Source organism: Bidens hawaiensis, unplaced genomic scaffold, assembly GCF_021521415.1.
Source record: "Bidens hawaiensis isolate Kalapana, Puna unplaced genomic scaffold, B.hawaiensis_p1.1 tig00000760_1, whole genome shotgun sequence".
NCBI lineage: Eukaryota > Viridiplantae > Streptophyta > Magnoliopsida > Asterales > Asteraceae > Bidens > Bidens hawaiensis.
Window position 1 is genome coordinate 418,716 of NW_027491043.1, and position 72,089 is coordinate 490,804.

At 35.9% G+C, this 72,089-nt stretch overlaps 2 protein-coding genes and 2 pseudogenes across 3 annotated transcripts; all 4 read left to right on the forward strand.

The window, feature by feature from the left end:
• Positions 1 to 5,634: 5,634 nt before the first annotated feature.
• Positions 5,635 to 16,057, forward strand: LOC143534035 (xylose isomerase-like; annotated as a pseudogene). The gene is made up of 26 exons (XR_013135461.1): positions 5,635 to 5,719; positions 5,845 to 5,897; positions 6,191 to 6,298; positions 6,414 to 6,479; positions 6,580 to 6,673; positions 6,720 to 6,796; positions 10,892 to 10,930; positions 11,048 to 11,164; positions 11,866 to 11,940; positions 12,046 to 12,175; positions 12,249 to 12,340; positions 12,415 to 12,464; positions 12,550 to 12,624; positions 12,945 to 13,000; positions 13,092 to 13,193; positions 13,507 to 13,558; positions 13,817 to 13,862; positions 13,988 to 14,043; positions 14,186 to 14,237; positions 14,316 to 14,395; positions 14,480 to 14,550; positions 15,243 to 15,283; positions 15,372 to 15,471; positions 15,576 to 15,647; positions 15,750 to 15,827; positions 15,921 to 16,057. The product of XR_013135461.1 is annotated as a xylose isomerase-like (transcript).
• Positions 16,058 to 19,572: 3,515 nt separating this feature from the next.
• Positions 19,573 to 22,537, forward strand: LOC143534118 (ADP-ribosylation factor 1-like). The gene is made up of 8 exons (XM_077028700.1): positions 19,573 to 19,697; positions 19,785 to 19,823; positions 19,938 to 20,000; positions 21,088 to 21,106; positions 21,233 to 21,344; positions 21,444 to 21,491; positions 21,586 to 21,716; positions 22,414 to 22,537. Exons 1-8 carry the CDS (start codon positions 19,595 to 19,597, stop codon positions 22,445 to 22,447), a joined length of 549 nt encoding a protein of 182 aa, XP_076884815.1. The 5' UTR covers positions 19,573 to 19,594; the 3' UTR covers positions 22,448 to 22,537.
• A 3,750-nt stretch (positions 22,538 to 26,287) lies between these two features.
• On the forward strand, positions 26,288 to 27,583 carry LOC143534425 (zinc finger protein CONSTANS-LIKE 2-like; annotated as a pseudogene).
• A 23,603-nt stretch (positions 27,584 to 51,186) lies between these two features.
• LOC143534454 (uncharacterized) lies at positions 51,187 to 51,948 on the forward strand. Its single transcript, XM_077028938.1, has one exon. The coding sequence runs from the start codon at positions 51,187 to 51,189 to the stop codon at positions 51,946 to 51,948; it is 762 nt and encodes a 253-aa protein (XP_076885053.1).
• Positions 51,949 to 72,089: the final 20,141 nt, after the last annotated feature.

Here is a 72,089-nt window from a genome sequence, read left to right on the forward strand (position 1 = left end):
TGAAATCAACGACATCAGTATCTCCGCGTAATCGAAAACCAAAAAGATTGGGAGAGCATAACACGAACCAAAGAAGAATAGAAGAGGAGAGTTCTAGTTGTGAATTATGATACCAAAATCACACACGTAGCAAAAGCAAGGGACAGCTGGAAACTAAGCAGATAACCAAAATGACATCATCAACGCCAGGTACAACTCTAACAGCCCCAAGTCTCCCGTAAATGTTATATTATAAATTTCAAGATAATTAACTTTTAACATCACACAATTATTCCACAGGAACAACCATTGATGTTGAACGCTCCCCGAGGATCTTTCCAAATCCAACCTAGCCACTCTTGTGTTGAAAGGTTCATTACCGGTATTTATTAATTGACCAAACTATATTTTTAAACACTAATCTTATGCGAGTGTTGGCTTTACATGTTTTATTTGTACGTTAAATGATTTTCTTAAACTTTGCTTTCGTATTTTTTATTGTTCGTCTTTACAATGACCGATATTTTTTTCATGATTTTAAAATATCCCTTCGTCGCATGGTTTTATATCTGCATTTCAACGTTTGATTCCTTCCCTTTAAATTTTTTTTTTCTTACTAATTTATGTTTATGAATTTGTGTTGGTACCAATGATACTAACCGAATTTGTGTTGGTTCGCAGCTGTAACACGCCGGTTTTTTTTGGTTCTACATATGATATAATGTATTGTATTTTGGCATTGACGGGTTTATTTCTTTTGTTTAGTTTCGATTTCGTAACTTGATACAGACTGACTTCGCGTCGACTTGCAACGAGTTTATAGTTTAACTTTTTCTACTTATGTGTTTTTGTTAGATTTAACGGTCCCTTTGCGAAGCGGGGTCCTAAATCCTAGTTTTCAATTAAATAATACCATCTTTTCCAATCAATTCTCCATCTTTATCTCTATAATTACATTAAAAACATCTTTTCTCTCTCATTTTTAATTAAATAATATTTTTTTATACTTTTTTTATTATTTTTTCTCTCTCCATCACTCACAACTTTTAAAAAATATTAAAAAATTATAGAGATGAATAGTGTGTTTCTTTAAATTTAACCATGAATAGTTGCATTTTCTCTCTAATGCTCTCACAACCACTTTTAAATACCCTAAAAAATGGAGAACTTCCTCACGTAATTTGAAAAATGGATTGAGAATGCTCTAAGTGATATTTTCCCGTACATAATTTAGGGGTTACATTACTTGACAAATTCAACTTTGTAGGTTAGTGAATTTTAATAGCAACTAATGAAGAGCTAAAACTTAGTGGTTAGTTAGCTAGTAGTACCATCTCAGATTTTTCACATTTGTATTCGTTTATGTTTAAACCGATTTGGGAATGTAATTCGGATCTTCGAACTATTTAAAACGTGTATTTATTGGTATTTAACTTGGTTTAACTTATTTTATAATTTCATAACTTTCAATCATGCAAAATAGTCCTTAACAACTTTCAAAATTGCTTAAAATGGCTAAAAATACATTTTCGGAACTTCATGGACCAAAATTGACAAAACCAAAGTGGTCAGGAATATCCCCACGCCGTGTAGCGCAACCAGGAACCCCATAGCTGGGCGCGGGACGACCAGTGCATCAGATCAACAAAATCTTTCCTTTGTTAGTTCCTAACTCATGTTTAATGTAAAATCGCTTATTTTTTTGACCAAATCGCATGTTTTAAGCTCCAAGAAAACCCTCCTTTGGTCATTAAACGAGATGTCGTTGCTTAAACGAGTCATTTGACTAAAATTAACTTTTGCTTACTAATCCTACATAAACAAGGCCATTATAACCTGAAATCCTCTTCCCTAAATCCTAATATCTACTGTGGCAGCTTAAAAAAATACGATTTTCCCTTCGTTCTTTGCTATTTTATTCAAGATTGTTCGTGTTCGAGTTGACTTTGTTATTTTCCCGGTGTTTGACTCCGTTTTCTCACCAATCTAATCATTTCCGGGTAAGTTGTCTTCTGTAAGTTATTCCTTATTGTTCAATGATCAATAACCCTCAATCAATTTATGTGATTGAGGGGAATTGACGGGTCAATTGGACTCCGACTCGTTTAAGGGCATATTGGTCAACCTTCATATTAGTCATTAAGGTTGACTAGTCGATTTCTGTCACTTCTGGTCGGACCTGACTTTCGGTCCAGAAGACTTTTATTTTTGTATCGAGATTTTGAGTGTACTAACCAAAACCCAATTTCCGACTCGCTTTTCGGATTCTGGTCAGTACCAGCTCTCTTATTTACTGAAAATCTGATAACCGGAGTTCTAGATATCCGTTTGGATTGATTCCAGCGGCTATGTTCTCGATTTTGATTTTAGTTTATTGTCTCTGAGTTTCAGGTTTATTCAGATTAACTCAGTCAGCGCGTTAAGAGTTCAGTTTCTTATTTTATTCTTATTATCTCTTAAACTCGCCTAAGTAATAAGGTGAGAAGTCATTCACCACTTTTTACAGCTTTAAAATGTTTTGGGGACACTGACGTACTTATCAGTATTTACATAATATATATTATTCGCACTAGCAAACTGTGAGTGTTGTGTGTTATCAATTGAATGACTAATTGCTATTTGTTTAGTTGTTTATTTCATTATTTTTCGGAGAAGCCCATCAGAAGTCTAGCATGTTAGTATGATCATACGCCGTCTTAGTTGCCAAAGCCTAATTCGCTAGGCAGTGGTCAACAGACACCCACATTTGTATTTGCTTGTCATAGTAGCCAAAGCCCGATTCGCTAGGCAACGGTCAACTGACACAACTATTTGCTTATGATTTGATTGATTTATACTCACAATATCAGTTTTGCTCATTTTACTTACACATTATTATTATATCAAAACTTGTGACTTTTCTCACTCAACCTCGTGTTGACAAATCTATATTATTTTGTACGCATTTGCATGTTATCATTTGGTTTGAAGCTAAGATGAAGAAACACGTAGAGAGACCTTAGTTAATGAAGATATTTGTGTTCTATTTTTATTTTGGTAATTTGTTTAAACTTTGTGTACTTGATTGAAATTTTGTAATAAATAAATAATTAGATTTTGTCATATTTAAATTATATGATAGTACCTTGTGAGCTGTGAATAAACGGATCACACCCCGACATTTCCGTCTTAGGTTGGGATGTGACATTAGTGCTTGCCAATGATATGTGCATCTAATACGGCCATTGAAAGGCATCATGTTATGTGACTCGGTTGTTCTTCTCGAGTATATTTAATTTAACGTTTCGTAAGATTTTAATTAAGTCAAAGTCTTCGTATGTTATATGTGAAATTGTAATTATGTACATATTTGTTTTACCATGTAAGGAGAACTAAGAAGTTTGATGCATTATTAAGTGTGGCTAACGAGTCACTTGTTAAGTGGAGTATAGTAATTAGCCAATGGAAGGTGACAAGTTCATACATGTGTATTGAGCATTGATGGTGGGCATAAGTCTGAACTTGTATGTAATTTTGTGGTTATATACACAATTGTTATGAAATTATGATTACCGGATCATGATGTACATTACATTCACACTTGTGGGGTTACGTAGCCAATAAGCCAATAACGCAAGTGGGGAAATGATATCGATTTTTGCCTAACAAATTTTGTGGAGTCACCCGAAGGAGTAAGCCTTAGATGAAAGTCTAGTGTGGTAATTCAGGCAAAGGATATCAATTGTTCCCTATCAAGAGCCACCCTGAGGAGTATAAGCTTTAGATTAAAGTCTAGTGTGGTAATTCAGAGCTTACATGCTCTCATGTGGCATGTTAATTCCCATTTTCGTAAAACATGTTTAATATTAATGCATTGAAAGTTATGTGTACTCATATGAATCATACACGAGTTGCATTACAAAGTGATGGGAATACATGGCTTATTGGTGGTAAAATAAATTTGTTCGTTATAAAATGTTGCATTTTATGGATCATTTCGCGAGAGATGATCATGTTGGGGTGTTACATAGTTATGCCCAATTTTTACGTGAATCCAGATTTCTTTTACATAACGTTACATAGTTATGTGTTTGAGATCACATAGTCGAGGATTTTATTTTTGGAAAATATGTATGTTATTAAAAATTTACACGACTATAGGTTTGGACTCCCTTAATTGCCATTTGTCATTAATGAATTAAGTTGCAAACAAACATAGTTACCACCAAGGGCTGTTTCCATACGAATTTTTATTTGCATGCATTTTCGGAAGCAACTTTCAAGGATCTACTTATTATATTAAAGCAACATACTTATTGGACACTTGGCTCTTTTCTATTAGCTAAACTCTCTATTTTCCAAAAATAATTTTGAATGTTAGAATTTCTTTGTATTAGAATAATTCAAACTTAAATTAATAAACCAACTTCCTATTATAATAATTAAAAAAAAAATTGTTGTTACACAGACTCAATTTTAGTGGTAACCCATAACCCGATCCGCTTTCCAACTATAACCCTATTCTCGCCTGTCTTTCAGCCAGCAAGCCTTAAAGAATTTGACTCTCTCTCTCTCTCTACAACGTCGATCAATAGGCCCTAAACAATCCAACTCACCCTTATTATGCGATCAAGTCAACGTAAGAAAATGATAGCAATCATCAATCAGGTATGATCAATTATGTGAATGGCTGAATTCAATCGATTATTGTATGAATTTTCATTTTGTGTGTTAAATTTTGTTTATTGAATGTCAGAGCCAGTTATCAGTGTGTGCTAATTTGTGTGTGACAAAGTGACGATTCGTTAATCGATTTGGGGTTCACCGTTACAACCTCCACCTCCAAACATTGTTTAGAATCAACCAACCTTAAATCGGTATGGTTCTTTCTTATGTTGTTTGATTAGTATTATGTTTCTTATGCAATTTTACCATACTTCATTTCTGATCTCTGGATAAACCTAAGGAAGATGATTTATGTCATGAATTGTAAGTCCAGCTTTCTTACTAACGTATGAACTTCCTTGTTCCAATAGTAAAACATCTTCTTACTGTTCACCAAAGTTAATTGATCAAAGTTGTATACATAATTACATATGATGATGCGGTGGAGAGTTACAACTTTGACTAATAGTTAATGCATAATTAGTAAAAACCACGAAATTATTATTATTATTATTATGTATTCAAATAAATTCAAAACTGATTAAACAACTGTAACTTACAGTTTGAATTTTTTCAGTTCAGTCAAACTTTTCAAGATCTTCCATTTACCTTACTTAAAAAATAAAATATAAAATAATTCTTAGCTTTCCATATTTGAATCCAATTATGTAACTGGATTAGATAATATGATTTCCAATCATGCACTCAAATCAATAAATTACGGGAAACCATATTTTATTTTGATTTGCATATACAAATTGGTATAATTATCTATTCAATTGCCATAACAATATAATTGTCTATTGGGTTATCTTCACTATGCTATTCAATTGCCATATTTTATTGCATACTTATATTGTTAGATAATTGAGAAGAGAGACAACACTTTTAGGATGTAGTTTAAGACAACCATGGTTACTGTATAAATGTATCTTAAACTTTTTGATTATTTTCTCTATTATTCTGCTAATAAAAGTGATATCACATTGGTTTTTATGATAATTCAATACAATGGCAGTGGAGATATATGGTCTAGAAGCATATTCAAATACAACTATTTTTTTGTGTTTAATTGCTGAAGTGAAAAAGCAACGAGGTAAATACTTTAACAATCAACTATATTGTTGTAAGGACAGTGGATATCTCTTGCTTTGTATCGCTTGCCCGAGGTCATTCCATCAAGGTCAGTTTTATATATTTGAATGTTTTTTTTTATATCAGCGAGATTATTAATTACTAATATTCACTTAATTATGTTAGTCAACACAGAATGTGTACGTGAACCGAGCATCCTGCGTGGCAAATGGCACTGCAAATATTTCAAAATTCTCTCTAATTATCAATTTGGAAAGTTGTAAAATGACTAAAAGCCCCTATTTTTAAAGCTTTCTCATACGAGTATTCATAGGTCCATGGACATTATGTCATTTTGCAACTTTTGGCAAGTCTCTTTCTTTTTCTTTTTTTTTTTCCTATTTTTAAATTTTGTTTATAATATAATTTGTTATAGCTAATAAATCCTTTGCATCCGTATAATAAGTAACTTTTATAATTATATTTCATTTAGATTCAAGATCCAATTCGCGTGCAAGACACCACGGGTGTTGGAACACTCACGTTTTTTGATCATGATGCCATACAGTTAGTAGACAAGTTAGTTGTTGGTGATGATGAGGTACTTATCGTTTTATTGTTAATTTGTTATCTTAATTAAGCATAAAAACTAATTTTAAAAATTATAATTGATCATGTATATTAATAAAGATATTTTCATTTACTCGTCTTTGCAGTTTGATCCTATGCAAAGTTCTCCTACAAAACTCAAAGTTATCTTAGAGAGGAAAATTGATAAAACAGTAATTTTTAGTGAAATAAACGAGAAAGTAAAGGGTAAAAGTCATATTTAATGAAAGTCCTTGTAGCTTCATATTAATTTTAGTTTGAATACTCTTTCAGGAAAGAATGATTCATACCAAACTGAAAACTTCGTGTGCGTCTGTTGGTTTGTTGAAACCGATTTACAAGATACGGATCGTGTTCTGGCTAGCCGGTACGTTTTCTCAAATAATAAAAATTTTGGGTGCATATTTTGATAGTTTACAGGGGTAATCCAAGTAGTTTTAAAACCGGTGATGATTACAATGTTGTGATCAGATTTCTTTTAGTTGATGCGGTGTTTATAATCAACTTTTTTGTGGATTCTAAGATTCTGCATATTCATTTCAATCAAGGTTGTAAGATTGGTAAACATGTCATTTTGTTTTTATTAGATGTAGACTCAAAATACAGTTATTGATTACTGTTGACTATAAGGACAATTTTGTTGGAAAGAGTGTTTTGAGGCTGTGAATTAAATACAATGAACCGCAAATTCACTTCATATTAGTTTGTAGATGAGTTTACAACCATGAAAAACTCAAAGACTCTTGGATAAGGGTCAGTCGGTCACGGTTTGACTTTTAAAGGAAAGTTCAAAATTTAGATCAAGTTTGTTTTCGAGATCAGTTTGGGTCAGACTTAGTTGCAAATTAAAGCCTGATTATGGGTCAAAAATTTTGGATGGGTTTTGTTTCAAGTTTTTCAAAATCATAAGCGGGTAAAGAGATTTTAGATATTTATGATTCAAGTTACATAAGTCATTCGATTCAAAGTTGAATGCGGGCCATTTGAGTTCATTTATTGGTTCACAAGTAATGTGATAAGTTTCAAGTTTTGAATTCGGGTTACAACAATTTTAGATACCAGATTTCAGAATAGATTTGGTCTCAGGTTTTTGATTTGGTAAAAGGGCATTTTGTTGTGGTTTGTTGGTTAGAGTGATGTTAAAAGAAATATGTGGCATTGAGAAGGTTGTTGACTTTTGTAAAAAGAAAAATTGGAAATAAAAATCCCACCTTTTGTGTATTGATCGATAATAATCACACCTTTAAAATCACTAGCAATGGTCCCACCTTTTAACTATTTTTGTCTCACTGGTCCTCCGTTAAAAAAATACTTAACGTCGTTATGATTTTTCCCTAGTTTCAAACCGATGTTTTAGGGCTTTTGATCAGAAGAACGATACGAGTCGACCAATGTAAAACTTATCTCGAAATGGTGATCCAAACGATGAAATGTATCAATTCGTGTGTTTGAATTTCCAATTAACAAAAATCAAGCCATTTGAATCACCGTTTCGAAATAAGTTTTACATCAGTCGACTCTTATCGTTCTTCCGATCAAAAGCCCTAAAAAAGCGGTTTGAAACTAGGGAAAAAACATAACGACGTTAAGTATTTTTTAACGGAGGACCAGTGAGACAAAAATAGTTAAAAGGTGGGACCATTGCTAGTGATTTTTAAAGGTGAGATTATTATCGGCCAATACATAAAAGGTGAAATTATTTATTTCCGGTTTTCCTTGTAAAAAAATGTTATTATTTGCTTTGACTATGGATGTAAACATGGTAATTATCTTATGGATTTGAGTTAACTAATCTTTGTGTATCACTTTGAATTTGTTGCAAGTATATAAATAGATGTTTATGTACTGCATTATTCATACCTATATTCATATGGCATGTAATATCTTTCATATAATATTTTTTATATGTGTATATACATTTCCAACAAAGACATGTATTACACTGAGAGCATGAAGTACAACATCAATGCACAAAAACTCAACGAGTTTGTTTCTTTCACGGCTGAACGGTTAGTTGCTATCATAATACCCGTTTCCAAATTTCTATACATTGACATGTATAGGTATATGCGGATCATCAAAAGAGAAAAACCAAATATTAATTATAATAATATAATACTAAAGTAAAAAAAAACCGCACATGTATGCATTTTTATATATATCTTTGTTTTACGATTCTTTTGTTTCATCCTGTGTAGTACCAATATTTACTTTTAGATTGATAACACGTCTAGACAAATTATTATTATTTATTAAAATATCAAAACATGTGTGTATTTAATTGGCGTTGTCTATATTTCTACCCGTTTCGTACACGGGTCAATAACCTAGTACTTCAATAAGGCAACTTCACAATTTTCTGCTATGCTCGTGAACATCGGCCTTGGTGCTGCCCTGACCCCCATTTGAAACCCCATTGTTACTAGGGGCTACGTCCCTGTTACTTGCACGGTTTTAAGCTTCCATTAATAGGAAAAAATTGCGAAATTGTAAGCCGCACCTCCTAATTTGTTACAACGTTTATTCTATCTTTTTGTTGGTCTCGACTTATTCCACTATGCTAAAATGATAATGATTTTTCTACGAAGTATTCGTAAAATATGAACCCTCATCATTTTAATACATAGTAGTTTTTACTACGGCTTTACAACTACCGGAATACCCTACACTAAAATCAACAATAGCATATCATTGTTCTTAAAAATAATTCATATAAATAAAATTATTTTAAAATAATTCATATTAATAAATTTCAATTTAAGAGCATTCTCATCATATCCCTCAAAATCTTGTGAGGAAAGTTTGTAAATTATATGGTATGTTTTTAAGTGTTGGTGAGTATAAATTATAGTATGAAGAGAGAAAATATAGTGATTTTTTTGTATATTTGGAGACATATAGTTTGCCCCTATTTATTTTTTAATATTTGTTGAATTAATTGTGAGTAAATGAGAGAGAAAACTATAACCATAAAAATATAAAAAATATTATTTAATTAAATAAAAGAGGAATATATAGAGATGGGGTGATGGATAATAAGAGCATTCTCAGCCCATTCTCTAAAAATATGTGAGGGAGATTTGTAAATTATATAGTATGGTTATGAGCGGTTGTGAGTAGAAGAAAGAGAAAATGTTATAGGGGAAAGTTAAATTTGGGGTTTCATTGTTCATACCGTATAATTTTTTAATATTTTCTAAAAGTGGTTGTGAGTGAATGAAAGAGAAAAGATAATGAAAAAGGTATAAAAAGTATTATTTAATTAAACAGGATAAAGAAAAACAGTGATTTTTAGTGTAATTATCTATAATATATATAAACGAAACCCCTAAAATCCTACGTGTTGCGATGTGGTCACTCCCTCCTTTTATGGAAGCCACCAGATTGTTTAATTTTTAAATGGATGCCTTTCATTGATTTAACCAAAATTCATGGGTATGGGTCTTACCAAAATCATATAGCTCTTAAACGGATTATAACATCTCATTAAATTTAAAATTAATCTTACCAATTATTTGACATGAAAATCCTATAAAATAGGGATATACTAAAATTTAATATCTATTATAATTAATAAACAATTTTATAGTAAAACATAAGCGGGTCATGGGTCACCAAATTCAGATAGCTTTTAAACGGGTTATAAGATATCATTTATTTATGAACCCCTTTCATCATCAAACCTTAAGTATATTATTAACTTTCTTACAATAAAGAAAATTAAAATCCAAAAACTAAATATTAAAAAACGAAAAATGTAAAACAATCATTCTCTCAAACCATCAGATTGCTTTATTTATAAATGAAGGCTTCTCAAGCATTTGACCTGAATTCACTGGTAAAGGTCTCACCAAACCTAGATAGCTCTTAAACGGGTTATAACATCTCATTATATTAAAAATTAATCTCATCAAATAGTTGATATGAAAATCCTATAAAATATGAATATATTAAAAATTAATATTCTATTTTATTTAAAAAAAAGATATTATTTATAATTAAGAAACAATTTATAATAAAGAAAATAAACGGATAATGGGTATCACCAAACCCAGATAGCTTTTAAACCGAATTATAACATATCATTTATTTGTGAAACCATTTTATCATCAAACCTCAAGTATATTAATTATTAACTTTTTTACAATAATAAAATTAAAATTTAAATATACATATATAAATATTAAAAATGAATAATGTAAAACAACCGAATAATATAGGAGATAAAATTTAGTATGATATATATGGATATCACGTAATAATGAAACCGTTTATAGCATGTAAATCATCAGCAATTCCGTAACGTATAAACAATCCCATATCACCTCTGACTTTGCCTTCTTATCTAAAATTAAAATTCAAAACAAAAAATCAATAATCTTCATCATCTGCTGATACTTATAATAATATCCCACTTATCCACCTTCACTTGTTTAAATTAAAATAAAACCCTTGACACCAATTTCTAAAACCTCCATCTTTCATCGGTAATGCTTTCATTTCAGGACTCAATATTATCTTCTTCATCAATTAATAATTGTTTTTCAGCATAATTCGAACATGAGTTTTGAATGTTTTAATCCAGGTTAGCGAATTTGAAGAACATGACGAGAGAGTTCTTACTGTTTGTTATCTGTTTCAATTACAGTGGTACACACTACCCAATTTGTTAGATATACATTGTATTAGCTTGTTTGGGTTTACAGATGTTGATTTTGTCAGTTTGTTGATTTGTTGATAGATTAGTGAACCTCCGCCTACTTGTCCTGCTACTGATCCAGACAGTGGTTGCGGTTTCGGTGATTCCGGTGAATGGGAAGGGGAATTCTTCCCTGGCATTCCCAAAATCAAGTACGAGGTAAATAAATTTCAATCATTTTTTTAATTCTGATGTTGGATTTAGGGGTGTAAATTAGCCGGTTAGAGGCTGAGCCCAACTTGTTTAAGTTATGAGAACTTGAGCTGCTAGTTTCGAGCTCTATTTCTCAGGATCAAGCTCGGCTCGTGTGTAGTTTTCAACCTATTATTTATTAATTAATTTATAAATTTACTTATAATGTTTATTTATACATAAATTGTTTTATTAATTAATTTATACATTTACTTATAATATTTATTTATACATAATATGTATTGTTTTGATATTTTTATCATTATATATATATATATATATATGGGCAAGGTTAACGTACAGATGAAATTAACGTGCTAATTGTGAGGATCAAGTAGAGTAATTATATATACAAGTAGAGTAATTATGTAATTACATCATAAACCCTATATATATATTATATATATATATATTATAAATTATATTTAATATATTAAATAAAAATTATACAAATAATAAATTTGTTTAGACCCGCGAGCCATCGAGCTCGATTAATGAAGCTTGGGCTTGGGCGTGTTTGTTGAACAAGCTTATATTTAGGGTCGAGGTCGTTCAAATTTGCGTTGATTCGAGATTTTAGTGAGCAGCTCATGAGTGGTTTGGCAGGTTTACACCACTACTTGGATTACAGAAAAATCTACATTATTTGATCTGATTGTTTCGCGCAGGGCCCGAGCAGCAAGAGCCCGCTTGCCTATAAATGGTACAATGCCAATGAGGAGATTCTTGGAAAGACTATGAAGGTTCTTTCTTGAAAAAAATTGCGTCTTTTGAGTTAGGGAACTTAGGCACATATTCTCATGCAAACATTTAGCAATTACAAATGGGTCATTGTTTGATCATGTTAGGATTGGATGCGGTTTAGTATTGCTTTTTGGCACACGTTTCGAGGGACAGGGGGTGATCCGTTTGGTGCAGCGACTAAGATGTGGCCATGGGAAGATGGTACCAATTCCTTAGCCATGGCTAAGCGAAGAAGTAAGATTTATAGGTTCTGAATACTTCAACGCGCTTGTTGATTTCTAAAGTGGGAATTTTGGTTTTGTTGTAGTGAGGGCTAACTTTGAGTTCCTAGAAAAGCTTGGAGTTGATAGGTGGTGTTTTCACGATAGAGACATTGCCCCCGATGGCAAAACATTGGAGGTAATTATCATTTATCAAGCGTTGTTAATCCCACATGCTGTTTGATCCTAATTGACCGTTTATTATCTTTGTAGGAATCTAATGCAAATTTGGATGAAATTGTAGCTCTTGCGAAAGAACTTCAGGTAATTTTCAAAGTATTAAATTTATTATATGACCAATTGTTTTTTTTAATAGTTTCATTCTCTTGTGAATTGACTTGTATTATTAGGGACCAAGATTTGTCCTTTATGGGGTACGGCTCAGTTCTTGCATCCTCGCTATATGCATGGTGGTGCAACAAGGTATTTTGATTAATTCGATTATGTTTTATGCCGAATGTAATTTAAAAATATAAAACCTTATCTAACAATAAAACAAGTCAAATGGGTTAAACAGGTCGAAAGTCAACAAAGTGATAATTAACTATTTTTGATGTATAAAGACCTCCTACATCATTTTGTACAAAGAAATTATATTAATCATCCGATTTGACACACTAGTTGTTTATATAAAGCTGTAAGAAATTTGGGCAGAAAGTTATTTGGGTCAACACAAAATTTTATTTTTATTCAATTAAAGCTTCATATGATATCATATTAACTTGGTTTGTGTATCATAATAGCCCTGAAATTGGAGTCTATGCATATTGCTGCGGCTCAGGTTAAGAAAGCAATAGAGGTTGGTACTTACAAGTTACATCATTGACCATAAAATATGGTTTATGTTATATCGATATGAGGTTAAACACCTTAATTGTTGCATAAAACAGGTTACGCATTATCTCGGGGGTGAAAATTATGTCTTTTGGGGTGATCGTGAGGGTTATCAGACTCTTCTGAACACTGATATGGAGAGAGAACTTGATCATATGGTAAGATTGTCACAATGAAAAACAACTTCTTTAATACGTACTATTTTATTAGGGATTTTTACATATTTTCCCTTCCTAAACCTTTGAAATTACATATTTCCCCAAAATACAAGTTTTTAATGCAAAATGTACAATGCTCTTTAAGCATGGTTTGGGGAAATATGTAATTTCAAAGTTTAGGAAGGGGAAATATGTAAATGCCCCATTTTATTATGTCCATAATCAGATGTAATACAATGAGATCAATCAATCATATACATTTTGCATATAGTAGTTTTATCTGACATACCATGAAATGCCGCTTCTTTTACAGGCACGATTTTTTGAAGCTGCTGTAGCTTATAAAAAGAAGATTGGGTTCAATGGTAATTTTTGTTTTCACTTTTTAGATGTTATATTGCGCAATATCACGCGGGCTTTGAGCTCTATGTTGACTTTGAAAGTCAAACCGTAAGAATTACAAATACAAAGAATCGGTGATAATCTATACGATAATAATTAATATGTGAAAGTTTTTTAGTTACAAGTTTGACATTCAAAGTCAAAAGAAAGATATATAATAAAAATGATAATATATATCTATTTATCTATATATACTGACTTTTCTTTCCCTTTCGTTCCAGGGACACTTCTTATTGAGCCTAAGCCTCAAGAACCCACGAAGCATCAGTAAGTATCATTATTTTCTAACCAACGGACGTTCTTGTAATTACCTTAGTTAAAGGACTAAAAGTGTAATTTACTGTATGATCTTTTATTAATCTTACTCATGGCTTCACATATAATGTTGTCAGATATGATTGGGATGCGGCCACCGCAGCTAATTTCTTGCGCAAGTATGGACTTATAGGTAATATTTTTCAACTTCATTTAAACCCGTTCAAGATAAAGTGAAATACTGAAATGATAAAATATCTGAACAACTTGCAAGAGTTTTGAAGGTTGTTAATAAAATAATTCTTATATTTCTTGACTTGCATTTGTCGTTGCAGACGAATTCAAATTGAATATTGAATGCAACCATGCTACTCTATCTGGGCACAGGTAGCGGTCATGTTTTACTGTTAAATTATAAGTTGACTATATGACTTTAACGAGGTCGGTTTTATTATTTTTTTTAAGTTGCCATCATGAGCTTGAAACCGCAAGAATCAATGGTTTACTAGGAAATATTGATGCCAACACCGGTGACCCTCAAATAGGTATGATTTAATTATTACTATGTTCATGTAACTGTTAAAAGTTAAAACTTTGACAATATGTTTATGATATTATATTTATAACAGGTTGGGATACAGATCAGTTTTTGATGGATATCAATGAAGCAACTTTGGTTATGCTTAGTGTTATTAAAAATGTAAGAAAATTTTCAGCTTTAATAAATACAAAGATTTATTGTTCATTCTCTTCGTTCCATGAAATTGCAGTGTTTGATTTTCAAATAGTTTATCTGGAACTATTAGTCAAAATATAAGAATTTTTTTGGATCTTCATCAATACACGACATGAACCTAACACGAAATTCACGGGTTTGGATTTAGTCTAAACAGGTTCGGGTCAGTTTTAGGTTGAACCCTGCAAACTTGTTTAGCTAAACAGGTCGTGACGTCGTGCTCGTGTCAATCCAAAGGGTCATGGGCTGAAATTTTAAGCTATTTATTTTTTTAGTTTTTTAAAATCTGTTTTACATAATGACTTAATACTATTATGGTATTTTTTATGGCAAAGTAAACAAATTATATATAGCATTGCATAGTTTATACACACTGCTTCAAAAAAAATCAAAATATTATGTAATTAATTAATTATAAAATTTAGAATATAATGAGTATTAATATGTAAAAAAATATTTCCGGGTCAAACAGGTCGTGTTCTGTCAACCCGAGAATACACGTTTCGTGCTCGGGTTCATGTGCGTGACATGATTTCAGGTTCAACCCACCAACCCGTGAACACGACCCGTTTAGCAGCCCTAAATCATCATCAACAAATAGTTAAAATGTTAACATGGAGACTTTAGTGAAAAAAGTGTTTACTTTTTTGTTACAGGGTGGACTTTCACCTGGAGGATTCAATTTCGATGCCAAATTGTGAGTTCCCTTAACAATATAGTTTTTTCCTCCCTCTATCAACCTATAATTCTAAAAAAGAAAATAAATATGATGATGTGATTTACAGACGACGGGAGAGCACAGACGTTGAGGACTTGTTTATTGCTCATATTGCTGGTATGGATACATTAGCACGCGGTTTGCGTAATGCTGCAAAGCTGATTCAGGTATCTTTACTATATTTTCATCTCGTGTTTTCATTTACAATTTTTATATATATCATAATAATTCATACTCAAGTTACACGTGGTAATATGATGCTTTATTAAAGGATGGTTCTTTGGATGAACTCGTTCGCAAGCGGTATCAGAGCTTTGATACAGAACTCGGTGCTCAAATTGAGGTAATCACCCTGTTCCCATTTTGTCGGAAATGTGTGTCATTGTCATTTACTAGGTTTTTTTTTATTCTTTTAATATGTTATTTTATATTTATGGGCTTTCAGGCGGGAAAAGCTGATTTTGATTTACTAGAAAAGAAGGCTATGGAATGGGGAGAACCTCAAGTGCCTTCTGGGAAACAGGTAAGTGTGTGATGTTGTCTTTTAGATGTTTGAAATTGTTAATGAAAATGTTTTTTTAATAATTACAAACATTGATGTTTCACGTTTGTGCAGGAACTTGCGGAGATGATTTTTCAATCTGCAATGTAGGTTAGATTTCAAGTAGAATTAGTGGTTATAGTTAAGGTTAAGGCGCGTTCAAGGTATTATAAATAAATGTGTCTGTATCTAAAGGTTTATAATTTTATATGTTCAAAGACACTTGCAAGATATGAATTTAAACTTGAGTTGTGTTCTTTAGCATCATGACCATTGGCTATCATCTGCAGACAGATGATTTTAATCGGTCGCAAATTCTAAGAGGCTTGTATATATATTTGTGTTAGAAACATAACCTTAGCCTAAACACGCTTAAAAACATGTAATCCAATATCTAAACAAGTTGGAATGGATTGGTGGAAGTTGTAAACGGCCTAAACACTACGGGTATGTTTGGTATGAGTTAATGGAATGAACGATAGAATGAAATGAAAAAGGAAATGGAATGGACAAGGCAATGAAATGAATTATTACCATTCCATTACTATGTTTGGTTACTCTTTGCGAATGAAATGCACAATTACATTGTGTTCTTTGTTATGTGAAAAAAAAAACAAATGAAATACAATTCATAAAGCATGACAAAAAAATCCATTCTTCAAAATAATGTCGTTTTTAAAATTTTTTTACAACATTTTTCAATTAATATATATAATACATTAAACATGTTTGTTATTTATATAAACAAATATAAGTAGATCGAAATATAGAATGATATAAGCAAATCATAGTGGAATTAAAATAAAATTTTATTAAACATATTTTTTATTGCTACGTTTTGTTTCAAGAATTTTAAAATAATTATTCAAGTACAAAATAGAGAATTAATATGAAAATGGAATGAAAAAAAACATGGTGGATGAGAGGAATGAAAATAACTATGTTTAGAAGAAAAATCATTTATTTGGTAATAGCCCATTCCATTCCTATTCTCAACCAAACACACATATTTTCATTACGTTTGAATAAGTCATTTCATTCCATCCTTCATTACCCATACCAAACGCTACCTATGCGTGTTTTTTTATGTTTGTATGCGTTTCAGGTGTTTATCAAATGAGGTTTTTTAGCGTATGCATATACAACCATCTCTAAATTTTAGGTAAAGATTCATGGAAATCGAATTTTACCAATCAATCTCATTCCCTACCTAAAAAAAATAAGGAAGCTATAGTAGTGGTTCTTCATATTTAAGGAGTTACTATTCTTACCGTATTTTAATCTCTTTCTAACAACCCTTCCTCCCGCGTCTTCTTCCCTTGAAAACCAGCACCCCCAGACTCAAATCGTCGGCTTTCAATGTTCGAAGAACGATATCCTTTTGAGCTTCCCATGGCCACTTTGGAAATCGATGATTCGTCATTGTCCCCCTCATGCCTAGCTTTATTCACATGTTGATTTTCAAACCTCCATCTTTGATGAATAGACTTTGAGTGTTAAATCTATGAAGAAATCCTGAATACCGACACGAGATTCGTTTAATGCTCTTTGTTATTTGTTTGTGCACGTGCGACCATTTAATCATATCATTCCGGTATTTAGCAGATGGATTAAAAGGAGTGTAAAGCATACCTTTTGTTCATGCATTTCTCTTATGAGTTTTGGCAAATACAGATTTTTCAAATGATTTGTCGAGCTATTAGTTGGTTAGCAAAACTTATATAATAGCCCCAGTGCTGACATATTTTAATTCAAAGTATTGTAAACAAGGAGAGTAAAAGTATCTAAGAGAAGAAAGAATGAGTAATGCAATGTGTGAGTTGTTTAGAAGTAAAACAAAATTTAAAGATAAATTCTATGATTTTAGTTACGTTATAGGAAAGAAACTAAATAATCTATTATGAATGCTTTTATCATATATTTTTTTTCTATGTTCTCGAGTTTAATTTAACGAGAGAAGAGAAAAGATTTGGAAAGAAATAAACAAAATTGGTGTTTCAAGAGTTTTTTTAATGAAAAGAAGAGGAAAGGAGAGAAATGAAGAGAAGAGGTTTTTAGTGTATTTATATTTCTTTCCAAATTGAAAAGATATGGAGAGAAGAGAAGAGAAGAGATAAAGGCCAGGTTCTTAAAATATTTAATATCCTTTCCCTTTCTCTTCTTTTCATTAAACTCGGAAACACAGAAAATATTTAATATTCTTTCCTTTTCTTTTCATTAAACTCGGGAACACGATATCATTTTCTTCTCTTTCCTTTCTTTTCTATCCTAATTCCTCTTCTTTTCTCATCTCTCACTAAATTAAACTCAGGAACACAGAATGCTCTATTAGATGATGATATGACATCATGTACTTGAAACATGATAGTATAAATATTATTTCATTTCACATGGGCTAGTATAGAGATGGGCAAATTCGGTACCGACCGTTGGTACCAAATCGGTGCCAAAGTTTTGAGTTATGGTATCGGGACGGGACCGGTACTGGTATTTCCCGAATTTTTAACCTTTGGTACTGGTACCGAACCGAAAATTTCGGTACCAGTACCGGTACCAAAAATTTGCGATTTTCGAGACCGGGACCGGTCGGTACCGATCTCATCCCTAGGCTCGTAGCCCATATATATTGTAATTTACTTGTACTATTATACAAGTCTATGTATATGACGATCGCATTGATTAGAAATTGTTATGCTATATGCTGAACTTAAAACTTATATTTAGTAACCACAACTACTTTTAAGTTTGAAACAAGTAGTTACATCCAATCTTCACTTCCCACAACATCACCATCCTCATTTGTTCCCTCATCTTCCTCCACACACCACCCACACATTCACATACATTATATTAGAAGCAATCTCTTACATTATTCAAAACTTCTCTCACATAAATCATAGCTTAACTACAAAAGAACAGTAACTTTTAAGATTTATAAAATAATCGAAGTGACAAATATTCTAATGACTGAAATATAGAGACTAAACATGCAATTTCAAACATACCACAAAAACATATACTTAGGGCAATAGGGATGCATACTGTTGAAACCGAACAAGCAGAGTGCCACACTGCCTCCTAAAATTCATCTTTGGTTTGCTTCACAACTCGAATTCACCGATGGCACATGGCGCATAACCCAATTTTGGATACCCTCACATTTTACACTCGGGTGCTAGAAGCCAAACTTAAAAACCAATTTCATACACGGGGCACCATAGGGTTGTGCAATTATATATTGCTTTTGGTTTCATCGTCTTCTCAAATTTTTACACTTGACGACAGTGTAGCCGAAGAAGCCGAAAGCATTACCCGAGAGTGCCCGGAGTATCTTTATATAAATAAAAAAATTATTATTTTAAATAATAATCAATATTAAACAAGTGAATATGAAGTTAGAGCAATAGAGTCTAGTTTTAAATTCATTGGAGCAAAAATGAAAATGATGATATAGTAGAGGGTAAACTATGTAACTACATGAACCCATTGTTCATCATTCCACATCTCCCAATTACATACAATACAGATCCTCAAAAATCAAAATCCATCTTCAAATCCTACATCCAAATCTCACCCACCGGAATATTCTCTTACCCGCTTTCATTTAATTTAAAGGTACGTTGTCCATTTCAAAATCCCCAAAACCCAATTGAACATCCAAATCTTAACCCAATTTGTAAATTCAACTATTGTTTTGTAGGTTTCAGGGTTTTGCTTTTGATTGATCTGATCTGGGTTTTAGGTAATTGATGGGGTTGGTGTTTACGAGATTGTTTTCTTCGCTTTTCGGAAACAAAGAAGCTAGGATCCTTGTTCTTGGCCTTGACAATGCTGGGAAAACCACTATACTCTGTATCATCTCATTCATTTTACTCTGTTTAATGTTTTGTATATGCCAACTTTAACTTATGTGTTGATTCTTGATTCGTGTTTGTTTAGATCGGCTTCAGATGGGTGAAGTTGTCTCCACTATTCCAAGTTAGTTCTCTTTCTTGACCTCGGTTTCGTTATTTACGTATATGAAGTTATTGCATTGCAACTTGCAAGTCTAGTTTTCTGCATTGTTTTGATGAATGTGGACTTTGTGTGCAGCGATCGGGTTTAATGTGGAGACGGTGCAGTATAATAATATAAAGTTTCAAGTTTGGGATCTTGGTATGTTTCTTAATTGTTCTTGATTTCAGTTGATGTTATTAGTTGAATACAGTTAGTTCTATTACATGCAAAATGCATGCATTTTTAGTTTCTACTTATATGCTTCAAGTAGCCTTAGATGAGGTTGTAACTGTGCCGACACAATATACAAGCTTTGTGTCTTCTCACAGACTGTTTTACTAGTTAGGCACCTTATTTTAATCAAATAAGTATTGTTTTTGTTAGAGGTTTATACGATCCTAATGATGGTTGAAACATACAGCCAAAGGATAGGTTTGATCACATGGTTTAGAGATTGAAGTCTTTAAAAGATGACCTTTTTATATGACAAAATGGTTCATTACCATCATTGCTATATCACACTCTGTTCTCATACTGTCTATCACAAAAAGACTGAAAGTCGGTGGTTTTCAAGTCAAGGTCAAATGTGGAAAACTCATTTTGAGTTCTTTCATGGTTTGAGTTTTAGTATGAAGTTGTGGTGAAGATGAGTGATATCAATATCACCGGTAACGGATATGAAATTTGATTCAAATATAAAACAGATAGATCAAACGGCTTGTTTTCGGATACAGATACACCACTGAACCAAACTGAAGGGCTGCGATAACCAACCGGAGAGACAGATTCACCACTCCGGCTAAGAAACAGTGTCTAAGATCATTTTGAACGTTTAACCATTTGTTCATTATGGGACTTTGTAAACGGACCCACCTGGGGTCAAATGGGTCCGGGGTCCAAACGTTTCCCGATACCACCAACCCATCTTTTGTTTTGATTATCATTAACGGCTAGGATCAGTTGGCCCGGGAGGTGCCTATCAATGAGAGGGTTAAACATAATATCTTAATTCTTAAGGTTTAAGCATTATTTTGTGACTAAATGAAAAATCTGGTTAAGCATATGTTAAAGGAGATGCTGTGATTTTTTTTGGAAAACATGTATTTTGATGGTCTGTTGTATCTTTTTGGTCATCTAAATTGATTTTCTTTATTTTACCACTTCTGATTGTTTTTGTTGAATGATGCTCATTTTTGAATCTGTTTTAGTGTTCTTTTTTGCTGATGCAATGTCTTTAATGATACAGGTGGGCAAACCAGCATCAGGTAGTCTTTTATTGATCTTCTCACATCTAAAAGCAGTGGGTTGATCGTGGTTAATAGCATTTTGATTTTGCTAAAATTTTTCATTATCATAATTATATATTAGCTGATATATTGTGATTCTTTTAGGCCATACTGGAGATGTTATTTTCCAAATACTCAAGCCATAATATATGTGGTCGATTCCAGTGACACCGAAAGACTAGTAATTGCTAAAGAAGAATTTCATGCAATTTTAGAGGTATTCTTTTTTATTTAATTGCATATTGATCTTTTTGCTAATTCTTTATTATAAATTTTATTACTTTTACGCGAAACATCTCTAATCTGTTCTAAATAGGAGGAAGAGTTAAAAGGTGCTGTGGTTCTCATATTTGCTAACAAGCAGGTTGATAGTTAACTTTTCACACAAGCAAAAAAGATATCATAACCAATTAGATTCGTAACCATGTAATTGTATGCTATGTTTTTTACATTAATAGGATCTTCCTGGTGCACTTGATGATGCTGCTGTTACAGAATCTTTGGAGTTGCATAAGATAAAAAACCGTCAATGGTCAATATTTAAAACTTCTGCAATCAAAGGAGAAGGTCTCTTTGAGGGCCTAGACTGGTGAGTTCAGTTCTGATTATATATTCTCGGAGTATCAGTTATATTTTTATTGCTTTAGTTATATTAATTAGCATTTTCATTAAAAATTCTTGAAAGCTTCATTCACAAGTCACGACTTGACTTTTAAAAACTGAACATTTTCTAAGACATATGTAGTTTCCAGGTATCCTAGATTTCACATGATATGCTCGTATGAGTTTTTTAATATTGCAATAAAATCTGAAATTTCTAGTAAAATATGAAAATCTTGACTTTGGGCCCTAAATGAAATGTTTTTGCTTAGTGGTAGGGCCTTTCGGCTGTTAGCTTTAACATTTGACATGTTGTATATAAATTGACTAGAGTGCATGTACATTTTGATCTCTTTAAGATTTATTTTTAAAAAAATATGGTACTTTTAGTCTTTTGTCTAAATGCATATACACAGCTGCACATGTTTATATTTCTTTTAAAAAAATCAAGAGAGGGGATATAATCAAAGAAAGGGTGTGGAGTGTGAATAAACCATTTTTTTTCTTTTCAAATTTACTCTTTTCATTGCAACGTTATGTACACGTGCTTATGATGTCTTCGCTGTTCCCAACGTGATTTTATTTTCGAAATGAACGTGCCCCAATATGTATTTGTGTATTTGAATTTATGCTTTAAGATGTTCATATGTATATCTCTATGTTTAAGTATTTCATTCTAATGGCAGGTTAAGCAACACACTCAAGTCTGGAGGTGCCTAACCTTTCTGGTCATGCGGTGCACACACGACAAGTTCGTGACTTATTAGTCTGGTTGATATGGTCTTGAACCATAATCTCTTTTGGAGGCCTTCATACTGATGCTACTCAAGTATCTAAATTGCAGTGTTACACAACCATTTTTCTTGTTTGGTACGTCTTTGGATGCTTCATAGCTTGATTGTTATATCACTATTACTTCTCTATATTTGTTTTAAAATTTTCTTCATTGAAAATGTAACCTTTCTGTCTTTTCCTTTTGTGGTCGGATGTTTGTGTTTGCTGTTAATTGTTGTGGTGTTTTTTGTTTTACATCAATGTTGGCCTATTTTGTCAAAACCCTTTAGGCACGACGAGTCACAAGGAAAGCACCTTGTGGCCAACAATGCCCTCCGGGGAGGTTCTGGCTAGCTTCGGTTCAAGTTTCGTATATACTGGTAAAATCTGAAAATACTGACCAAACTGGTCTGAGAAAATAAAAAAATGCCCCGGAACTAGCAAAAACCAGCCCTAAACAAAATATAGAACATGTGTAAACATCTTGCTTATCTTAGGCCCTCACCTTTTAAACGTCTAGTCTAAAGGTCTATGCTTTGTGCCTTGCATCTTTGGCGACTATTAAGTAGGCAACGTGTTCGTTCGTCTGTCGCCTTTGTCTTCTATTGGTGAAAGCTAAGTGTTTGCTCAGTTATGTCCAAATCTGCCCGTAACCTCATTCATCGAGCTCTATGGGCATGACATCCACCGTCTCGTGATCTGGTTCTATTTTACAGGAAATAAAATAATTTCTTTTTCGTCAACGCTTATTAAATATCCCGTCAATAACCTGTCTGTTCTATTGCCCCGTCGTTAAGTCAGCCATCGGTAATCAGTTGTAAGCTAAATTACCCACGTCCATTCCTGACGGACTATCGTAATATCCCGTCGGTGAATCAATAGGTGATAGAGGTTTGTTTAGTAGTGTCATTTTCATATGAATGAATATTAATAGAAACTGATTTCTCATAATATGTGTGTATGCATAATCTGTTGAGAATATCATGTTTTACAAGTCAGGACCAAACATAATGATCTACAGCTAATTTGTTTGTTGAATGTTGGACTCTGTTAGGCTTACCTAAGTTGTGTTCATTCGTTCTGGTTCTTTTGTCGTTTCCGATAGAAGTTTGTAGGTTTTCAACTAAGCGGTTAATGCGGAAAAATATCGAATATCTGTCAACGACCGATATCTGAGATATCGAGTATCGCAGTGATATAATCGGTGGGATATTGGTAATTTTAATATCACGTAAAATTCATATATATAGCAATTTAACACTAATAATTCAGTATAGTCTCCTACCATTAACAAATTAACCTTTTACAAATTGCAAAACACTAAAATCGTAACAAGGATTAATTAAGGCTTAAAACACTAACAGTGAACACTAAAAGTTGATAATTAAGACTTAAAACACCAATATCAGGAATATCAGTTATATATCGGTTATATATTAGTCCGATATCGGTCAAATACCGGTCATTATTGCTGATATTATCGGTACCGATATTCCGACCGATATTTTTGATTGATATTTCGCCAAGGGACCGATGACCGATATACCACTGATATATCGGCGATATCGACTACATAGGTTTTCAAGAGGGTTTTGATTCATGATCAACTAGTTTCATACGGCATATTCTGTTGCATGTCGGTAAATTATTAAGTTACAAACGTATATGTATATAAATCATATAAATCTATAATATATATAAACGAAAACCCAAAAATCCTATATGTCGTGATGTGGTCGCTCCCTCCTTTTATGGAAGCCACCAGATTTCTTGATTTTTAAATGGAAACCTCTTATTGATTTAACCCAAATTCATGGGTATAGGTCTTATCAAAACCAGATAGCTCTTAAACAGGTTATAACATCTCATTAAATTGAAAATTAATCTTGCCAATTATTTGATATGAAAATCCTATAAAATAGGAATATACTAAAATTTAATATCCAATTTAAAAAGAAAAATATATTATTTATAATTAATAAACAATTAATAGTAAAAAACATAAGCGGGTCATGGGTCACAAAATCCAGATAGCTTTTAAATGGGTTATAATATATCATTTATTTATGAAACTCTTTCATCATCAAACCCTAAGTATATTATTAACTTTCTTACAATAAAGAAAATGAAAATCCAAAAAATAAATATTAAAAAACAAAAAATGTAAAACAACAATTCTCTCAAGCCATCAGATTGCTTTATTTGTAAATGAAGGCTTCTCACGCATTTGACACGAATTCACGGGTAAAGGTCTCACCAAATTCAGATAGCTCTTAAACGGGTTATAACATCTCATTATATTAAAAATAATCTCATCAAATATTTGATATGAAAATCTTATAAAATAGGAATATACTAAAAATTAATATCCTATTTTATTTTAAAAAAAGATATTATTTATAATTAAGAAACAATTTTATAATAAAGAAAATAAACGGTAATGGATATCACCAAACACAGATAACTTTTAAACTGAATTATAACATATTATTTATTTGTGAAACTATTTCATCATCAAACCTCAAGTATATTAATTATTAACTTTCTTACAATAAATAAAATTAAAATCCAAATATACATATATAAATATTAAAAACGAATAATGTAAAACAACCCCCGTAATACGAGGGATAAAATCTAGTATATATATAATCAATGTAGTTGGTTCAGTTTGTCTTGTTGGCCATCAACATGCGGTCCAAATAGTTTCTTAAAACTAGATCGCTTATTCTTTTAGCATAAAACTAGTCCAAAACAAATAAAACAACGACCACAATTATTGTAACATCTACCACGTGTAGACCAATATTTTCTATTATACTTATAAGAATCTTACTACTTTTTTTATGACTGCTTAAGTGGAAACTTATCAGGAGGTTGTCGATCAAGAATTGACCCCACTCAAACACGTTTAACTATAAAGTTTCATGTAATCCACAACCAAGGCACTCAAATCATGTTATTCATATATTTCTTATATCACATAATCTCTCAAGTGTATATAACATAACGAAACAATTAGAGCAGTGTTTAAGACTACAGGTATCGTACTCGATCTTAGTTGCGTATCACCCCTAGCAAGTATATGACCAAAATCATGATCAGAATGATTCTTAAAGCATGTATAGCAGGACTAACGGAAAACCGACCGCCCACTCGGTATTGAGAAATGTGGCTCCCGATCGGCAACTCTTCCCTATTTCTCTGTCAAAGACTACTAGAAAGAGGATACAAGTTCAACTGGAAGAGAAGCATGTTGATCAAGAGTAACAATTGACAAAATAACAGTCTTTGATAGAGACACACGACAGATAGAATAGAGAAGAGTGTAGACACTTGCTAGCAAATTAGTTTAAATCACTCATAGACAGAGGTGTTTAATGTTTTCCGGTTTAAATGTAAAAATGAACAAATAAAATAGTGAATTGTAACTATTTTAATCTACAAAATCATTTCATTTTGATAAACACGTCCTAAAGTGTCAATCCATTTAACTCAATTAACTAAAGAGCTATTCGATTGATAAACGGGTTCGAATTTCTTGTAACAAGTTTTTAGCCCTGCATTTAAGTAACACAACGCAAGTCCGGTCCTGCACATGACAATAGCTTAACACCAGCTCCTAAATCTTTTTCAAGGTCATCATTGATCCACGTGTCATCTATCACGTCCACTGCTTGCAAGACACCAAATCATTTTCAGTTGGATACACAAACATATATACAACTGTACATTCCATTCGTTAAAATATTATACCAACAGCCAAACATAACCAATCAGTCGATCATGGCGGAAAATAGCAATAATTTTCTGGCAAGGCGAATCGTGGCCGCACAGACATGCGATTTATGCAAGTCCGCGCACGCGTTGCTGTTTTGCCGCAAGGACACGGTTTTTTTGTGTTTGGCGTGTGACGCTAAACTACACGGCCAGACTAAACACGAGCGTGTGTGGATGTGTGTGAACAAGCGCCAGCCTGTGTCACGTGCAAGGCCGACGCGGCCACGATGTGTGTCACGTGCGATAGGGATGTACACTTGGCAAATCCGCTTGCTAGGCGTCACGTTCGGATTCCAGTGGTTCCGTTTTATACTTCTGCTGAGTCAGTTGTGAATTCTACTTCGGGAAACCTTTTGGATCCTGTTTTCGGTTATGGAGCGAAACAAGACAATGATAATCGGGAAATTATTAGAAATATGACGAATGCCGACTCTCAGTTATCTGATTGTTGCTTCAATTTTGGCTTTGGATTCAAAGATTTAGTTAACGACGCTGTTGTTCCTGGGCGATCAAACACGCTGGTGACGAGTACATCTCCGACACCAGTTGTTGATAGTAGATTTAACGAAATTAATTTCAACAAATGCGTTTACAAATGTCTACAACTAAGGCAACTCTCAGTCGCATTGCCATACTGTAAACATCTAAATTCAGATTTTAAAGTCATTGATATTTCTTTTTCTTTTTGGAAATTTAGACACGTGCCATTTAGCGCAACAGGGCGTGATAGCTGGATGATCATTTTGACGCGACAGATTTTCATCTAACGCGGCAGATTTTCAACATGACACATAAGATTTGCATTTGACACATCAGATTTCCATTAGCAGCTATTTTCGTAATTGAGAAATGAAAATCAATGTGATATTTGATTACATAAAAAAGTCAATGGTCAAAATCACTCTATTTTCACATTTTTTTCTTTACTAATAGTAAGTTTGTCAAAATCTTGGGAATTTGCAGGATTCTTCATCTTTGATGGATTCCGGTGTTGTACCAGAGGTGAATTCGTTGTTAGACGTATCAAACCCGTTCAAGTTGCCAGTTAATGGCAGACAAATGTTTTGTGCAAAGGATAGAGAGGCTAGCGTTTTGAGGTATAAGGAGAAGAGGAAGAAGAGAAAGTTTGAGAAGAAAATTAGATATGCTTCACGGAAGGCATATGCTGAGAAGATCAAAGGGCGGTTTGTTAAGCGGACGGAGTTGATGAAGAGTTTAGATGTGGATCGATGGTGGTTAACGACGAAGTCCAATGCTGGTTTTGGTGTTGGGGTGGATTATGGCATCGTCTCCTCGTTTTGAATGATGTTTTGTTTAAAATTAGTAATAAATGTTGGACTTAATTCCCGATATCAAGTCAATGGGGCGGGTTGGGCCGACTCATCGAGCCTATGATGGGCTGGTTTCTTTTTCTTTTTTTTTTATCAAGTTGAGCTTATAACTTGGTTTACATGGAATTAATTACTTAGTGAACAAGTCGAGTAAATGACTTGGACAATAAGGAATTTATTTATTAATTATTTAAAGTTATTTTTATAATTAGTGTTTGAATATGATTGGGTTTTGTATTCTAGATTAATTATGTTTTTAAGTCTAAATTAGTATATAAACCGGGCTTGTGGGTTATATCTGTTGGATAACTTTGAATCCGGTCAAGGCGAGTATTTGGAGAGTTTGAAGTCAATTACACTTAATCTAATAATAAGATAACATTTTAAATGAGTTTGGTTTGTTACTAATGTTTATTAGATAAAGATAATGCATCTGAAGTCGAGCAAAACTAGGAGTTAGATGGTTATTATAAATACTCGATTATTTAATCAGTTTTCTGAGTGAAATTTTCTGATTAATAAAAGCATTTTGCAAGTTTGGCAATCACGTGTTTTATTTTTCTGATTACTGATTCATTCTTGAATTAGTATAAGAACCTGAAGTTCTAATCAAGACCTACTGTTGTGGAGATTCAACACATGAGATGTTAGAATTTGGGTCAAGAGAGCTGCTGTAACGTGACTAGGGTTGTGGTAACTGTTGGGTTCGTAGGCCTTGTTGGCCCGATTTATTATATGAAGTCAAAAGAGGAGACGAGTGTGGGCGGTCGGGCCCAAGCCCGGCTCGGTTTAGATTTCTTGCATAATAATTTACTAACCCTAGTTCAGTCTCTATATAAACAACATTATGTACTTGTAATATTTGGTCACTCAATAAAGATATACCTAGTTGCCACCCGTGGACGTAGGTCAGTTTAGACCGAACCACGTTAAATCCTCGTGTTCGTTTATTGCTTTCGTGTCGTGTTCGGTTTCGTGTGTGCGTTTAATCCTAACAAGTGGTATCTAGAGCTTAGGTTCGGATCACACGAAGAACACGGTGAACCAGTTCCGCGTGTCGCCGCCGCACCAGTGATCGGGGCTAGGGTTCCGCCGCGTTACCGCTAACTGCTGCTAGGGTTTTGCTGCCACCAGTTGCCACAGGTCAGATTCAGGTTGTCGATCTAGGTTTTCGGTGTTGGCAGCTAGCCGACGTATCCAGCGATCGACCGGAAGGTTGAAAAGAAGGCAGAAGTTTTGCGAGTCGAGATCCTACTTTGCAAAGTACGAGTCAATAACAGCGAATCAAGATCCTATTTTCGTTGAAGAACAGTTTCAAGTCAGAAGAAATTTAAAGAAACTTAGAACCAGTGCCAACCGCGTTTGTCAGGTTTATCGTTTCAGTTTAAAGTTTCGGTTTCTGATTTACAGTTCGTTATTCCGCTGCACGTTAAATAGGTTGATTTTTTAACAGAGTTCAGTAGAACAGTTGTTAAGTTCAGGCTTGTGTTGCTGTGTCTGTCTCTGTTTTTTATCCAGTTTTTCGTTTTAGTCATTGTTATGGCAGAAGACGGAAATGTTTCAATACAGAAGTTTGACGGACAGAAGTTCGGTTGGTGGAAGATGCAGATTGAGGCACTACTTTGTCAGAAAGACTTGGATGTAGTGCTTGAGGATGAAAAACCAGAAAAGTTGTCAGAAGCAGATTGGAAGAAGTTAGACAAGAAAGCTAGGGCTTGTATTACATTGTCGTTGTCGGAAGATGTGGCGTTTAACGTCATGAAAGAAACCACAGCCCGTGGTATGATGGACGCACTATCCAACATGTATGAGAAGCCTTCGGCAGCGAATAAAGTCTATCTTATCCGAGAGCTAGTGACAACAAGAATGAAAGAGGGTGGGTCAGTTACAACTTATATCAATAATCTTAATTCGATCTTGTCCCGCTTAGTGTCAGTTGACATTAAGTTTGATGATGAAGTTCAAGGCCTCTTGTTATTATCCTCTTTGCCCGACAGTTGGTCGCAAACAGTGACTGCAGTTTGTAGTTCGTCTACAAATATTACTTTCGATGGGATTCGAGATCTGATTCTGGGAGAAGATTCAAGACGCAGAAGTTCAGGTGAATCATCAGGCAATATGCTAGTCACAGAAGGTAGAGGTAACAGCGAGGCAGTGGGAGCAGGAAGAGGAGTCAGTCTAAGACTCGTAAGGATATTGAATGTTGGGGTTGTAAAGAGAAAGGACACTTCAGGAATCAGTGTCCGAATGGTAAGAAAGAGGTGAACGTTACAGAAGACGACACAGATAACGGGGTCAGTAGTGATGAGGCTTTGGTTTGTAGTGTTGAGAGTAGCGTTGATGCTTGGGTGATGGATTCTGGTGCATCGTTTCATGCCACTCACTGTAGTGAAACGATGAAGAATCTTAATTTTGGGGATTTTGGAAAGGTTCGACTAGCGAATGATGATATTTTAGAGGTTACGGGTATGGGAGACGTTGATTTGATAACTTCAGCCGGTACTTCTTGGACTTTGAAAGACGTGAGGGTTATTCCAAGTTTGAAGAAACGTTTGATTTCAGTTGGGCAGTTGGATGACCAAGGGCACGATGTTAAGTTCGGGAATGGGCAGTGGAAGGTAGTCAAAGGGAATCTCGTGGTTGCTCGTGGCAAGAAAATGGGTTCGCTGTATATGGTCGATATGTCACCGAAAGGAGTGGATCCAGTTTTGGTGAAAGACAAAGTCCGGTTCACAGAATCTCGTGGGCAGAAGAAGGTTCATTTTGCAAGTAACAAACTCAGAGCCAAAGTGAAGATTCAGGATGAACAAGCTAGGAAGGTTAAATCAGTTGGGGGACATCGTGACAGTGGGAGCACAGGTCGTGTTTCAGTTACAGTTCCAGGTCGACAGTGGATTAAGAAAACCAGTATTCCAGCTGTAAAAGTCTCTCCAATGAATTACTTGCTGAATATGGAGAGTGTTTGTTCTCAGGTTATCTCAGGATCCGGTAGTTCGTTACAGTGGGAGCCGGTAGGGACAGAGAATGGGTCAGGGGCAGTTTCAGCCGTGACTGACGTGTTGGAGCTCCGGGGAGCTTCAACGGGCCTTCTGGTTAATTGATGAGAAGGCGGTGGCAACTAGAAGAAGTTTAATGTTCAGATTACAGAAGTACAATCAGGAGTACAGACGAGAGTACTCAAGGCCTCCGAGTGGGAGATTGTTGGGTTCGTAGGCCTTGTTGGCCCGATTTATTATATGAAGTCAAAAGAGGAGACGGGTGTGGGCGGTCGGGCCCAAGCCCGGCCCGGTTTAGATTTCTTGCATAATAATTTACTAACCCTAGTTCAGTCTCTATATAAACAACATTATGTACTTGTAATATTTGGTCACTCAATAAAGATATACCTAGTTGCCACCCGTGGACGTAGGTCAGTTTAGACCGAACCACGTTAAATCCTCGTGTTCGTTTATTGCTTTCGTGTCGTGTTCGGTTTCGTGTGTGCGTTTAATCCTAACAGTAACGCCTTGGATCAAGAACCAAAAACACCAAAATCGTTTAATCAGAGCTACGTTAGAACAAGATGGAAGACAAACATGGTTGAATCGAATTCTGGTTCTGCATCTAGTACAACTAAGGATGGTGTGACACCATCTCTTCAACGCCCAATGTTGAACTTGATTAATTACACGGTATGATCAATGAAGATGAAGGCCACATTCGGTGTACATGGTGTTTGGGATGCGATCGATCCCAGATCCCAAGATGCAAAAAGAACAGTTTGGCTACATCTATATTATTTCAAGCCATTCCCAAAGATCAAGCTATGCAAGTCGGGAACATGGCTACCGCCAAGGAGATGTGGGTGGCATTTAAAACTCATCACATGGGTGCTGATCGAGTAAAGGAGGCTAGGTTACGAACCCTAACTCAAGAATTTGACAATATGAGAATAAAGGAGATGGAAACTATTGGCGAATAAACATATTGTTTGGTATTGCATCTAAGTCCGCATAATTGGAGAAATCGTGGATGAGACGAGTTAGTCAAGAAGTTTCTAATGAACCTTCCTCGAAGGTTCATCCACATCGTTACCTCAATTGAACTAAAATGTTAATTTAAAGGAAGTCGGCTATGAAGATTTGTGGGTAGGTTAAACAAATACGAGTAATGGATTGGGAATCGCGATCTATATGCTGACAATCTAGGTAAGCTCTTATTCAATAAAACTGATTCCTACAACAACCGAGGTCGAGGCTATGGAAATTATAGGAACTGGGGTCGAGGTCATGGGAGAGGTAATAACCAAGACTGAGAAAAGGCTACTTATGAAAGAGGCTCGAGTTTAAGGGGTGATAAACAAAAAAAAGACCAATCTAAAGTACAATGTTACAAGTGTGATCATCTTAGGCATTTTTCTTCGATGTGCCTGATGTGCTGAAAGCGGTCTATAAACTATTAACCTAACCTAGACACTCTAGTTTTAAATTTATAAACCTAGACTATCCTAATTTTAGACCACTAGACAGACAAGTGTACCTATCAACTGTAGTAAAGCCTAATGAAGTCCAGATATCGAACCCAAAGGACACTAGCGACACCTAAACTAGAACCTGACTAATTAACTTAATTAAATAGATTTAAATGATTTTTTGTGTTTTTTATTTATTAACTATAAACTAAAGAATACTTAAACTAAAACTGACACTAACTGACTTTAACTCGATTACCTAAACGAACTCAAAGATATGAGAAGCACTACCTAGGTTTAGAATCCTACTTGTGAATCTTGGATCTCCCTCGGCTATGAAAACTATGATGGAACCGGGATCTTAAAATACGACACCCTTAGGCAACCTATGAATCCCTGATCATTCTCTGGGTGTGACCTAAAAGGAAACCTTAAGGGGCGTTTAAACTTACCAGTTGGTTGGATGACCTCTCAGTCTCTCCAACAATACTAAAGTACCCTAAAAGATAGATTACCTCTCGGTCTCACTATCTCAATACACACTAAAGTGCAAGGGGTAACCTACGCACAATAAATAAGATATGGAATTACAATGAAACTAGGAAAATATAGGAAACCTCATGTCAGAGCGTTCTAGCCTAAACACCTAATCCCAAGGACGACTATCTATTACCTCTCAGTCTCTAGATAGGTAGAATATAAAATTTTAATAAATCACCAACCAATGTTCTTATGGATTACTACATCTAGTAAAACCATAAAATAATCACAAACACACAGTAAGCGACCTAAATATGCGTCTATAACCGAAAGACTTTCAACAAGACACATATGGAACAAAGATCAATAATAAATCACAATTATATATGCAAACACATCAAATCAATTATAAAAAGATTCTTTACTTTAGTATTAATCCAACAAGATAAACCATAAGCCAATAAAAAATCCTCAAATCACAAAGTAGTTATCAAAAACCTAGGTAGCTAAGGAGTTTAGCTAACAACCATACTTAAGAACAAAAGAAAATAAATAAGTCTAAAAACTGAATTCATAAAGAAAACAATAAATTCAAACTCAAAAATAATATTTGTATGAGTAGATATTAATCTTACTTGCTCTAGTTGAATAATCCCTGCTTGCTTCCCTCTTCTTGCAACTGGCCTTCAAAACCCTATGCTATATCTCTTTCTATAACCTCTCGTAGGAAAAACCCCTCCAATCAGCCGGCAGCAGGGGCCCTGTTGACTTGCGTCTATTTCAGCCCCCCTTTTCTTCTTTTAAAAAATTAACCTACGTTGCTTTTTATATTCCTTTTCATTCATCGCCAACTATTTTAGTCCAAGTCCAAGTCCAAGTCCAGCCCAATGTTAGCAATCATGACATCATAAACGATTTATTGATCCATCAACAAATTGATTGGTCCAACTAGCTTTGTTAGCATACCCGTTTGTTATAATTTTGAAAGACAATAAATATATTTTTCAATGAATTCAATTTATACTTCCACGTATTAGATTCAGACACTTTCTTATTTTTGCTTTTATATTTGTTTTACTTGAAATTAATAATACATGAAAACAAATAAAATTTTAATAGATTATTAAGTATGCAATCATGCATTATGCACTGTTCAAAACATGAGTAAACAAAATAATAGGGTATGTAGCATTATTCTTGAGTCCATTTACTCGTTTTAGTTCGATGTCTCTTAAAACCTTAAAACCTCACATATGAGCCAATTAAAAAATAATATTCAATAAAGATCTGGCTCAAAAGAACTTAAAATTGTAGAGAATATTGATATAATAATATGTATATTTTAGACCACATTAGTACCCTGATAAAAAACCGCCAAAACAATAAGAAGCAAACGTGGCTGAAACTTAAAAGGCTGATGGGGTAGTTTATATGCACAATACGGTGTATCTAAATGAATATAATCTAAGACCAAATCGATTTGAGGCCGATTGTGTGACCAAAGACATTTGGTACTTAGTTAACGGAGCAAGTATCATATGACGGGAAAACGTAGTTTTTTCTCGGAGCTGAATGAAAAGGTAACTGGTAAGGTCAAGTTTGGCGATGGCTCGCAGGTTGGAATCAAGGGAAAGGGATCAATAATTGTTCAAGGTAAAAAAAGGTGAACAACGTTTATTGAATGAAGTTTATTATATACTAGATCTGAAAAACAATATAATCAGTCTGGGACAAGCCACTAAGTTAGGATGTAACGGCCGGATGAAGAAGGAGTTGCCGACCTTGCACGAGATTGTTAGTTATATCGGTAAACAGATAAGCAAATAGGCTTTACAAAGCAAAACAGAAGGTTGGAAGCCCGATATGTTTAAAGTAAGTTATAGAGGAGGACACGTGGAAGTGGGCATGTAAGACTCGGTCATATAAGGTTTGATAAGCTAAAGAGGATGGGAAGGATGGAAATGGTTTTTGGACTTCAAAGTATTAAGTATGAAGAAAAGATTCATGAATCATGCTTGGTGTGGAAACAAACAAGGAGTGCCTTCCTGAGTGAAACAACGTTTCGGGCCACTCATGTTCTTGAACTGTTACATGGAGACTTGTGTGGACCCATAACATAGACAACCCTTGGAGGTAGAGGTGTTCAAAAAAACCGGTTACGGAACCGGTTTGGCCGGTTCAACCGAAAACCGGTTTTTTAAAAACCGGTTTTTTTAAAAACCGGTTTGACCGGTTTACGTAACCGGTTTACGTATCGGTTATACGTTTTGGAGCCAAAACCGGTTTTATAACCGGTTTTTTTTATAACCGGTTTTTTTTAATAACCGGTTATTAAAAAACCGGTTAACCGGTTTTTAAAATAACCGGTTTATTACCGTTATAAAAAAAACCGGTTAACCGGTTTTTTAATAACCGGTTAACCGGTTAAACCGGTTTTCGAACGTTACCAAACGGCTTTATAGCCGTTTTTTTTTTTTTTGACCGTTTTTTAGCCGTTTTTTTTTTGTTTTTTTACCATTTTACCCCCACAAACATCTATATATAGTTTAGGTTGGGTATTGGTTAGATCACACTTGATTATACAACTCCAAACGCTCTAAACGTTTATTTCATACGCGATTATACAACTCCAAACGCTCTTCTTTCGTAGTCGTTTATTTCATACTCGAGTATACCACTCTTAATTCGTAGTCGATTATCATGGCCTCCCAAAGTGCTGCTTCATCGGTCAACATGGGTGCCTCGAACACGGGAGAAACCGTCGTTCGGGTCATCCCCACGAAACGAAACCAAGATATTTGGCAACATTTCGACCTATGCGAAATGTCTAACGGAACCCAAAAAGCTAGATGCAAACATTGTTTGAAGTTTTATAACAAAGAAGCAAACTCCAGTTTAAGAGCTCATGTAGAAAAGCCCTCTTGCAAGGTCTTGAAGGACGAATCCGGAAGTAGTTCGCAGCCGGAGATGACGAATCAAGGAACGGTGTTTACGTACGACCTTGAAGCGGTACGTCAACAGTTTGGCAACTTTGTGATTCAACAATCACTTCCTTTCAACCACTTCGACAACCCTCAATTCACGGAGATGATGCAAAAGTATGTTCAACCACGCTACCAACACGTAAGTCGTTCGACCCTTAGAAGAGATTGTCTTAAAGCATGGAAAAACGCTAAATCCGAACTAATTTCATACTTTTCAAACTTACAAACTGGTGTGAACTTAACAACGGATGTGTGGTCGGTACCTAATGGTTCGCCCGACTCATACATTTGTGTGACGGCTCATTGGGTTGACCCCCGGTCGTGGCAAATGATGAAACGAACCGTTGCGTTTCAATTGTTTGATTACCCGCACACGGGTAGAAATATTTTTAAACTCTTGGATAAAGTCATTCGACAATACAAGATTGAAGATAAAATCTTTTCAATATCGTTTGATAACGCGTCCAACAATACGGCCGCGGTTGGCCATTTAAAATTAAAGTATAAACCTATCTGTGATGGAGCGTTTTTTCATAGCCGATGCATTGCACATATTATCAACTTGGCCGTGCAAGATGGGTTAAACGTGATCGAAACGCAAAGAAACAATTTTAAAAGAATGTTACGAGATGTTTTTAGCAACAATTCAACATTTTCAAGATACAAAAAATTTTGTGAAGAAGCTAACTGTCAATGGTTGGGGCCTAATTGGGATTGTCCAACAAGATGGAACTCGACTTGTGAAATGTTTGAGAAAGCCATCCAACAAAAACAATCGTTAATTGCGTTTCATCAAATTTTGTCAAATAGGGGTAAATGTGCACCGTACGATCCTAGAAACTGGTTATTGATTGAGATCGTTACGGAGGTTCTTCAAATTTTTAAATCTTGCACAACTAGTTTATCCGGGGTTTACTATCCAACAAGCCCCATTGCTTTACCAAAAATTGCTGTCATGTGCACAAAGTTGACTGAAATTCATTGTAGGGGTGCACCTTATTTTGATATGGGTGCAAAAATGAAAGAAAAATTTAGAAAATATTTTCAACAACTACCCGCTGTTTTGACCTGTGCGGCTGCGTTAAACCCTTGCATCAATGTTGGTGGTGTTGAAGCTTTAATAGAAAAAATTTGTGATGAGCTAGAGTTAAACGACGATCAAAACCCCCATTATAACCAAACTTTAAAGAATGCTTTCAACACCACCTTGGCAAACATGTATGATGTTTACCTTACAAAACACGGGTCGTCTTCCCAAATTCATGACTCGTTAAGAGCTGTTGCCCAATCCCAATCCCAAACCGACCTTGAAATGGGGATGTACTACATGATTTGGGAAGACGCCGGTAAACGTCAAAGGGTAAACACCCCAAGCAGTGAACTTGGAAGGTATGGTGGTACCAACTTTGTGAAACACATGACTCCGGATGAATTTAGAAGTCTTGATATGCTGGCTTGGTGGAGAGGTAAGGAGGATGAGTTTCCGATCCTCGCCGCCATGGCCAAAGATTTACTAACGGTCCAAGCTTCCACGGTAGCTTCGGAGTCTGCTTTTTCTGTTTCTGGCAGGGTTATATCGATTAGGAGGACTCGACTCACTCCACCAGCTGTAGAGATGTCGATTTGCTACAAGGATTACTTGGACTCTTTAGATAGGGCACAACATCAACGCTCACTCGAGGGGGAAATGGAGTATGAGGCGGCCTTGTATGAAGACGAGGTCAATCAAGGACACACTCAACCAATGACCGATGAAGAAGCCGCGTACGACGATTACCTAAGGAATAGCTCGGGATCGGGTAGCGAAGAAAATGAGTAACAAACATCAACTTGTTAATGTAATCGTGTCTAAGCATTCTTTAATGTTTGTATTTTTGAGTTACGAATATGCGATAACGATTTAATGTTTGTATTTTTAATGTAAAAGCTATAAATGAAAGTTATGTGTTTTTAATCTTCCAAGCAAAGAATGCTAACAACGAAACCCTAAACCCTAAACCCTAAAGCAAAAAAAAAAAAAAAAAAAAAAAAAAAAAAAAAAAAAAAAAACCGGTTAACCGGTTAGACCGGTTATTAAAAACCGGTTGTAAAAAAACCGGTTTAATAACCGGTTCTAACCGGTTTCTAAACCGGTCCAAACCGGTTTGGCCGGTTTGAGTTTTCATTGACAAAAACCGGTTAATAACCGGTCCGGTTATTAACCGAACCGGTTTTTTTCTGGATAAAAAAAACCGGTCCGGTTAATAACCGAACCGGTTTTTTCAAAAAAACCGATTTGTGCACCTCTACTTGGAGGTACCAAGTATATTTTGGTTAATATTGATGGTTTTTTCATGGTATATGTGGATTATTCTTTTGAAGGAAAAAAGGTGATGCTTTCGAAAAGTTTAAGAGTTTCAAGGCACTTGTAGAGAAGGAAACTGAAAAATCTATTAAAACTCTCCGAATTGATAGGGGAGGAGAGTTTACATTGAATGAATTCCAAAATTTTGTGAAGAAAGTGGGTTAAACCTACATCTCACCGCACCATATACGCCACAACATAATGGTGTGGTGGAACGTCGGAACTACACACTACTCGAGATGACCCGGGGCATCATGAAAGCATTGCAAATTCTGTATTATCTATGGGGGGAGAAACTCGTCATACAACATATCTAATAAACCGAGCCACAACACGAGCACTTTTAGATATGACACCCTATGAAAGGTTTAAGGGGAAGAAACCGAGTGTGAAGCGCATAAGGGTGTTTGGGTGCATCGATTATGCAAAAATTGAAAGACCAAGCTTGAAAAAAATCAGATGACAGGTCATTGCCATTGGTTCATCTCATAACAGAACTGGAATCAAAGGCCTGCCAGTTATACAACCCGAAGAGTCGTAAGATTCATGTAAGCCGAGATGTAATCTTTACCGAGAGTATCGGGTGGAACTGAGAAAAAGGTAGGTGAAAATGAAGATGGGAGACCGGGAATGTTTATACTACCATGGGGAAGTTTGATCTACACAGGGGCTAGGCCGATCAATATAGCATAGGATGAGCTCACTAATGGGGCATCTATGAGTGCCGTTGGCATCCAAAATTCAAACAACAATAAATCATTTGATGGCCCAAGTACAAACAGCTGCAACCGAAGATCAGTCACTAGTTCTGGTTCAATTTTTGTTTAAGGCCCACCATCACCCGCTGTAGTTGAACCAGCCCAGCAAACTGAACTCGCAACTCAAACTGGTTTTGAGGTCTTTGGACCGAGCTCACATTCTGCCAAGAAGGTTAGATGACTACATCCTTCATGTTTACTTAGAATGTGGTGAATTATGGTTTATGATAGATGACGAGCCAAATTGTTATAAAGAAGCCAAATCGAAGCATGAATGGGTTAAACCTATGCGAGCTGAAATTGACTCGATAACAAAGAATGATACTCAGAGGTTAGTCGAGCCAAGAGGTTTAAAAGTTATTGGAATAATTTGGATATTTAAAGTAAAGAGAAACACAGATGGCACGATAAATAAGCATAAGGCACAATTGGTGGTAAAAGAGTATGTTCAACAACTAGGATTGATTTTGATGGAGTCCTTGCCCCGGTCGGTTATATTGAGACCATTTGCTTGCTAATTATCCTAGCAACAGTAAACGAATGGGAAATTCACCACTTGGATGTGAATACCTCCTTCTTGCATGGTAAGAAGACGTTTACGTTATTCAACCAGAGGGGTTTGAAAAACGAGGCCAAGATCATAAGGTTTATAAATTGTCTAAGGCATTATACGGGCTTAGAAAGGCACCAAGAGCATGGAACACCAAGCTAAATCAGATCTTAAAAGATATGAACTTTATTCGGTGCTCGAAAGAACAGTTAATGTATCGAAAGACGAGTGGTAAACATTTATTAACTGTTGCTGTTTACTTTGATGATCTGTTTGTTACAGGGACGAACTAGAACATTATTTCTGAGTTTAAGAAAGGGATGGCATCTAATTTCGATATGTCAGATCTCGGCAAGTTACTGTATTATCTTGGGATTGAGGTAATACAAGGAAGTGATGGTATTAAAATAAAACAAGAATCATATGCAAAGAAAATATTGGTTCAAACGGGCATGGAACCAAGTAATACAACTCATGTTCCTATGGAGTCTGGTCTGGCATTTTCAAAGGTTGACGAAGAGACCGAAATTGATCAAACTAAGTATAAAAAGGTGGTAGGCTGTTTGAGATATGTACTTCACACATGACTTGATTTAGCCTATTCAGTCGGGGTGGCGAGCCGGCATATGCAAAGTCCTCGCGAGCCTCATGGGTTGACTATCAAATAGATTCATCGATATGCAAAGCGTACTACAGGGTTTGGAATTGAATATGAACCTGGAGGTACAAGGAGATTAATTGGTTTTGTGACAGTAACCATAACACCGATCTTGATGACAACCGGAGTACTACTGGTCATATGATCCACTTGTCAGGACTGGATTTCGTGACACAATTACAGTGATCAGACAAGAAAAATCATGAAACACTAATATATGAAGACCTCTAGAATGTGACCGGCGGAATCAACCACAAACAGAATGTTTCTAATTATAGTAAGTCTATGAGGAACAAACATACAAGATAACTTAAAAGATTTCCATTATCAAGTATTCAGAAAGATACAAGTAAAGCTTAGGGTTTCAGGCGGAAAGCTGTCAGCTGCGGCTTTCAATGCTAGGCCAGGAAAGCTATCAGGTGCGGCTTTCAATGCTAGGTCAAAGAATAATTAGAGGTGTTGTCTCAAAAATGAGACGTATCATTCTATGCACCTGACATTCCTTCTAGAAACCCTAATCATTACAAAAGATTCTCAAAATAAATACAAGTGTAAACTGGTCTTCGAGTAAACATATTTCTTTGTTGAGTGGACCTTATAATCTTGAGTATGCTAGGAACATTACTTCGAGTAGACTTTTACTTAGAATATTTTCTTGTGAAAATATTCCTCTCAAGAAAGCTTCAATCTTCATGATAAGTCCAAACTTTGCTTGGAATAATCCCATGAGAAAACAAATTCTTCACTGAATCTCTTCAATCTTCACTAAGGATTATTAAAGCAAACTTAATATACTAGGATAATGTAGCTTACTCGAGATTGACTTTGCTCGGAGTAACAGTAAGAATAATTTCCATAAACTCCATACAAGCATACTTGAGATCCATCTTTACTATATTCTGCTCGACCCACTAGGTTACCCGAGAACTTATTTTAAGCAAAGACTCATCAAGGATTTTCTCGTTACAAACCATGCTTGATAGAAGAACTAACCTTTCTCGACAAAGTGTAGCTTGCTTGAAACTAACACTTAGAAGATTTCATGAAGAATATCTTGCTCGGATAAGATATCTTGCTCGAGGAAGCAAAAACCTTGCTCGAAGTGCTTGAGTTTGCTCGAGTTCCATACTTAGCATTTTCTTGGGAGGTTGAGAAGATTTCAATCTTTCTTTAGACCAAAAAATCTCCCCCTATATTGGAACATACACAAATGCACCAAAACACACCTGGGTTACATACTGTTTTCAAAAAATTACATATCAAATCCTTTTAAAACTGTAAATTACATTGAAAAATAAAAGAAATGATTACATATTCAAATTCTGTCTTTTGGACATTACACATCAAAATAAAAGATAAAAATATACATAAAAAACAAAGATAAAAATACAAGAAACTAAAGATAGTCTTCAAAATTGATTCCCTGCATTTCTTATTTGATTTTCTCGATTCATCATGTTAATTTTGTAGTTTTTGACTGCAGCTACTCTTTGTTGAAACATTGAGAGCTCTTGATAGAATGGATAGTCTTCAGGTAAGTCCCGCTCTCTAATGTGCGAATGTACTACAAATTAGAATCATGTTGTACTAAAAAACCCCCTCCTCTTTCTTTTATCTCTTTTCTTATCCACCATCTTCTTTCTTCTCCACTTCTTCACCAATTTCACACAAATAAAAAAAAAGAGCAGTAACAGCATTCCCCTTCAGCGGGCGCTACCTGGCTCGCTTCGGCTCATGGGGACGGTTGCGTCGGTGTGTTGCGGTGTTTTTGGCCATTGTGGCTAGCGCCAGGCCGCTTGCGGCTGGGGTGGCGGGCCACAACGGATAGTCTTAGCCATATCCCTGTGCATATAATAATAGAGAGGATAGAAGGAAAAGGTTGATTCTTATGATTTCATATATGTATTACAAAGCCTCAATTTATAGGTTCAATACATAGACATAAAATATATACATAAAATATATACATATGAGGGGTTAAGTACATTAAGATAATCATTTAATTTAATGACAAATTTATGTGGAAAGTCAGAATAATAAATATAGTTCATAATATTTTTTTTTGATAAAATTTTTTGAAGTTTAAACTCTAAATATATCAGTTGATTAGTCCGTACAGTTGTGGCATGTGGTACGAGAATTATTAATATCCTTTTTTGACAAATTTACACACAGTTGCAAAGAGGGATATGTGAGAATTGTATATATTTTATATATTGAATAATTACAAGTGACAAATACAAGATTAATATAGACAATACAATGAAAGGAAATAGGCTAATTCTATGGAGCTAAATTGACAAATCACAATCATTGCAATTACAGTTATACAATTCTATATATGCATGTGGCTAATAATTAGGAAGCTGAGAATTAGGAATTGATGATGCGATATTCTTGTGATTTGGCTATGATTTGGTGACATTCCTTATACGCCCCCGAAAGATGGAGGATCCGTCGGATACTCCGATCTTGGATCGATTTCGAAGAAACGGTGCCCGTGCCAACGGTTTTGTAAGCATGTCCGCAAGTTGATCTTGTGAGCTGATGCGGAGGACCCTTAATTTGCCAGCGGAGACTTGTTCCCGAATAAAGTGATAGTCAAGAGCAATGTGCTTCATGCGGGATTGATATACGGGATTGGTACACAGATAAGTTGCTCCCGTATTATCGCAAAACAATGTTGGGGATTGATTTGTTGTGAGACCCAGTTCCTGTAGTAAGTTCTTTGTCCATATGAGTTCAGCGGAAGCATTAGCTAGGGCCTTGTATTCAGCTTCTGTAAAGGAGCGGGAAACTGGTTTTTGACGAGTGGACTTCCATGAAATGATGTTTGTACCAAGATAAAGAACATATGCAATGGTTGACCTACTGGCATCATTTACACCCCCCAATCAGAGTCAGAAAAGGCTGAGAGAGTGAGATTGGAATGGCAATTTAAGAAGAGGCCATGATGGATGGTACCTTTGAGGTATCGAAGAACTCATTTAAGAGCTTGCCAGTGAGTTTGGCGCGGACTGTGCATGAATTGAGATAACTTGTTAACGGCTTATGAAATGTCCGGTCGAGTAAATGCTAGGTATTGAAGTGACCCTACTAGTTTTCGAAATGGAGTGGCATCCACCGACGGAGAGGAGTCGGTGTGTGATAAGGGTTCAGTGGCACTGAGAGGTGTCATGACATCCTTTGCGCCATCCATGTGAAACTGTTGGAGGATATCTTGAATATAACGATGTTGTGATAAGAAAAGACCAGTAGGTGTAGGAATAACCTCAACACCAAGAAACTGATGAAGCATGCCAAGATCTTTGAGAGAGAATTTTTGGCTCCAGGCTTGAATGAAATGATCGAGGAAATTGGAATCATTTCCCGTAAGGACTATGTCATCGACATAGACCATGAAATAAAAAATGACGGTTCGATGAAGGTAGATAAAAAGAGAAGCATCGGCTAGAGATTTGCGAAATCCAAAGCAAAGAAGGAATTGAGTTAGCTCCGTGTACCAAGCGCGTGGCGCTTGTTTTAAGCCGTATAGAGACTTTTTGAGCTTGCATATATGATGTGGATATTGTGAGTCTATGTAACCCGGTGGTTGAGTCATGAAGACATCCTCATGAAGAGTGCCATGAAGGAATGCATTGTTCACATCTAGTTGTCGCAATGACCAATTTTTGGATAAAGCATTGGAGAGAATGGTGCGAATGGTGATGGGTTTGGTGACGTGACTGAACGTATCAAAGTAGTCCTTCCCGTATTGTTGGAGAAAGCCCTTCGCCACAAGACGAGCTTTGTATTTGGCAATGGAACCGTCAGAATTACGTTTGATCCGGAAAACTCATTTACAACCAATGAGTTTATGGGAGGTAGCGGGTATAAGCTCCCATGTTTGATTTTGAATAAGGGCGTTAAATTCTGCATCCATTGCATTACGCCATTGCGGATCTTTAGAGGCTTGAATGTGAGTGGTGGGTTCAAGGGTTGGTGGAAGCGGGTGGAGAGTGGTAGTGTTTACGGTATTAGAGTTATAGTATTTGGGATTGGGTTTACGGTCTCATTGAGGGCGAGTAGGTGGAGGTGGTTGGGAAGTAGGAGACTGGGAGGAAATGTTGGTATCGGGTGTGGCAATTTGGGAGGGTGTGGTAGTGTGTTGAGGAGATGTTTGTGTGGTATCGGGTTGATGTTGGGGGAAGCATCTGAGGATGAGGAGGTGAATGGCTCTAAAGGTTCTGTAGTGGATGGATTAGTATCATTGTGAGTAGGGAAGGAAGGGGAGGTTGGTTGCATGGGATGGCTTACGTGTGCATGGTTAGGGTAAGAGGATGGGATAGGGGTGGGGGTATAGTATAAGTTTTTGAATTTTTTGTGACAGTTGGTATAAATATATCGGGTGTAGGGAGAGTGTTCATGGGAGTGCCTTGTGTGATGAATGGAAAGATGTGGTCAATGAATTCAACATGACGTGAGTGATAAATGCGATGCGAGGTGGGAGCATAGCATTTATAAGCCGATTTAGAGGAGGAGTAACCAAGAAAAATACACTTGGCGGAACGTGGATGGAGCTTGGATGAAGCATAGGGTCGCAACCACGGGAAACATAGACAACCAAATGGTTTTAGTTTTGTGTATGGTGGCTGAATTTTGTATAGCATTTCAGAAGGTGACTTTAAATTTAGGATTTTTGTGGGTAGCCGGTTGATGAGATAGACAGCAATTTGAAAAGCGTGAGACCAAAAGTTTAGTGGCAAGTTAGCATGGTGAAGTAAGGATAAGCCGGTTTCAACAATATGTCAGTGGCGTCGTTCGGCGACACCATTTTGTTCCGGAGTGTGCGGGGGAGTGGTAAAATGAGAAATCCCATGCTTTTGAAGGTAGGGAATCAAGCCAATGTATTCGCCTCCATTGTCGGAAAAGAGGGAGATAAGCGGTGTTTTAAAGAATTTTTCAACTTGAGATTTGAATTGTGGGAATAAAATTGCAACATCCGATTTCCGTTTAATGGGGTAAAGCCATGTGTATTTAAAGTAAAAGTCGACAAAAATGACATAGTATGCATATCCATCATTAGAGAGTTGAACCGGACCCCAAACATCCGAGTAAATAAGCTCAAGTGGTTTTGAGACTTTAAACGAATTGTCTCCAGTTGTTTGTGACTTTTATTTAAAGAACAAGCATTAAAATGAAAAGAAGCAGTTGACATTTTATTATAACCAAGTCCTAAGTTATTGAGCATGAGTTTTAGAACTTTGATAGAGGGATGCCCAAACTTGTGGTGCCAAGAAAGGAGCGATCCGGATGTCTTGATGCTTGAGTTGAGTTGATGAGGAAAGGCAGAAGCATAATTAACGTCATTAATGTTCACTCCCCGCATGAGACGCGCCCCTGTGAGAAGATCCTTCACAAAAAAATGAAAGGGAAAAAATTCAACAGAGACTTTATTAGTTTTGCAAAGCTTAGCAACTGAAACGAGAAGATTACGTAAATGAGGGATAAGTAAAACATCGTTTAAAGATAGTGTGCGAGTGGAGGTGGGAATGGAAGTGTGGCCTGTGTGAGAAATAGAGAGAGTTTTACCATTCCCGAGCACTATCTCATCTGGCCCGCCATATTTTGAGAGGTGGTGTAAATAAGACCGGTCATGTGTAGTATGATGAGACGCTCCAGTATCAAACATTAACGGTGATGTGGGTAGCGAGTTGCTTGACACCGAAGAGTTCATTGTTGGGTTTCGATGCGACCCCGATCTCGAAGAGTTCACAACAACATTATAATCTTGTAGAAACCGTTGAAGCTTCCGACAATCTTTTGTATCATGACCTGGAATGTTACAAAAGTGACAAAAAAAAATTATTTCGGTTAGTTCGATAATTGTTAATTTGTCCACTGTTGTGTTGTTGAGACGAGCCACTTTTATAGTTTTGAGATGGGGTGTTCCTTGGCCCAAATGAGTTGGGCCTATGTGAGTTCCGGGCTGTAGAGGGAGTTCGTGAAAATGGCCTGGATCCTTGGCGCTGGGTGCTGTTGACCGTAGCAATTAGGGTTGCTGGTTTGGAGGCTAGTAGCGATCTCTCGTGATCTACGAGTTTCTCATAGAAATCAGAGAAAGTGATCGGTGTGTCTTGAATCTTCAAGGCGGCAGAAATTTCTTTGTAATCGTCACCCAGGTGAGTGAGTATGTGAACGATGAGGTCATCGTCATCAATCGGCTTGTGAGCCAAGGCTAATTCATCGGCTATAGCTTTCATCTCGTTGAGGTATTCTGCAACAGGTTTGGTGCCTTTGCTGTTTGTAGCAAGTTTTGATGATCCAGGACCGCGAGACACCGGCATAGCTCTCGGTTAGGCGTGTGAAAAGCTGGTTAGAGGTCTCAACAGATGAGACGATTGGTAGAATCGTATCCGAGCAACTTCCAAGAAGTGCCCCGAGAAGAATTTTGTCTTGGCGAAACCCGAGACGATAAGCAGGATTCGGGTTTCCTTCAAGTAATTTGGGTGGTGGTTCGGTTCGACCATCAACAAACTGTTCAAGTTCAAGACCCATGAGCATGGATAACACAGTTTTGCGCCATGAGGGAAAGTTGTTTGTAGTTAGTTTGATTGGAAAATGGGTGGGGGCTGAAAGCTCAATAATGGTGGAGGAAGACATGGTGTGTGTGGTTGTAAAACTCAGAGGAGTTGGAAGGCTCTGATTACCATGTGAGAATTGTATATTTTATATATTGAATAATTACAAGTGACAAATACAAGATTAATATAGACAATACAATGAAAGGAAATAGGCTAATTCTATGGAGCTAAATTGGCAAATCACAATCATTGCAATTGCAGTTATATAATTCTATATATGCATGTGGCAATAATTAGGAAGCTAAGAATTAGGAATTGATGATGCGATATTCTTGTGATTTGGCTATGATTTGGTGACATTCCTTATAGGATACACGCAGTCAAACTTTATTGGAAGAACAACTCCGTTTAAAAGTTTTAACATAGCAGCCTTTCCTATACCATCGAATCGACCAACTTTAACTTAGTTGTATTTCCTATACCATGTAATTTGTACTTTTTATTATTCTTTTAAGTTGAAGTTGCATTTTTATGAAATTATAGGTTAACTAGTTAACCAAGGTAAACCTTAGTGTACAACTCGATGCAACTGGTTGTACTAGTTCTATGCCCAACCCTGTGAGGTTCAAAAATCGGTTTTTAAAACATTGGCTGGGTTGTACATTTATTCATGTATAAATTAGATGAAGACGAATAATAATATGCTTAAGGGCGGTTTATTAAGCATATAGCATAACATGTTCGGAAAAACAAGAAAATGAGTACAGAACTTTTTTTTAATCAAGCTTTATTTCCACCCTTTCACGTTAATGATTAAGGATTGGTTGAATACTTATCATGCATATTATTTGATACTCTTTTCTTATAAAATAACGAAGTAAATATGAAGCATAATTAGCCACAATACAATGGATAAGACCCTGCAAAAGAGAACTATAGTTTATGATAGGGATGAGCGTGGGATGTTACCGGTACCGATCTCGAAAATACCGATTCCGAATTTCTGAAATTTTTGGTACCGGTACCGAAAATAATAGTTCGGTACCGGTACCGGTTTGGTACCGGTTTTTCGGTAGTACCGATTTGGTACCGAATTTGAGAAATGGTGATTTATATAAATCTGGTAATACGACAATAGGACATTGTTGTTTTTAAGGTTTTAAGATGCTAAGTTGGAACCCACTCCACTAAAGTGGAAATAGCAAATCCAGTTAACTCTTTTTCTTGTCATTCCAAACAGGCCCAGCCATGTCAATATGCACAAATTCACATTATGGAGCCACTGTACTTTCTCATCAACAAACTGCAAAATATAAATAATGACAAGAATACCCTTACAGTTAAAATGACTAAATACCCTTACGGTAATTACAAAACGATGAGTTCGTTTTTGGGGGTACCGTTTTGGGACCCAACTAAACTTGGTTCCCTATTAAAGAAAATAGATTCAAACTTTGGCCTGTTTAACAATTTCAAACTTTGGCCCGTTTGACAATACTGGCGGTTTCTAAAATAAACTACGATAATAATTAATATTTAATTTTCTATATAACAATGCACATGCATGCTGCTTCTTGATATGTAAAAATAGCAAGCAGTTGACCAGAAAATTCAAATTCAATATCAATTTCTAAAATAAACAAAGATAATTCGGTACCTGCTTCTTTCAATATCAATTTCTATATAAACATTCAGTTTCTATCTCAATTTCTTCTATATAAAAAATGTCAAGCCGTTGACCGAAAAAAAAGCAGTTGACCAGAAAAAAAAAGTTAACACAACACTAAAATACATTAAGCCACTGAGCTGAATTGCTGCTGCCACTGGCTAGAAGGGCTGTTTGGATTTTGTAGTTTGAAACACATAAGCCGGTGATAATACTAGTAATAAAACTTGCAAACATTTCAAGAATCAAGTATCAAAAGAACATAAGCACCTATCATTGAACATATTTTTCTACCAAAACACAAAAACCTGACACTACATCAGGATAGTTAAAAGTTAAAAGTTAAAAGACACTAAGATCATTGAACATATTTTCATGTGCTAGGGATGAGCATTTGGTACTTGTTTGAGTCTACTTAATCCTTGTCACGGGCCATCCCTTTCCCCTTTTCATTTTGCTTTCGTATCGCATCTTCAATCTCTATAGTATTAACAAGAACCGAATAAGTTAACACCCCATTACAAAACCAATATATTATGATATAACGAAATCAATCAAGAACTAGTCATCTAGTTTTACCTATGGCAACATCGTCATTCTTTAATATATCGTCCACATCATCCACAATCGGCTTTTTTGACTTTCTCACCCAATCTTGGGTGCAAATAAAAGCTTCAACAATGTTAGTTGACAACCTTGTTCTGTAAGCGTCTAGTACACGGCCTCCGGTGCTTAACGCCGATTCGGATGCGACCGTGGAAATTTGAATTGCCAAAATGTCTAAGAATTATACAAACTTAATAAACAACTAAAATATAACAAGTAATGATAAATAAATGATAGAAGGCAAATCAATTTACCTCGAGCCATCCGAGATACAATTGGGAATCTAATTGCATTTTGTTTCCACCACTTAAGTATGTCAAATCCCATACTAAAATCCACTATTTGCTCGTTCAAATACCTTTGTAACTCAGTGTCCTGACTAGTCGACTGACTTCCACCCTTATTTAGGAACTTCATAAAGAATTCATTGTCATCATCACATACAACGACATCGTCATTACGTGCTTCTTGGGATGAAGAATTGTGATCAACATTTTCAAGTCTTTCTTTGTATGTTTGAAATAGCTCATTTAACCTACTTACAAGCTCAATCTTCTTCATCGATACCATCATTTTAATGTCGTCCATACTCCAATTATCATCCTTTGATTTGTTAGAGATAATCATATCTTCATAACAATGTTCAATATAACGTAATTTCATGGTGGGATCGAAGATAATAGCAAAATACATGTAGTCATTAAGTTTGTCAAACTTCCCCCAATACTTGTCATATTTCTTATGCATTGAACTAACCATTGTGGAAAAACTTGGATCACAATCCCACACCCGTAGATGTTCGTCTACATCTAGGATTTCTCTAACGGACATGTTGTTTGTGATAATGACACAAGAAATACCACGATGATCCTTCAATCCAAACTTTCATATGAAGAATTTCTTGATTTCATTTGTCTGCACTTACAAGTTCAAAAGGAATTTTATAAAATAACAATTAATTTACTCTACCGTTATCAAGGGTTTCGTCAATCGTCTGAAATCTTTCACGATGAGAGTCTAGAGGTGTTGTATTACCTTGCGATGCATGACCCCTGTTTTCGGCCTAACATTCACGTTATTATTGAGCAAATACAATATGCCCATCAACCTAGTTGTATGGAGTTGTTACGCGGTATTTCTTCTGTTTCAGAAGTTATCACCCAACAAACCATGTATCATGGTTACAATAACCCACACCAGCCAGAAGCTGGTCAATCTCTAACAACATTGAAGAGTCGTATAATGACGATGAAGAATCCGAACAAGAAGACTGTCCAGAAAGCACCGAAGAATCTGAAGCGTTTTCGCATTCAGATGAATCTCTGACTCGGATGGTATTGTGCCTAAACCTAAAATTCCGTTGCAGTATAACTCTTTTGATGCACCCGAACCATCACATGGCAACGTGAATAACTTTGTATTCCCCGAAGGATTAAGAGACTATGAACCTATTGATAGGAATGAAGAAGACGAATTCGATGTGTGGAGCGCACATCTCCCACACGTTGTCCGTGTTGGTATGTATTTCGCTACAAAAGAAGAGTTGATGCTCGGGGTACGTTCTTGGAATATTGAATGTAACAAAGAGATGTATGTTGTTGAAAGCACAAAAAAGAAATGGAGAGCAAAATGCTACACGAAAAACCCTAAGTGAAACACGAACTTTAGTAGCGGCCCGACTTGTGGGTGGTATGCTTACGCCCATAAGGAGACCAATAATCACATGTGGCGACTTACTAGATGGGTTGATTCACACAACTGCTATGGGACGGTAGTGGGGAACAACAATAGATGTATGAAGGCTAAGGATATTGCAACACGAATCCTTCATCACGTACGTGATGACATCGCATATCCCGTAAAGCACATTCAAGCACATATAAAAGACCGTTTGGGCATTGATATTTCTTATCACAAAGCTTGGAGAGCCCGGGAAGATGCAATCGAGAGGATTTACGGTTCATGGTTGAGTAACTTTAGAGATTTACCTACATACATTGATGCGTTAAAACAACGTAACCCTACAACTGTGGTTGAATGGTTACATGAACCTAATGGATCATCCGAGATCCATACTTTTAAATATGTGTTTTGGACGTTTGGCATTTCGATATTGCCTGCCAGTCATATCTGTTGACGGTACCTTCCTCAAGGGGTCATACAAGGGAAAGTTGCTAATTGCAGTCTCTAAAAACGCAAATAACTTAATTTTGCCGTTAGCTTTCGCAATTGTTGATGAAGAGACTGTGGAAAGTTGGACTTGGGTTTTCCAACAACTGTGGGTGCATATTGCAGTGCACCGTGGGAAAAAATTATGTGTTGTCTCCGACAGACACAAAGGTATTATCAACGCATTAAGCAATGTTAGAGTATGGAGAGATAATGTTATCGGTTTTGTCTTCGACACGTTCGAAGCAACCTAATGCAGAAGTTTAAGAGTAGAGAATTGAAGAAAATTTGTTGGGATATCGGTAGCACCACACAACAAAGGAAGTATGATCATTTAGTGGATTTAATGAAGAGCATCAAGCCAGAAGCGTGGGAGTATCTGGAAGAGATAGGCGAGAAGAGGTGGACACTTTTGAAGGATACAAACAATCGTAGGCGGGGTATTCTAACGACTAACATTTCAGAGAGCTTTAACTACGCATTGAAGGGTATTAGGCTTATTCCAATAAAGGCCATCATTGAGTGCACATTCGACAAGACAGTAGAACACTTTCTAATGAACAACCAAGTTGCACACAACTGTAACACCCGGTTAGCCCCGTGTAGGTTCGAGTGGTATCAAACTCGTTATAGAAATTGTAGACACCATCGACTACAGGAGTACAATTACGTTAACGGCAGGTACCGGATTATATCAAAGGTACAAACAATCGAATCCGGAGGAAATGATTACACTGTCGAGTACTACCAAAAAACGTGCACGTGTGGTAAGTGGCAAATGCAAAGGTTTCCTTGCTCACATGCTATCATAGTCTGCCTTAAAAGGGGGGACTCACTGCACTCCATTGTGAATAAAGTATACACAAATGCCGCCTACAAAGCGCAATATGCAGGTGAGTTTTTTCCATTGGATGACCCAAAAACATGGGTTGATCCGGGTTGGAAAATTAAGCCTAACACGTCAAGAATAACCACGTCACGGGGTAGAAGAAAGTCAAGAAGAATTCACAACGAGATGGATTGGCCCGAGCAAGCTACTAATTATACATGTGGAATATGTCAACAGAGAGGTCACAAAAGGAATGCATGTACTTGCCAACACCCGTGATTAACAGCGTATTATTTTGCTTTTATCTTGCCATGTTGTATTATTAACGTCTTTTCTTGCATTAATATTATCTTTAGTTTATCATTTGTAACTTCTTGAAGACAAACTCATTTGGTACACACAAAGTAATAATAATAATAATAATAATAATAATAATAACAATGATAATTATAACGGGAATAACCCATAATAACAATCCAAAAATAAACAACAAACATCACACATAATAGGCCTAAACAGCAAATAAAAAAATAAAAAAATAATAAAAACTTAAAACAAGTTACATAATAAAGCTAACTTCACATACAACGCCATTTATATAGCTGGTCAGCCATGTGGCGTCGATATTTGGCACAAGCCTCTTCGATGTTGTTTTCTATTACCAATGATTTGTTTCTAACCAGGTTTTCCATCAACAAGCAAACAAGAACACCAGCGGTTGCAGTGTTACCATTGTCTTGGGGAACATCCGGTTCAACTAAACCAACAGAAATATCATACTTCATGTGGTGTTTGGACTTTGCCCAGTAGTGAATACTATCAAGAAACCATCCAAAAAAAGGGTTATCATCTTCATGTAGTACGCAAATTGATGTCACTTTTCATTTCTCCATCTCTTGTCAGTCCAATATTGAGTAATTATCATAGTCCGCATATCAATACGGACAAGGAGCCAATCTGATGCCCCAATCCATAAAGGAAGATAAACATAGTCAACCTCCCAAAATGGAGGATATGGGTCTTTTCTTCCTGCCATCTCGATGGCAGTTATGGACTTCTCGTCTTTCATATGATCATAGAAATCAGGCGGCAACACGGTCCAACGTAACTCTGAAGCTGGATTTTTTAGAAGATTTAACTGTCTAATACGCATCATTCTTACCGTCGATGCTTCAACGTGCTATACACGAATTATAAAAAAAGTTAGTTATTGCTTTCGCGAAATAAAATTTAAAATGAAGATAAATCGATGTAAACTTACTATAGATGACAGAGAACCGTTGGATTCGAAACCTAGGAGGGCACCCCAGAAACTTTTATCTAGTTTTTTAGTAACGAAATGAGTATAGCAAAATGGGGCATCCCCATTGTTATAAAACTTAACAACATCCTTGGACCAGTTTTTCGAATCTTCAACAGGAACTGCAAATATCTTTCTTTCTTGGGGGGCTTCCGGTGGATTTTCAAGGGTCTTTGAAGACGAGCCAGACATGTCTTTCATGGACGGCCTTCTTACACGCCTCCAAAGTTGGTCCGTCGTTTTTGTCGATTTACGAGCTGGTTGAGAACAGAAAAATCCATCCATATTTTTGTCCATTCTTTAAAGAAAAGAAATTGATATTTTTGGAGAGATTAAAGGAAGAAAAGAGGTGAAGGGGTTGTGAATTAGGTATACTTACTTATAGATAAATTTTTTTAGCTTCAATTTTATCTAATTTTTTAAAGACTATTTAATGCCTTTTTTTATTGTTGAAATTTTGGAAAATCTCAAATGACCAACTTTGACCACATATGTCCTTCTCGTACAAACACCGTTTCAAACATGGTTTGTTTCTTTGCAAAGTAATCACGTGATAGATGTCGGTTGAGAGAAAAACATGGTAAAAACATATTGTATGTCAACTAATAATTACAAGCAAAATTTGTAAAAAAACTGTTTTTTTACAGCTTTGAAAATCTCAAACGACCAACTTTGAGAAAGCTTAAAACAGGTTTGCAAATCGTTACATAATACGTTAAGCCATTAATTATGAAAATACGCTAGTCACAAACTTAAATACTAATAGATAACAATGGCAATTATAAGTACTAGGAAGAAAATCCAGCTCATAATTAGTCGATTCCTCAACTTATGAGTTTCTGCTACACTTAATTGGAGGTCCATCTCCAATTCCTTCTTCGCAATCTCCAATTCCTTATCCAAAGTCTCCAATTTGTTTTTCGCCTTCAAAAGTCCAGGAATGATGTCGGTTGATCTAGAGCACATCTCTCGATCAAACCAACTAATCCAAGGACATTTTGATTCCTGTGATAATACTGAATTGATTTAGGTCAACAACAAGAAGAAGAAACTCACAAACAAAGAAATGGTTACCTGTTCTGGACAACCGTAAAACCTACGCCCGGGATTTTTTTCCGTCCATGACGTTTTTAGAACTGCCTGCTTACCACAATAACAAAAAACATCATTGTTGTGAGTAGAAGACCGACTTATCGACCTAGAAGAAGGCATAGGTACGAGAGTTTGGGGGTGGTAACTTGTGGTTTAATTGGTAAATGTATGGTTTTTATAGATGGAAATCAAAATAAAAAGTATATATTTTATAAGTATAAAATCCATGTATAAGTATAAAAAATCAATTAAAAAATAATTATCCAAAACTTTTCCTATAAATCTAACCCTATCCAACCAATTGTCTCTCTCACTTAAAATTTTCAAATTATTTACAAGTCCAACAAATGGCCCTGAGACCACATTTTTTTCGGTGGACTGACGATGACGAGATCGGTTTGGCAAAGGCTTGGATTTACGTGAAGAACCACAATAACATACAGTCAAAAACCTCATTTTGGTCTAGAGTTGCCACTTATGGTGCACCCCGTTATGGTATACATGGTCATAGCCCAGCTGAACTTTGTGCGAAGTGGCGGAATTTGAAAAATAAAATTACCAAATTCAATCAATTCTACGTAGCTGCACGTGCGGAACTGCCTAGAGCAGAAGCACTAATAGAGGCACATTTTCAGTACCGAAACGAGTTTATGAACCACGGTTTTAAACACATCACCTTGTGGTCATTTCTTAGACGTGATTCTACGTTTGCGGCTGCGACTAATGCTCCGGTTGAAGATCGCGACTCCGACTTTGATGGTTTAGGTGCGGAGGAGCATTGGTGAATTTATGTTTTTAATATATGTATTATGGTTTTAACGCATGCTTTAAGGTTTCTTATGAATTTAGGGTTTTAATGTATGCTTTATGGTTTGTTATGAATGTTGTCTTTTTTTTTATTAATTAACTTTTAAATTTTAATACACCAAGTGTATTATCTTTAACTAGCAAACATGTAAAGAAAATTACAAAATATGTTAATATTTTCTAAATGCAATGTGAGCATGGTTATTGACTATGATCAACAAAGTGAATTTTGAGTTACTTGAGTTAATTGAAAAAGTACTGATTTTCATGCTTGTACATAGTCTTGACTTAAAAAATAAAATAAAAACAAAGCAAGTTTCAAAATTAATTCTCATTAACAACTTTTAAAAATAATGGTCTCTCCTCAATCTACTTATATTATATTAGAAGGTTAAAAAATACATGCATGCATCTTTAGCTACTGACATTCATCTTATTTATTGTTCCAAACAAACACCCGTGAATTAAAGCAAAGAAGTGACAACTTTTCAGAAGTTGGTAACGGCAACCTGTCAGAAGTTGCCATTGATAATGACAACTTTTCAGAAGTTGCCATTAGTAATGGCAACTTGACAAAAACATGAGAAGCTGCCATTGGTAATGACAACTTATGCATTCCCAATAAAGTAAGTCTTACATTCCCTGACTAACCCTATAGGGTTTCTTCAAGTTGTCATTACTAACGGAGATTGCATTAATTTTGAAAATTTTTCTAAACCATGCTTAGTTGTGAAAAGAATTTCTTAAACGATATTAGTTATGTAAAAAACTCGTAAAAAAGCAACCCTAGTTGGTATAGGCACGCACTACAAATAAAAAAGGGCCTTAAACGTTGGCATATTCATTGGTTATCCTTAGATAAAGAAGGTAGGAATCGTTGATGAAGGTCAATGAGGAAACCCGTTGTGGTCCACACCATCGATGGGTCAGCAACCGACATTGCAAACCGATCATCAATGGATATTTTACTGACGTATATTATCAACTGATTGCTATGGCAATATGAGTGAGGTATTAGTGGCGTGCAGATAGCTGAAAATTACTTTAATGAAATATTATCAACGGACATTACTAGTTGATCAACAATAGATTACTAACGAATATTAATCGATCACCTATAGAGTTTTTTTTACCAATGGGCCACTAATATGTGCTCGCTAAAGGTCTCGGCTATAGGTGACAACCACTTTATTACAAAAAATTATTAAAAATGCAGATTTCATGTGAATTAAAACACTAGGGATAAAAGCAAAAAATATTGTAATTCAAAATCTGTAGTACCATATAAAATATGTTCATACAAAAGAAATTATTTGAACAAGTAGGAGGAGGCCGGTAGGAGCCCCATAGGGTGTCGATTCATGCTTCCTCTTGAGCATGTCTTCAAAATACCTCTACATCTCACTTTCATGTGTCTGATGCTCGCCCGCATACTCCTGTGCCTGATGCTCTACATCTCACCTTGTGTTTTTCACCTATTGAGAGGTAATCTACAAACATTTAGGCAAATGATTGATAGTTTGTTGACAATGCAAAATAACTATCTTATATAAAAGCTACCTCCATATAGGAGCCAAAAGCGTAAGATCTCACAGTGTTGTAACGGTTAGGATCACCCGTGGTCCCGGAATCGAAGAGGCGGCCCTTCTTCTGGAATCCAATATTGGTCATCTACAAGTAGTTGGGCTCGAAATTAACAAAAGTGTCTATAGTTAGGCAGGCTTACCTCTCCTACTACATATATATACTTTATGGAAGTTTTTACAGATTAACGGTTGCGAAACACTTACATTACAATTTTGAAACAATTATCTCAATACCCGCTCAAGAGTGGCATACCCAACTAACGAATACTATCATTACGTAACATGCCATTTTTGGGAAAGCTAATAAATATTTAAGCCATGTGTTGGGTTTTATTAACATTGTGTAATTTATTTATAAACACTAAATAAAGAGGAAGTGAAAATGCGAGTCGCGGTAACAATGACAAAAGTGATTTTTTTAGTGCAACGAGATTATGATCACTTTGCATATGAATGCACAAACTGAATGGACAAAGAAAAGAAGAAAGATCCGAAGGCTCATTTCATACATAGTCTAACAACATTCAAGAACGAATTGATAACGGAAACACAAACGAGCACACAATATTTAGGGTAAACCTCACGTATTATTATACTCAAGAAACTAGCACAAAACTTGAATACAATAATCCCTCTCATAATTCCATAACCCTAACATGACTATGTATTTATAGAGAAACCCTAACTTGGCCAACAAATAAAGTGACGTAGGCTGTCGCGATGTACTCAAACAATTAATTTTAAGACTTAAATACCTATAATAAGTACGAGTAAGTAAGGTCGTCTCCACAGGAACTCAAGGAAAGTGCTAATTTAATATTTAACTAAATTAATTATTAATTAAAGTGGACAGACGATGTCAAACGATTTTTAGAAAAAGATTACTTAAAATAAACGATTACTTAGTAAAACTTTGTAGACAATAATAATAAAAAGCATTCATTCTAGGTTCGGTTAATGTGATATTTTAACTTACTCCCAGATTCAATATCTTGATTACGCAGTAATTACTAAACCTAGTAGTTTGGTTGTGCTAGTAAACGATACCCTAACCGAATTGATGTCACAATTGAACTTGGTTTACCTAATTACCAACTTTTGTTTGTTAATACCAATTAAGATACAATATTTGATGATAACTAGTTCAATGAAACAAGAGCTTAAACCCTAAATGTTGATGAACAAAACCAAACAAGTGATGTATTAGTTAATAATCCCAAACACAAATTGTTTAAATAATCAATCAAGATTTAAGCAAGACCAAGGCAATAACTCAATCAAGCTCATAAAAATTAAGCATATGAATCTGGTCAGAAGTTAAAATACACAAAAACTTAGCCTAGAATGAACACGGGAACATAGTCGAGCATCGACATATCGATTAAAACACTTATCTTGATGAACATATGATCAATGATGGAACCGGAAGCTTCGGATGGATGAAAGTCGCCCTAGAACACCTATTATACTTCTGGAAGTCGTAATAATCTGAATAGGGTCGAAAAATCGTTTATATAGTGCAAACCCTAATTTTTGCCGACTTTAAGCATCTTCGCGTATCACGAAGATGTTCTGACCTGCTTCTTTGCGTATCACGAAGGACAAAATAGTTGCGTCTGATTTCTGCAACTTCGTGTATCGCGAAGTTTCCCTTCCTGCATCTTCGCGTATCGCGAAGATGCAATTTCACCAGAATTATTAGTTTATCTTCTTTAATGCATCGTGATGCGTGCACTTCCAATCTCTCACTTCTAGGTCTTCATTCCAAGCCCGTAAATACCCTCATTAAGCTCCATAACTTCCAAGTTCTTGAAAACACATAACAACTCTTGAAGTACCAATGTTCATTCATTTATTTAACTAAAATTAACTAATTAATATATATAATTAACTAACTTTTACCCAACCACCACATCCCCATACTTATCCATTTTCGTCCTGAAAAAGATTTTGCAATGGAATCAGAATCAGAGATCATTCTCAAAATACTTCATAGATTATCTTAATTAAGCACAGAGAACACAAAAACCGCGATTGCCAATATTGTTGTCCACTTAAACCCATGCCTCAATACTTACCGGGAAGAATAAGGTGCGACAGTTATATTAGTTCATATGATTAAAAATGGAACTCACAACTCAAAGCCCTAAAGCCGCCTTACAATGCTTCATTATAGTTTTACCGAACCAGACCACCCCAACTTAACTTAAACCTTAAAATTAGATGATCAAAATTTTGCACATTTGTACAAATTTTCAAGCCCATATGTAATAGCTAAGACAATCTTGGATATTTTTATCGAACCAAAACCTAAACTTAAGCATTAAAGTCTACAAAAATGGCCATTAGATACAATTAAGGTGCAATTAGGTAACCAACTAGTAAATAGCCCCCACTACATGACAAACCCCCGTTATCAAGCAATACCCCGAAGTCCATCACCATACGTGAGTAGGCACGAATTCATATGTAGGGCTTACATATGACGTGTCCAGTGTGGTCCGTTTCTTAATGGTAATGAGATACGAACTCGAGGACCCCATATGATTAACAGCGTGGATAATCAAGTCAGTAGTGAATTTATACTTTAAAGCACTTTTTGTGATCATATTTAATGACTTATGAATTGGCAGATAAACTGCGGGTGTGCTATTTGTGCTCTTTTAATATACATAAATCCACTTAGGATTTACGCATACCCAGATGATAAACCGCATACCGACCCATGGTCTCTGAACCCCGGAGCATCCCATCAATACAGGATTTAAGTCCATAAAACCATACGCCTGTGAACTGTTAGCCACTTAAAATAGCAGTATTTTCATTTATGTTTATATCACAAGCCATCTAGCATACTCTAATGTTAAGCCTATCCACCCATTGTACTATAGACTATTCATATTAAAAATATATTTTTGGTGATCAAATCTAATAAAAAGGCTTGAGTATGGTCTAATCTTTCATTCCAGTCCTTACATATGCTTAGCTAAACAAACAAAACCCTGAAGGCGTTTCCCACTAAAAATCAAGCATTTAAAGTTCAATTAAAACTTTTAAATTTTTTCAATTTCTCCCCAATCCCCACACTTGAGACAAACATTGTCCTCAATGTTTAAAATTTGACAAATAAAAATAAGGACGGGGTTAAATTTACTTTGACAATTTTAAAACTGGGCTTAATGTGATGGTGGTTATACATTTATACAATTACACTTTTAACACAAAAACTAATAAAAAAATAACGTTATGAAAACGGAATCACCTGATAGAAAATATAACTCTCATGTGCAACTCTCGTGTCCTCGGTGATGCTTTCGGTGAACTTACCTCTTCAACTCTCAAAATAAAATCTGCAAACTCTCAAACATGTAGAAGATCTAACTCACAAATGTTAAAAATATAGGTATTTTAAACCGTTTGCAAAACCTTTAATTTTAAATTACCAACCGAGCTTAATAAATTCATAGCCAAATTTGTTAAACGAGTAAAAATGTTAAAAGACCAACTCGCTTTCGTAGGAATCACGATTACATTTAGCGTATGCAACAAGCCCTTTACCTCCGGTAGCCCGGGTGGACGAGTATGGTCTCGTGAGGGTTTATAGTGAACTACACCCACAAAGTTCAAATACAAAATATACACTAGGGCTGCACAGATGAGATTACCCGGACCGACCCAGGTTAAACCCGGACCAACCCGAGATCGAAAATTATAGCAAACCCATAACCGACGACCGGACCTATGTATGATTTCGGGTATCGGTTATTTTATGTTTCGGTTCTTCGGGCTTGAAGCTTAAAACCAAAACCGATATTTACGAAAGTAACCTTTAAAATGTTTCTCTCTCTGCTTTACTTGGTAGGGTTGTGCTTGATTGCATGGATTGTTGTGGCATTGTGAGTAACTGTTTCAAATAAGTCTGCAACTTGCAAAAACTTTCAAGAAAAAGAAGATAAAGTAGAATATGGATAGATAGGAGAGAGATGGTGAAGTATAAATGGAGGTAAAAATACTATATAAAAATAATATCCGGCAAATTAAAAAAATGTTTATATTACGGATTTTTGTTTTTAATAAAATATAACACTAAAGTAAATATGTAACAGTACAAGTAAAACAAACTAGCTATTTGTTTAGTTTTAAACTAGTTTCGTATGAACTAAACACACACATATATATATTCAACTATACCACTGAACAAATTTAAAGTGTAGCTGGCAATTTTAAATACTGACAACTGAGGAGTTTAGGGTTGGTTTCCACATTTCCAATATATTTATTTGCAAAGTTATCTATTCTCATCGTCCCTTTTAATACCCTGTTTCTCTCACATATTTTTTTTCAGAGGCGGCTCACGAACAACAAAGAGGAGAAGGATGAAGAGCTATTTTCATTACATATAAGAAGATTGTATGAAATGATGAAGAATACTCACAAAAAACTATGAAGACGGACGATTGTATGGATGACGGAGACTCCCAAGAAGCTACTCGGACCGGGCTTTAAGATGTCGGGTTTACTCGGGTAAAAACCCAAGACCGACCCGAGACCGAAATCTTTTGAGATCTAGAACCGACGGGCACCCGAAAAACATATATAAGGGTCGGGTTTAGGGTTTTTTCGGGTTGGTTTTCAGATTTTGTACGAGTTACCTGAAATTTGCACACCCTTAATATACACGTACCTGAATACAAGGCCAGGTTGCCTCCCGGTTAGCGCTAAGTTTTTGTTAAGGTCTTCAGTCGGACCGTTACCTGATTTGGAGGTTATGGTGGTCTAATGAAGTGCTTACCTTCCTCACCTCGTTCTTCTTACTTCTCCAACATAGTGGTACACTGTCATGATACTCCATCTTAGCCCGAAGCATGCCAATCTTCTTTGTTCGTTCTCAAATCCCAGTGGCTTCTTCTCCTTTTCCTTCTTTGGCGGTTTCTTCTTACTTGTTTTGCAAGTCTCATTATTAACTACTTTTTCCCTCGCATTCTTGATATCATCACATGAAATTGCCAACTCTCCAACATGAATCTCTACCGCATTCAGCTCCTCTTTTTCTCTCTCTCACTTCGACCTATCAAACACAAAACTTTCTTCTATGGTATCATCCTCACTTACATGAGGAAGACACATGTTAGTAGCACCTGACCTAAAAGATTTATTTTCATAAGAATAATCAAATTAATTTGAAAAGATATACAAAACTAACTTACGATTACCAAAGGCCATGCACAATGTTCCGTCTTGGCAATTGATTTGACTATTTGATGTTGCCAAAAACGGTCTCCCCAATATCACTCTCGACTCTTCTTCATTCTCTACAGGTGTATAATCAAGAACAAGAAAATCTTCAGGACAGTAAAAATCACCAACGTTTACTGCAACTCCAACCAACTTCCCTCGGGGCCGTCTTCGAGTGAAATCAGCTAACACCAATGTGGTGTCAACTTCTTGTAGAGGTCCAAACTCAAAATGGTCATAAACACTCCCCGGTAGTTACACTCGCACCATAATCAACTAGCGCCTTTGTGGTCTTGAAATCTCCAATTTGAATAGGAATAAGTGGTGCCCCTGTTTCATATTTTTCAACTATGTCGTTCACCCCATGATCTTCAATGATGATTGCACTCACGTGTACGTTTTTACCATTTGATGCACCACTACTCTGATGGCTCGGATTCTTCACGGTATCACTTGGTAGCTTTTTCGGGTCTTTCTTCAGATTGGCCAACTCTTCAGTCAATTGGCTCATTTGTTTGTCTCTTGCTGTGTTCGCCTTTTCTTGAATCTCCATTCTTCGGCTCAAGTCTTTCAATAATGTCACTATTTCAGAATCTTGTGATGAACTTTGACCTTGAGTAGCCCTTTGACTTTGTTGACCTTGTTGTAATTCTTCTGATAAGTCTTGTTGTAACCCCCCGACTCCTTTTGATTGTACCCGCTTTGACCGTTACCCCTCTCGTTCCCATATTGACGCTGATTTGACTGATAGCCTGCTTTTTGGGAATTACCTTGAAAATTCGGGTTTTGTTGTGTGTTCAGGTTCCCATAACTGAAATTGGGGTGGTTTCGGAGGCCTGGGTGATAGGTATTCAAATTCATGTTCCCATTGTTGTACCTTTTCTCACCCTGAACAAAATTCACATCCTCTTCTTCTTCCTTTTCTTCTTCGTCTTTCATCACAACTCCACAAGTAGCCACTACATGGCCTATTCCTCCACAACCCTCACAAACTGGATACGCCTTTCCTGACTTGCCTTTCTCCTTCGTACCTACACCCATCAACTGATCCAACTTTCTCTCCAACCTAGCCATACGATCATCCGACTCACCACTATCCACGGCTTTTACAACCGCCCTTTTTACCATGCGATTCAACTGAGCTTGCCTCTTTGAGTTCATTGCATGTCGTTCTAAATGTTTCCAATCTTCATTTTCAACATTAGTCAAAAACGACCCATTTGTAGTTGACTAAAGATCACACACATCGTCACTCGATAATCCGTCATGAAACGCTTTAATCAACTCCCATAATGCAATCCCATGATGAGGCCAAGTCCTTAGCAATCTTTTGAATCTCGTGAAAGCTTCATGGAATGTTTCGCCCGACCCTTGTTGAAAATTTCTGATAGAAGTACGGGCCTCGGACGTTCTTTGTGGTATGTAGTACTCGTCCAAAAACTGCTGAGCCAGATCTTGTCACATGTAAATACTTGCTGATGGTAGAGATAAAAACTACTGTTTTGCTACATCTTTGAGACTGAACTGAAAAACCACTAGTTTGACTTTATCATCAGTGAACCCTTGACTTGAGATGGTGGCACAAATCGCATTAAATTCGCTCAAGTGTAGGTATGGCTCTTCAGATGCTTTCCCATGAAAATTAGGCATCCCGGTTAAGTTGCTTTGTCTCACTGAAAATGTTCTACCTTCTATAACCGGGATCACAATGGGAAGCGGGTTCGTGGCCACTTGTGGAATGAAGTGGCTTTGAACTACCTGATCGGGCGGTGGAACAAATGCCCTCGGGACCCATCATCAAATTCGTACTCGGGAAATTGCGACTCGGGAATCTCTTATCTTCTTTGGGCTCGACGGTTTCTCGGTGGTTGAACGGGTTCGGGTGTTCGTTTTCGAGGGGGTTGTTGTTGTCTTCTATAATACCGACCCCCTTGAGCATCCTCCATTTCTTCTTCATCCTCGAACTTATCAAAATCATCGAACAACCTCCGCCGATTAGCTACCCTTTCATATTCAAACTCGACCCGATTATGTGGTGGCTCAGACCTTATGGAACGATCATCTCTCATTTGATACTGTATTTGAGCTATATGGTTTCGGTTTAGGTTAATGTTTTGGTTTAGTGGTGGGTTTGGGTGGTTTAGTGGTGGTAGATCATGGAGTGGAGGGTTGTTCTTGATTAAGTGGTGGGTTAAGATTGTCGGGTGGAAACACAAGTGGGATTGGGTATGGGTTATGTTCTTGATGGTTCATCTCTTCTACTTTCGGCCTCGTAGTTTCACCCTTTTTTTGTTTTGCTCGGTTTCTTCTCGCGGCTTTCTCAATCTCAGAATCAAACTGCAACACCTCCTTATCTCGGGAAAATATTGTATGCATCAACCTAAAAGATTAACTGCACACACCAAACAAGCACACCCCGGGTAAAATCAATGAAGAAAAGAAAATAAACTAAAATTAAACTAAATTATGCTAATTTTAAACTAAACTAAACTAGCACTAAGCGCGTTGAGTCCCCGAAAACGGCGCCATTTTGACGTAGGCTGTCACGGTCTACACAAACAATTAATTTTAAGACTTAAATACCTATAATAAGTACGGGTAAGTAAGGTTGTATCCTTAGGGACTCAAGGAAAGTGATAATTCAATGTTTAACTAAATTAATTATTAACTAAAGTGGGCAGACGATGCCAAGCGGTTTTTAGAAAAGATTACTTAAACTAAATGATTACTTAGTAAAACTTTGTAGACAATACTAATAAAAAGCATTCATTCTAGGTTCGTTTAATGTGATATTTCAACTTAATCCCAGATTCAATATCTTGATTACGCAGTAATTACTAAACCTAGTAGTTTGATTGTGATAGCAAATGATACTTTAACTGAATTGATGACACAATTGAACTCGGTTTACCAAATTACCAACTTATGTTTGTTAAAACCAATTAAGATACAATATTTGATGATAATGAGTTCAATGACACAAGAGCTTAAACCCTAAATGTTGATGAACAAAACCAAACAAGTGATGTATTAGTTAATAATCCCAAACACAAATTGTCTAAATAATCAATCAAGAATTAAGCAAGACCAAGGCAATAACTCAATCAAGCTCATAAAAATTAAGCATATGAATCTGGTCAGAAGTTAAAATACACAAAAACTTAGTCTAGAATGAACACGGGAACCTAGTCGAGCATCGACATATCGATTAAAACACTTATCTTGATAAACATATGATCAATGATGCAACCGGAAGCTTCGGGATGGATGAAAGTCGCCCTTGAAGACCTTTTTTTCCTCTGGAAGTCGTAATAATCCGAATAGGGTCGAAAAATCATTTATATAGTGCAAACCCTAATTTTTGATGACTTTAAGCATCTTCGCATATTGTGAAGATGTTCTTACCTGCTTCTTCGCGTATCGCGAAGGACAAAATAGTCGCATCTGATTTATGCAACTTCGCGTATCGCGAAGTTGCCCTTCTTGACGCGAAGATGCAATTTCACCAGAATTATTATTTTATATTCTTTAATACATCGTGACGCGTGCACTTCCAATTTCTCACTTCTAGGTCTTCATTACAAGCCCGTAAATACCCTCGTTAAGCTCCATAACTTCCAAGTTCCTGAAACACATAACAACTCTTGAAGTACCAATGTTCATTCATTTATTTAACTAAAATTAACTAATTAATATATAAAATTAACTAACTTTTACCCTACCATCATAAAGCCCAAATATAAAAGCCCAATTGTAACCCCATACACCCATCACATCATTAATAAATTTCATAGGCCCAATAGGTCTAACCCGGTAACCTACACGTGACGGGCTTAATAAGATGGAAATTAACAACAATCACCCCCTAATTTCCGACTCGAAACTTGGAAATCTTCAACACCGAGCAATATTCTCATCTCGTCAAACTTGATTCTCACAAGTGCTTTTGTAAGAATGTCAGCTCGTTGTTCCTCGCCACTAATGTGCTCCACCGCTAATCATTCCGCTCCGCACACTCCCGTATATAGTGAAATCGGGACTTTATGTGCTTGCTTCGACTATGAAAAATAGGATTTTTAACCAAGGAAATCGCCGATGTGTTATCAGTCATTAACACCACATTTTGCAATATCCTTCCGGTCAATTCTGCCAATAGTTCACCTAACCATTCAGTTTGTCCCGCAGCAGAACTCGCCGCCATGTACTCTGCCTCACATGATGAAAGTGCTACGGTGCATTGCTTTTGTGAGCTCCAAGAAATCGGGGCTCCCCCATAATAAAACACATGACTGGTAGTACTTCTTCCATCATCTTCATCAATGTTATGGCTACTATCGCTATACCCGATCAACTCCTTTGATCCACCTCGTTTATACCTGATCCCCCATCCAACAGTTCCTTGAATAAACTGAAGAATTTGTTTAATTACAGCCTAGTGAGACTTCTTTGTAGTTTGCATATATCTACTAGCCATGCCAACCGAAAATGCCAAATCAGGTCGAGTGTTTACCAAGTAACGAAGACACCCAACCAACTTTTGGTACTTCGTTGCATCTGCATCAACATCATCCTTGGCTTTAGACAATTTCACATTAGAATCCATGGGTACACTTTTAGGATAGCAATCCTCCATCTTGGTATCTTTCAATAACCGTCGAGCATAAGCACTTTGATGGATTTGAATCTCATTCTCCAACTGTGAGACTTTGATTCCGAGATAGTAAGTGAGCATTCCCAAATCAGACATTTCAAACTTCTTGGACATCGCAAGTTTGAACTGATTAATGTGATCGTTGTTCGTACCCGTAACGACCAAATCATCGATATACACGCCGAAAATAATAATGTCGGTTCCAATCAATCTCCGATACAATGCTTGTTCTTTGAAGCTCCTCACAAATTTCAAACCCGTTAGAATACCGTCAAGCTTGGTATTCCACGCCCCCGATGCTTGTCTCAAACCGTATAAAGCCTTGGTTAGCTTGTATACCTTGTTTTCCTCCCTGGGTTTAACAAACCCATCTGGTTGAGAAACAAAGACCTCTTCTTGTAGCTCCTCATGTAAAAATGCCGACTTTACATCTAAATAATGTAATTGCCATCCTTCAGTAGCTGCAATGGCAATGAGCATACGTACGGTTTCAAATCTTGCCACCGAAGCAAAGACCTTGTCAAAATCGACTCTGGGTTGTTGCACATAACCCTTTGCCACGAGCCTTTCTTTGTATTTATTAATCGAACTATCCGCACTTCTTTTCACCTTGAAAACTCACTTCAATCTGATAGCTTTAGCCCCTGTCGGTAACTCGGTCAACTTCCATATGTCGTTTCTTCTAATGGATTCGAGTTCCGTTTGTAGCTTTTATCCACTCCGGTTTAGATTTTGCTTCACCAAAATTCCTTGGTTCACCTTCTTCTAACAAAAGAAGTTTAATGTCCTCCACTTCCGAACATAAGACATAATCATTGAACTTAACCGGTGTGATCAGAACACGTGTAGATCTTCGTAAGTTAATTTTTGGTTCGTCAAGTGCTGCTGTCGCCAAACCAGTTGCTGCTGGTGTCGTTAAAGAGGTTGCTGAGTTGCTGGAATTAGCAACCAAAACATCAGAATCTGTCGCTAGAGGTGCTGATGGGCTGTCTAAATTAGTGACAGAAGCTGTCACTGATTCTATAGCTGAATTTGGCGATAAAGCTGAATTTTCGTCGCTAATGCTGTTGCTTCCCATAGGCTCAGTTACAACTTGCCTAAGTGTCAATAATCCCGTTCCAATCAACCCAAATAAACCCGGTTCTAGCTCCGTTTCTTCATTGCTTTGACCCGAATTAGACCAAACCCACGTCTTCTTCTCGTCAAAAACCACATCACGAGCTATCACAACCTTCTGGGTATTCGGATCGAACAATTGGTAAGCTTTGGACCTGGTCTCAACTCCGATATGCACTAAACTTCTCGAACGATCATCGAGCTTCTTTAAGTGAGTGCCCACTATCTTTGCATACGGCACACAACCAAATACTTTAAGATGAGCAATATTCGGTTTCTTTTGTTTCAGCATCTCGTATGGTGTTTTCTCTTTTAGGGCACGAGTAGGAATCCGATTCTCGATGTACATTGCATGTCGGATTGCCTCACCCCATAAGTAATTCGGAACACCCATTACTTTTAACATACTTCGTGTCATCTCCAATAACGTTCGGTTCCGTCTTTCAGCCACCCCGTTTTTTGAGGTGTGTATGGTGCCGTTAGATGTCTTCGAAAGACTTCCATGTCAGAAAACAGGTTGAACTCATGTGAAGTAAACTCACCACCTCGGTCGGTGTGAAACGTCTTGATCTTTTTCCCGACATCACTTTCAACGAATTTCTTAAACTTCTTGAAAGCTTCAAACGCCTCATCTTTAGCCTCCAACAAATATGTCCAAACAAATCGTGAGTAATCATCGATTAAAACAAACACGTACCTGTTACCCGCTATTGTTGGAGGGGTAATCTGTCCACACAGATCACCGTGTATAAGTTCTAGAGCTTGAGTCGCCCTAAACGCCGCCGAATTAGGAAAGGATTGCCTCGTTTGCTTCCCGACCAAACAAGATTCACATAACTTGTTTTCATGGGAAACGCCACGCATATATTCAACCATCTCCCTCCTAGACATTAGCTTTATCGACTCAAAGTTCAAGTGGCCAAGCCTAGCATGCCGCAACCAACTTGTTTCTTCAATTCGGCTAAGTAAACAAACCGGTTTACCAATCTTTAATTGTATCCGGTATAGCCGATTAGGGGAACGAGTCACCTTCATCAATAACCTACCTTGCCCATCATGCATCGTAAGGTAGTTATCTTTTATATGAATATCACACCCGTGTTCTGAGGCTTGACCGAGACTAACAATATTGCTTCAAACTCGGTATAAAATAAACATCCGTACGAAAATGATGTTCACCACTTTTAGCCTCAAATAAAATCGAACCCTTACCACTTATATCAACGTAAGAGTCATCACCAAACTTAACCTTTCCCGTGACACGATTGTTAAGTTCAGAAAAGAAAGATATGTTACCCTTCATGTGGTTACTTGCACCGTTGTCCAAATACCATTCCTCGCCATCTTTGGACTCGTAGTTTCCGGGTATAACCTTCTTTTCATTCAAGAATACCGTTTCCTGAACACTCTTCATCATAAATAGAGAAGGATCCTTTATCTCGGATGCTTCAGCTAACTTTGCTGCACCTTGAACTTTCTGTTTTCGGTTGGGACACTTATGGACAAAGTGTCCAAACTCATCACATCGATAACATTGAAACTTTGAGAGGTCCCGGGTTTTGCCTTATGTTCACGGTTTTCCTGGTTCATGGCGTTTTCTTGATAACCGCGGTTTTGACCCAACCCATGACCACTTTTTCCTCGCCCTCCTCCACGTCCACGACCTCCATGAGTGGACTCACGATCATTGTACCGACTACTTGAGTATTCAGACCTTTGAAACATAAGCTTACCTTGGGTTTCGGAATGCATGTCTTCTTCCCGAATCCAGTCCTAGTATGCTTTTAAACATCTCACCATGTCTTCAAACCCAACAGTTTTGAGATCCAAAGTTTGTTCAAGAGAGGCAACAATTTGAATAAACTTCTTTCGGGGTAGACTTGAAAGGAACTTCTTGACCATCTTAGTTTCCTCGATCATCTCTCCTAAACTCGTCGCCTTAGACGCCGTACACGAGAGTTTCACCACAAACTCATCAATGGTCTCCGTCTCTTTCATCCTCATACCATCAAACTCGTTCATGAGGGTTTGCAATCTTGCCTCCTTAACCCAATCAGCCCCCAGATTACGCGTCTTAATCGCGTTCCAAATCTCCTTAGCCGAATCAAGATTACCCACTTGCGTGATTGTTGCTTCCGGGATCGACTGATAAATAAACGCAATCGCGATGTTGTTTTTATCATCATCGGTTGCCCCCGGATCAATGGTATCCCAAACCTTATGCACGTTCAAGAGTACTTTGGAACGTATTCGGGTTCCCGCTTGTCTTCATTGTTTCTTTATCACCCATCGTTCTTCGTTAAACGTAAACGTCATCGCCGGTCTTCAATTGCACCACACCTATCACGAATTTGATCAAACACGCTTTACCAATTCAAGAACGAATTGATAACGTAAACACAAACGAGCACATAATATTTAGGGTAAACCTCACGTATTATTATACTTAAGAAAGTAGCACAAAACTTGAATACAATAATCCCTCTCATAATTCCATAACCCTAACATGGCTATGTATTTAGAGAGACCAAAACTTGGCCAACAAGTGAAGCCCAAATATAAAAGGCCAATTGTAACCCCATAAACTCATTACATCATTAATGAATTCCATATACCCAATAGGTCTAACCCGGTCACCTACACATGACAGGCTTAATAAGATGGAAATTACCAACAAGCATTACTATTAAGAAATAGTTAAACTTTATTTGAAAAACCGTGTTAGTGTGGTTTGGGTGTGAATTGTAATTGTTAAAACATTCACATTCAGTTCCCTACTATACACACACACACACACACACACATATATATATATAGAGGAAGTATAGGGAGAGGATCAAGAGAGAACTCCATAAAGAGAGAACTAAAGAACTAATAAAGAAATATTTTTAATTTAATTAAAAAAATATTTTTAAATTTCCGTTTTTGCCATTATTCTTATCTTTTGTTAACATTCACTCGAAAAATTTTAAAAAAATTAAAAAATAATAATAAAAAACTCGTAGTTCACATATGCAATACGTCGACTTTTTTTTATTGCATATGTGCACTAGTGTGTATTTTGATATGTGCAATAGATTTGAATAGCATATATGCAATTTTTTGTATTGTATTAGTGCAATAGAGTATTATTACATACAAAAATTAAAAAAATCGATATAGTGCATATATGCATTAGTGTTGTATATTACGTATACGCAATAGTGTGTATTACATACAATTATTAGTGTTGTATTTGCATATATTCAATAGTGTGTATTGTAGAAAGCAATTATGTTTTATTATATGCAATAAAGCACTATTGTATATATTCAATACACATTGGTGTACATATGCATTACATCGACAGTTTTTTTTAGGAACAATATCATCTTATTAGAAGGAGGAAAGAAAAAAAACCGCAAAGTATTTTTTTTAAAAAATTTAAAAATAATTTTTATTAGTTCTCTAGTTCTCTATTTAAGAGGTGTTCTTTTTAAATCCCACCCCTACATATATATATATATATATAGGGGTGGGATCCAGTGAAAACTATTTTTAAAGAGAAAACTTAAAAACTCCTAAAAAACTATTTTTAACTTTTTAAAAAAAAATTTTTTGAAGTTCTTTTTTTTTCCGTTATTGTTATATGTTGTTATTGGTTCAAAAAAAAAAAACTTGTCGGTAACCTCGTCGGTATAGTGCGCATGTGTAATAGTGTGCATTGCATATATGCAAAAGTGTTTGTATTGCATAGAACACAAAACTATTGCACATATTTGATAAACACTATTGTATATATGCAATATAAGACTAATACACACATCAAATACACATTAGTATGTATGTGTAATACAACATTAACGCACATGTGCACCACATCGACTTTTATTTTATTATTATTTTTTTCCATATAATAAAACACTACTACACATATACAATACACAAATATTGAATATATGCAATAAAACACTATTAAACTCAAAAATACATAGTAATACACATGTGTAATACAACGGTATCGCACAGTAATACGTATGTGCATTACAACGGTTTTTGTTTATTTTTTTTATTTTTTCGAGTGAAATATAAGAAAATATAAGAATAATGGCTAAAATAGAATTTTGAAAATATTGTTTTATTTTTAATTAAAAATAATTTTTTAAGAGTTTTTAAGTTTTCTCTCTAAAGGTGAGTTTTTTCTTGATCCTCTCCCTATATATATATATATATATAGAGAGAGAGAGAGAGAGGAGAGAGAGAAAGATGATCAAGAGAGTCTTAAGAGAGAACTAGAGAACTAATAAATAAATATTTTTACTTTTTTTAAACAAATATTTTTAAATTTTTTTTTTCATCGTTCTTATATGTTGTTATTCTCCACCAGAAAAAATTTATAAAAATGTAAAAAATAAAAAAAATAATGAAAACAAACTCGTTGTAATGCAAATATGTAGTAAATTGACTTTTTTTTATTGCATATGTGCACTAGTATGTATTTTGATATGTGCAATAGTCCTGAATAACACATATAAATTTTTTTTTGTATTGTGTTAGTGTAATAGTGTTATATTATATACAAAAATAAAAAAAAAATCGATATAATGCATATGTGCATTAGAGTTGTATTACCTATATGCGATAGTGTGTATTG

What these genes read in the sequence shown, in the direction of transcription:
- LOC143534454 (XM_077028938.1), top strand. Translation starts at nt 51,187, where the DNA reads ATGAAGAGCATCAAGCCAGAAGCGTGGGAGTATCTGGAAGAGATAGGC.
- LOC143534118 (XM_077028700.1), top strand. Translation starts at nt 19,595, where the DNA reads ATGGGGTTGGTGTTTACGAGATTGTTTTCTTCGCTTTTCGGAAACAAA. An exon ending in AGTTGTCTCCACTATTCCAA is followed by an intron (nt 19,824 to 19,937) that starts GTTAGTTCTCTT and finishes CTTTGTGTGCAG; the next exon opens with CGATCGGGTTTAATGTGGAG. An exon ending in TCATATTTGCTAACAAGCAG is followed by an intron (nt 21,492 to 21,585) that starts GTTGATAGTTAA and finishes TTACATTAATAG; the next exon opens with GATCTTCCTGGTGCACTTGA.